The sequence below is a fragment of the Panthera tigris genome, chromosome D1, assembly GCF_018350195.1.
Source record: "Panthera tigris isolate Pti1 chromosome D1, P.tigris_Pti1_mat1.1, whole genome shotgun sequence".
NCBI lineage: Eukaryota > Metazoa > Chordata > Mammalia > Carnivora > Felidae > Panthera > Panthera tigris.
Genome location: NC_056669.1, coordinates 61379916 through 61450575, shown reverse-complemented (window position 1 = coordinate 61450575; position 70660 = coordinate 61379916). Strand labels below are relative to the sequence as shown.

At 43.5% G+C, this 70660-nt stretch overlaps 8 protein-coding genes across 8 annotated transcripts in view; 6 read left to right on the top strand and 2 right to left on the bottom strand.

Moving 5' to 3' along the window:
- The first annotated feature begins 2341 nt into the window (after positions 1-2341).
- LOC102949351 (olfactory receptor 52H1) lies at positions 2342-3289 on the top strand. The gene has a single exon (XM_007092210.2). It carries the CDS (start codon positions 2342-2344, stop codon positions 3287-3289), a length of 948 nt encoding a protein of 315 aa, XP_007092272.1.
- A 10847-nt stretch (positions 3290-14136) lies between these two features.
- Positions 14137-15156, top strand: LOC107180554 (olfactory receptor 52D1-like). The gene has a single exon (XM_042959610.1). The coding sequence runs from the start codon at positions 14137-14139 to the stop codon at positions 15154-15156; it is 1020 nt and encodes a 339-aa protein (XP_042815544.1).
- Positions 15157-17238: 2082 nt separating this feature from the next.
- Positions 17239-31489, top strand: LOC102958862 (olfactomedin-4). The gene is made up of 5 exons (XM_015542091.2): positions 17239-17375; positions 18536-18679; positions 28247-28409; positions 28812-28971; positions 30766-31489. The coding sequence occupies exons 1-5, from the start codon at positions 17307-17309 to the stop codon at positions 31487-31489; spliced, it is 1260 nt and encodes a 419-aa protein (XP_015397577.1). The 5' UTR covers positions 17239-17306.
- A 2174-nt stretch (positions 31490-33663) lies between these two features.
- Positions 33664-35914, top strand: UBQLNL (ubiquilin like). The gene has a single exon (XM_007092211.2). The coding sequence runs from the start codon at positions 33916-33918 to the stop codon at positions 35758-35760; it is 1845 nt and encodes a 614-aa protein (XP_007092273.1). The 5' UTR covers positions 33664-33915; the 3' UTR covers positions 35761-35914.
- Positions 35915-39155: 3241 nt separating this feature from the next.
- On the top strand, positions 39156-41822 carry LOC102949940 (ubiquilin-3). Its single transcript, XM_007092212.3, has 2 exons — positions 39156-39266; positions 39528-41822. Exon 2 carries the CDS (start codon positions 39565-39567, stop codon positions 41530-41532), a length of 1968 nt encoding a protein of 655 aa, XP_007092274.2. The 5' UTR covers positions 39156-39266; positions 39528-39564; the 3' UTR covers positions 41533-41822.
- An 11202-nt stretch (positions 41823-53024) lies between these two features.
- Positions 53025-54953, top strand: LOC102959147 (ubiquilin-3-like). The gene has a single exon (XM_007092239.2). It carries the CDS (start codon positions 53237-53239, stop codon positions 54854-54856), a length of 1620 nt encoding a protein of 539 aa, XP_007092301.1. The 5' UTR covers positions 53025-53236; the 3' UTR covers positions 54857-54953.
- Positions 54954-58289: 3336 nt separating this feature from the next.
- Positions 58290-59703, bottom strand: LOC102959429 (olfactory receptor 52D1). The gene has a single exon (XM_007092240.2). The coding sequence runs from the start codon at positions 59658-59660 to the stop codon at positions 58704-58706; it is 957 nt and encodes a 318-aa protein (XP_007092302.1). The 5' UTR covers positions 59661-59703; the 3' UTR covers positions 58290-58703.
- A 10138-nt stretch (positions 59704-69841) lies between these two features.
- LOC102950220 (olfactory receptor 52D1-like) overlaps positions 69842-70660 on the bottom strand; it is a 1020-nt gene continuing 201 nt past the window's right edge. Inside the window, exon 1 of the mRNA XM_007092213.2 lies at positions 69842-70660. This exon is cut by the window's right edge and continues 201 nt beyond it. Coding sequence (XP_007092275.2) covers positions 69842-70660 — 819 coding nt within the window.

Sequence of the window (70660 nt, the reverse complement as noted above, 5' to 3'; positions counted from 1 at the left end):
ATACTGTGGCATCTGTGTGTGTGTGTGTGTGTGTGTGTGTGTGTGTGTGTATGCACTTATCTACCATAATGCTATACACACAAAATTTAATAAAATGAGTACTTACATTTTATATCATCCATTACCTGAGTCTTATTTAAATTCCCACAATTATACATCATATTCCATTACTGATTTGTTTCAATAGAATCCAATCAAGAATTTCTTTTTTCACTTTCTTAAATTCATTTAATCTAGAAAAGTAATTTTAACATCTATGTTCCCTGTACTCTATTGGTGGCACTGACTTGGTGAACTGACCGAACTGTTTCATAGATTGCCCCACATTCCAGATTCATCTGACCTTAGAATGACAAGCCTCAGAGTTCACTCGCCCCATGTGTGTCCGTATGTGTGTTTGTAGATGCTTGGATGACTGTATGAAGATGCGTTGTGTCTGAGTGCATGACACACAAAAACTAGAGAAGATCCCTCCTCGCATAGGTGTGAATAAAGGACGACCTCACAGGAGCTGGGAGAGAAGCAATTCCAAGCGCTGGTTTCAAGGACCTGATGTGGGTTTTGTTCTAGGACGTGACCAGCACATGGATGGAACTTTTCACAAGAAGCCTGAACAACCTAATCAGCTCTCTCCTGTTGGTGACAGGTGGTGACTAGGTGCCCTCCGTGCTTAAGAACCAGATGAAGGTCACTCAGCTGGAGAGCAGGAATACTCAGCAAAAGGGAGCTGGACTGTGGCCACCTTTGAACAGTGGATGTGTTCCCAGAGCCCAGAATCTAATATAAAGGAGATGCTATGGAAGAGGGTTCTGTTGCTCCAAGAAAAGTGTTTTTACACCTTTTTACTGATAGAAATGGGAGGTTCAGAAAGAAAAGAAGAGAGTATTTTGTTTCCCTTTACCAAAAGCAGAAGAGTGATGAAAGTAAGTCTGACGAGCTGGGCCTTAGAATGAGCTAAAACGTGGGGGTTGGCACAAGGCTGAACATGAGCTTGGCCTTGTAAGTCCAGGAATCGTAGGTGTAGGAACATCACCATCTTCCTCTCCCAGTGCTGCTCCTGGGAGTGCTTGGCCTTGCTCTATGGTTGGTTATGTGTAGATTATAAGTAACTTCCTATGTACTGACATCACTGGAGGAGGAAGAAGGTGAGGAAACTAGTCTTTGAAAGAGCAGCTTTGCAAGTAAAAACGTACATGGCAACTAGCAGTTCCATAATTCATTTGTGAAATATGTTGTTTATATTTTTCTCGCCATGTGTTTGTATGATGTGCGCCTTGTGTATGATGTGTATGGTGTATGCATATGTGTGAGGTCTGTGTGAGTATGTGTGACACAGAGAGCAAGGTGCTAGGGGGAGTGTATCTTGTAGGAGTATAGGTAGGTGAATCTATTATGGTGAAATGTATGAGAGAATGTAAGTATAGATCAGGGAATATTTGAGATCATAAATATAAATTGTGTGTATGTGAGACAATGTATCTCGAGGGGCCTATGTTTATATCCAATAGGATATGAGTTTATGAGGACACACTTGTCTTCTGGACAGAAATCTCAACTTGGAGTGTTATTAGTTCAAATGTTAGGATGTTATACAGCTGTATAGCTAAGGGGTACTTGAAAATGAGTTTTTTGTGTGTGTGTGGGGAGGAGAGGAGTAAGGACCCAAGAACTTCACTAGATGGAACTTCGCTAATTTTTATTTGTTATACGTATTATCCAGTGTAGAGTAGGAACTCAATTTGTGTTTGCTGAATTGACTATATTTTTGGATGGCCATGAAGGGGTGTTGACCTCATAAATCTGAGAGTCATGGTCATCACAGATCCTTGAAAGAGCAAGCAAGTATCCTGGGACAAATTTTGAAATTCCACATGACAGAGCAAGCAGATCTTGTCAAGGTCTTGTCAAGACCAAGCAAACAATAATGTCTGTGAATTCACAGAAACTATTTCCACCTGGAAAAAGTATGTGCTGTAATTTTAAACTTGTATCAGTAGCGTACCATAAAATGAGAAGAGTGATTGCAGCCCATCTGGAAAGCTGCTTGGAGGAGTTGTGTACAGGGCAAAGGTGGCCAGATGAATGAACATATTCTCGTTAGGTAGCATGACTATCTATCTCAATATATCTGAGACAACCCAGGATTATGCAAGTTACCTGCAGCCGTTTTAATATCAACCTATTTTCACTTCAAAGGTGTCCCATGTTGAATGATAAATCATCTTATCTTTAGGAGGCAATAGTCATGAGTGGTTGGAAGTGAGAGTGACTCACATGACCCTAACTACTCTCTACTACCCTCTGTCCTCAGGACCTGGGGCCTGTGTCACCGTGTTCGACGATGGTCACTTTCAACCTGAGCAATTACAACCCAGGACCCTTCATTCTGGTGGGGATCCCAGGCCTGGAGCAATGCCATGTGTGGATTGGGATTCCCTTCTGTATCATCTACATTGTGGCCGTGGTGGGAAACTGCATCCTTCTCTACCTCATCGCGGTGGAGCATAGCCTTCACGAACCCATGTTTTCCTTTCTCGCCATGCTGGCCGTGAGTGACCTCGTCCTGTCCACAGCTGGTGTTCCCAGGACACTCAGTATCTTTTGGCTCAGGGCTCGAGAAATCACATTCCCAGGGTGTCTTACACAAATGTTCTTCCTCCACTATAGTTTTGTCCTGGATTCAGCCATCCTGATGGCCATGGCATTCGACCGCTACGTGGCCATCTGCTCTCCCCTGAGATACACCACTATTCTGACTCCCAGGACCATCATCAAGATTGCAGTGGGCATCTCCTTTCGAAGCTTCTGCATTATCCTGCCAGTTGTATTCTTGCTCACACGCCTGCCTTTCTGCAGGACACGCATCATACCGCACACATACTGTGAGCACATAGGTGTTGCCCGGCTCGCCTGTGCTGACATCTCCGTCAACATCTGGTATGGCTTTGGTGTCCCCATCATGACGGTCATCTCAGATGTGATTCTCATTGCCGTTTCTTACAGCCTCATCCTCCGTGCCGTCTTCCGCCTCCCCTCCCGGGATGCCCGCCACAAAGCCCTTGGCACGTGTGGTTCCCATGTCTGTGTCATCCTCATGTTTTATACACCTGCCTTTTTCTCCATCCTTGCGCATCGCTTTGGGCACAATGTCTCCCTCACTTTCCACATCCTGTTTGCCAACCTCTACATTGTTATTCCCCCTGCACTCAACCCCATTGTCTATGGAGTGAAGACCAAGCAGATCCGAGATAAGGTCATACTTTTGTTTTCCACCAAGGCTACGGAATGATGTTTCAATGTGCTATGGAAAAGCTGACGTCATTCTATTGGGGATATTAATGTAGTAAGATAGAAAACAAACGTTCTTTTTAAAATGAGAACTGCCTGCAGGTGCTTTTGCATATGAGGAAAATGGTGTGGCCTCTATGAAGGAGACGGTTCTACGTGTAAAAATTCCTTGATGACCTGTTTGCTTGTGGAGCATGAAGTTGCACAGAATTTGATCAGGAAGAAGAGGTGAAAACAGAGAGCTGGCTCACTGCGAATGGACCAAGCAATACAAATTTGGAAATTGAGATTTGCAACTGGGCGGGAGGGAGAAAAAATGTGTTAAGTGAGGCAGAGAAACAGAAGAGAGACTAAAAGTGAAAATATCCATGAGGAATTCTTATTGAGGGCATTTGTAGATGAATTAGGAGCATTGGTGGTTATATTCAATAATATTATTGTCCATGATATGCTTCTGCAGGTCTCTACCAATGCACCCCGTCCCACCATGACACATAAAATCATTTAGTACAAGGGCTAGGAGCAGCGCCATCTACCAGCAGTGCTGTGACGGGGAGGAGAGAGCATGTATTTCTCAACACCTGCATTCTAGCTCCAGGGCTGGCAGAAGAGAGGAGCTTCTAGGCTCCAAGACACTGAGAAAGTGAGCCGCAGAGATGTGCCAGGAGACCTCAAGCCAGTTCAGTGACATAGCATAGTAGATGTTTAAGTCCCTGTGGGACTTTTATCGACAGAGTGTGTTTCCTGGACTGGAAGAGAGAATCAATTACAAGACACATCAGTGCAGTGAAGGGGGATGAGGAGAGAAAATCTACAAGAAAGTGATGCATCCATGGCAAGATGCATCTAGTTCCACAGGATTAGATTAGAGACAACACTGCCGTGTTCAAAAAAAGATCTAGAGTTCTTACAATAAATCTTTTTTCTTCTTTTGACCATTATCCGCCGATTTGGAATTATTTGTTGGGTACCCACTGGGTTGCAACACGGTTCTAAGCATTCGGGAAGTGAAGGTTAACGATACAAAGACTCCACCCTGCGTTTGTGGAGCTTATATTCTCAGGAGAGTGACACACGAGAAACGAGAGAACAAGTTCTACACCTTCAAAGAGGGATGTAACCGATGGAAAAATGCAGCGAATACAGTGATGCACTACAAGTGGACGAGGAGGACAGGGCAGCGAGGACAGCAAAGGCAAAGGCCCTGGGGCAGGACACAGTGTGACATGACTGTGCACAGAGCAGAGGCCAGCGTGTCTGGAGCAGAGCGAGGCGGGGATGCAGGAGCAGGGAGGAGGGGGGAGCGTGGCCGGGTCCTGTGGGGCTGGAATCATCGGAACCTCATTGTAGGAGGAGGAAACTGATGCCAGCAGAGTGAACGTGACTTTTCCAAGGCACACAGTGGGGCGGTCATCAATGTGGAGCTACACTAGACTCTGCCAACCCCCAGTTCAGAGTTTTCCCCACTTGACACAACCTCACTCTCGTAAAAAAGAAAACATGAGTAGGAGTATCAGAGCCCATTTTTCTTGTTTCTGTGAAGCCTCTTGTCATAAATTAAGCCACATCCTTCTAAGGGAGGAGCCTGCTTTCTGTGCCAGCTGCTAGAAATGCCCTGAAGAGATGATCTCTTAGTCTCTTCTGATTATTTCCATTCTGCTGAGAACATGGATTAGCCAAGAGCTGATATTTCTAAAAGCTTACTGAAGGAAAAGTAAAGAAAGAAATTCTGAGCTAATTTCGAAGTACGTAATCATTTCATCCTGGTAGGATTTCACACCAGTGGTTATTCACCAGCACACACAAATCACTCCCATGAAAGCTTTATGACCTAGAAAAACCAGAAAATGAAGAGATTGCGTCCTGCTCTGCCTCTTGTACTTTCTCCCCACCCTCTATCTTTGGCCCAGTTATCTGTTATTATGTTTCTCCCATTCTTCCCCAGAAGAGTTAATTTATTTTTATGAATTATGGTCTCTTTTCTGGTAACTCTGTGTCCTAGTGTTCATATATGATCTTCCTGAGGAATCTCAGTGTCTGCTTTCCCACTTCATAGGCTCGGTATTACGATTCAACAAATAATGTACATCTCATGCTTTGCAGATTGTAAAATACTAATCTAATGTTAGCTACTGGCGTAGTATTTCACTAATTACCACTGCCATTCTCATCTGGAAGGGGAATCTCAGCAGCATGTTCAACTCTGAGTTCATCACTGACATTTATTTTTTAAATTTATTTTATATATTTATTTTATTTGTTAAATTTAATTTATTTTTAAAATTTACATCCAAGTTAGTTAGCATATAGTGTAACAATGATTTCAGGAGTAGATTCCTTAACGCCCCTTACCCATTTAGCCAATCCCTTCTCCCGCAACCCCTCCAGCAACCCTCTGTTTGTTCTCCATATTTAAGAGTCATTTTATTTTGTTCCCCTCCCTGTTTCTATATTATTTTTCCTTCCCTTCCCTTATGTTCATCTGTTTTGTATCTTAAAGTCCTCATTTGAGTGGAGTCATATGATACTTGTCTTTCTCTGACTGACTAATTTTGCTTAGCATAATACCCTCTAGTTCCATTTAAAATCCTCCCTCCACTGTACTGCTTATGGGAGGAGAAAACAGGTTAAATCTGGTGTTTGTCTGCCTCAAGGTCAAATCTGCTGTCCCAGCTGCCCATAACTCACTGGTGGCACTGTCTGAAAACATTCTGTTCCCGTGTCAGACCATGAATGAAAATATGTGTTCTGGTTGATTTAAAAGAGAATAATTAGGGGCATGTGGGTTGCTTAGTCAGTTGAGCACCCACCTCTCAATTTTGGCTCAGGTCATGATCCCTACAGTCATGGGAAGGAGCCCTGTGTTGGGCTCCATGCTGAGTGTGGAACCTGCTTAGCGTTCTCTCTCTTGCTCCCTTTGTCCCTCTTCTGTTCTCCCTCTCTCAAATTAAAAAACAATTAAAGAGAATAATTATACAAATATCAGCAGGTAATTTTCTCACCCATAAATTGTCTTATCCTGTATGTCTTTCTTTTTGTAAATTCCTCATCCCCGGTGTTAGATATGGGATTAAAACCATAACAGTAAGGAATTGAACTGTTTTGCTTTCCCATCTTCGGAATTTAGAGCTAGCTGTATTCTACAAATTTATGGGTTCATGGATGTGTCTCTAAACCCTCGCTTCCAGACATCCCACATGTCAGCATTCTTTAGGTGTTTGTGATTTTATCCCATTGGGCTTTACCTTAGCCGGCTACTTGCACAGTGTACCTAGACCTGACTGTGTAGATATGTTTTATATATTAAGCCAATGACAACTAAATGTAGTTACTGTGTTCAGAAGTATAATGTAGGCTTTATAAAAATGAGGAATGGAACAGATTTACAATGTCTATTTTGGAAGCAAGGGGGCAGTTGGGGCACCTGGGTAGCTCAGTCGGTTAGGTGCCCGACTTCAGCCCAGGTCATGATCCTACGCTTCCTTAGTGGGTTTGAGCCCCCTGTCGGGCTCTGTGCTGCTGGCTTGGAGCCTGCTTCAAATTCTGTGTCTCCCTCTTGCTCTGCCCCTCCCGCTCTTGTGCTTTGTCTCTCTGTCTCCCCAAAATACATGAACATTAAAAAAGAAGTAAGGGGGCAGTTGGAGGGGTTTAAGTCTTGTGCCTGCCATTTTGAACCTATTCAAGTAAATGTACAATGAATTTTTCTGTCATAATTTCAGTTCGGTAACATTCATGAATTAACCGTGTAGGAAATAAAATGCATACAAACTGCCAGCACTGACATGTAGCAAGTATTACCCACTGCTGTTTACAATCAGAAAGCTTCTAGGCTGGCAAAAGGAGTAGGTAACCTACATAGATGCTTTGCTCAGCTGATCTTATGTGTTGTGATGAATGGCCTAGGGTGTTAAAGAAGCACAGAGGAAGCATGTTCAATCATTCCTATGATGCAAGGAAAGCTTCCTGGCAAAGTTCATTTCTGTGATGGTCTAGAGGAACACAAAGATACTGAACCTCAAGAATAAGGGGAACAGCACCTGACAGCTAGAGGGGATCGCATGAGCCTAAGTGGGAATTCATGCGTTTCAAAAATCTGCAAATCTAGTTTAATGGAGGAATCATCCATAGTGATGATGGCATTGCTCAGAGAGGTTGCAGGTGTTGGGCAGTGAGAATAGGGGGACTAATAAACTCATCTTCTGTAGATGTAAGAAGCTGGTTGGAATGTCAGTAGATGAGGTTTATGAACAATCTCATAGCTTGATGCTATTGTTGGCATTGAAAGTGAATAATTTGCCACACATTCTTTATTTCTTCTTGCAAACTAATTGAGAGATAGTCATAGGAGTTAGACAAATTGACATACTAATGTGAGCATTATTTCTGGTTGTGTCAAATTCAAAAATGTGATATGAGTGTGTATTCAGGTTGACTTTCTACTATGTTATTTTCAAGTGTAAACTTGGGAGGGCATACCTTAGGATGAGTCAAGATCTACCAAACAATTACCATGGCTCATTTTTCTGCTGAAGAAAACCATTGAATCACTAAGGTGGACATACTTTTATGTGGACATATAGAGAGAGGCCTCTAGAAAAGCTCCTCTCAAACTATCAATAAGGAAGGACCACATTTTCCAATTCCCAAATCTGTAGAATAAGGTTGTTGTAAAATAAAGTAAATTTGTCGAAAAGTAAAATTTTAAATAATCATAGAACACGGAAGTCTCATCTCTGTTATTGTGTTGAAAGCCATAAAATATATTATAACAAGGATTACTATACCAAATTCAGGAAACAAATGGAAGACTGCAGAAATGTGCACACTGTATCTTGAAAGTGTGCATATTGGTGTTTACTATAGAGAACTTATATTACATCATGAAATTTTGTCATTCTGTGATTATAGTTAAACAAAAAGTTACGAATGGAATAGTGAAAACCTTGTATTAAAAGCCTATCTATACCTTTTGAAGCAATGCCATGCTGTGCATATCATATTTAAAATGTTACCGTATCAAATGAGTTTGCATCTTTCTGGTTAATTTTTCTAACATAGTTTGGCTTGATGTCAATGCTACGTGTAGGCAATAATTTATGATTAAACCATTTTTTTGTGTGTATTGTTTGCTTAGGTATTGCTTTTTTACTGTTAGTAGTCAGGAAACCTGTCTCCAAATGGTCTATTAACAATGATAAGAGGCATGAAATTAAGGGCCACTATTTAAGGAAATCATTTCATTATTTTAAGGACATTTATTTCTGTCTTTTGTTTAAACTTAAGCAAACAATGTTGTATTTCCATTATTTACCTTCTATGCTTCTTTAGTAACCACTTCCAACAATTTATGCTAGACACTTACATTAAATTCAAATGATCCTTCAATGAAAGAAATGGAGTCAGGATTCTTCAATTTCCTTGATGTTGATTTTGTTCAATGGAAAATGAAATTCAACACATTCTATTAAATTTGTATGCTGTTCAGTGATTAATTTTTTCCTGATGTCTAATATAGCCCTTCACTCATTTTAATGAAGATTATTTTATGAAATATGTCATAACATTCTGTAGAAACTTTGTTCTTCCAAACTTCTATATTTACCTCTAAAACTCATTCCCTAGTGAAAAATACATGGTTTGTAAGCATTCAGCATATTAACAATTCCTAAGTTAGTCAAATAAGAAAATCTGGCTGGCCCATTCATAGCCTTAGGAACTGAGACAAACAATGTTTCCTATTTTGAACAAACTCTAAAAGTTCATTCCGTAGCTCAAGCATCTCAGTAGAACTTTTCTCCATAATAATTATTACTCTACATCAGGCAGTACTTTTTATTTTTGATCAGTTTCTGGGGTATTACACAACAAAGAGAATCATCTTGAATTTAACACATTAACTTTCACACAATTCCAGATTCTTGTTATAGTACTAATCACATTATTCAGCTTAGCTAACTTATTTTTTATACCAAGTCTTTTGATTTATGCTCTGATGTAAACTCCATAATCTTGTTAGCTACGGCAGTATTTATTTGTTCCTATTACTCTTCAATCAGAACATACTTCTACACCACACATAAACCCTAAACTACATTTGTTGACATTGTATCCTTCATAGTTTTATAACACTTCAGAATTAGTTGAGTTTGTCAGCAAGTGTTGAAACAGCCCAGGCTCTTCCCATCACACTTCTTTGTCTGTTTATAGAGCTTGGAGACAGAAATGATGCCAAGTGACGATGACTCTCCATATCTGGGTGGCACTCGGGTGTGTTATTTGTGTGTGGTGAGGCATGTCTCCATCTGAGTTCTCTGTGCCCCTTCCAGTGGTCCTGCCTGGTCTCTTCCTCTTCTGGGTCCTGAGCCCATCAGGTATAGAGACCTGGGACCAGGAAAGTCGGCAGACAGGACTGCAGACCGCTGCTAATTCCTCATTAACAGTGCACAGCTGTGACCAGCAGCTTCTCAATCCCCCACCAGGGATGCAGGGTCCAAGCCCTCCCGAGGGCCCTGAGAAGCGACCCATAAGTCCTTCCCACCCATCCCTGCTCTCCCCCAGGCTTGCCCCGGGAGCACCTGTGGAGTCTCCCAGGTCACCAGTGCACTGACACCTGAATGGACCAGCTGGAGCAGTAGGGACTGAAGCAGCACTGGGTACGTGGAGGCTGGATGCCCTTCCTCGTCTCTAATCGCACCTCCGCAGCAGAGAGGTGAGAGCTCCCGACCCCTCAGCAGCAGGAATTCATCAGTCGAGATCAGGCACCCCCTAGACAGGGTGTGGGGGCTCCTGAAAAGGTCTCCTCCCTGTGCCCTACCTGGATTTATCCCACAGTGAGCCAAGCACTGAAGGTGCTGCTAAATTGCCCATCCCCATGGGATGGTCTGAGAAGCCTCTCTGTCCTGACGGAAATAGGTGGTTCAGACTCTTTTTCAGAGAACAACTTCGGGGTGCAAAGGAGAGCATGAGGCAGAGGCCACCGTGGCCGTTAAGTTTCAGAACTGAGGGTGAGGTATCAGCACCCCCTTCTCACCCTTTCTGGGTCAGAAAAATGTGGAAGGTGTGGGCTGGGGACCAGGAGTAGGGATTAGAGGACAGCATCACCACATTCTATTTTATGTGGAAGCAGTCTTGTGTTCAACTTTCTTTTCTTGGCTCCATTGGCAAAGGAAGTTCTTTCTCTTTCTGATCAATTCTTTTTTAACTGTTTTTTTATTTTTGAGAGAGAGAGAGCAGAGGAGGGGCAGAGAGAGAGGGAGATTGGGTCCCAAACAGGGGTCCATGCTCACAGCAGAACCCAATATGGGGCTCGAACTCACGAACCATGAGATCATGACCTGAAGTGAAGTTGGATGGTTGACTGAGCCAACCAGGTGCCCCTCATCAGTTCTAATCTGATACTCTCAGCCTACCTTCAAGCCATAGTTTTTTCCAAGTTCAGCACCCCTGTGTTTTCAACACTCTTTAGTTCAGTTCCCATCTCATCTTTTTGTTTTTGTAACATATATTAATGCATGATTGATCAGGTTTTGAAATTGAGAACTAGAAAGGCAGAGGAAAGGAACGCAACAGGAATGGGCTCAAGGAAAATTATAAGTGCTAAAAGTAATAATGATTATTCTATCTAACATGCTTTGGGGATGCACTGTGTTTCAGGCAGAATTGTTTTATTCATGTTTTTAAAACTTTTTATTGCTTTTTAAGTGAAAACATCATTTCACAATTCAATTCATATACTTTAGATCAAAAACTGTTTTTGATGTGGCCTCTTCTCTATGATTATCTGTGGAGAGCCCGTTCTGCTGGTCTTTGGGTCATGTTGTGGGTTTGTAACCCTGATGTGAGTGTTATTTGGCATATTCATGGGATGAGGTGAGTTCAGGATCCTCCTAGTCTGCTATCTTTCCAGAAGTCTCAGAATTGCTTTACATGTTATTTTATTTATCCTTAAAAAATACCTGTAAAAGAGACACATTTATTCTTTATCCCTACTATAGGTAAAAGAGATAAAGGCTTGGAGAAGTTGAGAATCTCAACAGCTCGTATGTGGAAGAAGTAGGATGTGAACCTAGATAATGTGGCCTTGGAGCATGCTCTAGATCTGAACCACTGGGCTGACTTGGGAATACTCGGAACAAGGAAAATGGACCTTTGTGATAGGTTTCCCTCTCACTCCTTCCTTCTCCACATTCAGGATGGGGATCTCAAATTCTGATGAAATGAAGTTCAAAGTACTCAATCAATTCAGCCCAAATCCTATTAGAAAGCTGGGACTTAGCACATATTGTTAGAGTTCAGTTCTGGAACTCTTCCCTTCTGCCTTCTTTTTGTCTTACTGCTGCCAGCCACATTTAATATGTTCTTGTTCTGCTCTTCCCTGGAGGGAAAACTTGTCCCTCAAGCCCCTTGGGCAGGACACAGTACGTGAGCCACTCTGAGGACAGGGAGGCTGTCTGAGAAGGACCCATAGTGAAGGACAAGGGAGGACACGGGCTCTGGCCTGGAACCCACGGGGTGGAGGCATCGATGGAAGTAGACGGGTCTCAGTCTGCAGCAGGTGCAGGCAGGTCTGTGCGCCCCCAGTGACCCTGCCAGTACAAAGGTGCGCACGTGTGAATGGAGTCAGAGTGAGGACACTGTCAGCGTGGAAGTGAGACCCAGGACCAGATGATCTGCAGAGTCTGTGTGAGTGGCAGAGGTGGCCTCTCCTGCCCAAAAGGAAATTGCTGTCAAGTGAGGAACATGGCAAGGCTTCTGGGAGAGAAAACAGTCCTGGACTGGGATGCAGGGGTCCTTGTTCCATGTCCCAGATATGTGTGACCTTAGCTTTTCTGTGCATTGGTGTCCTGATCACGGAAAGGGTGATACTGTGCATGCAGCAGCACACAGGAGAGGCCCCAGGACTTCAGCCCTTAGCTCAGAGACATTGCTCTGCCTGGAGCTCAGGAGGAGGGGCATCCTACTTCCACCCCCTCAACATGTCCCTTGGCAACTCCTGACTCAGAGAAGATGCTGAACTGTGTGAGGCCTGGAGACCATGTGAGACTGGGCAGAGGGCAGAGCAGGCAGTGAAAGATGAGAAGCTGCAACTGTGTCTATAGAAAGCCAGGCACAAAGCAGAGGCTGAGGCTGGAGGTTGGGAGCAGGGTCTTTGCCTCTCCCTCTCCCCTTTCTCTTAGCCTTTGAGAGGAGATGGAAGGAGAAGAAGTGTGGACTGTGGGAATGTGGGATATGGGGCAGTTGTCCCTGGAATTTTGCCATAAGGAAGTGTGTTGATAGGGCCCACACCCTGAGTTCAGGACTTTTTTATGGGGCCCCTGCCTGGTACAGGTCATGTTTGTCCTGTGGTTTGGGGAGAGACGTTCCCAGGCCCTGAGGGTGTTGACATCTTTCTTTCCTTGGAAAGGCTGGCCCTGTCTTGTTGGTCCTAGAATGACATCCCCCACCCATGGGTCGTCAGGAGGAGAGGAACCCATGGGTCCCCCACCATGAGAGAGTGTAGACCAGACCCCGTGACTTGGCAAAGCCTTATTCTTCAGAAGGAAGTTCTGGTTTCTAAACCAATAAGACTTTTATTTGGAAAGTCTATCCTGGTTTATTACCTAACACTTCTCTGCAAGAGCCAAAATGTAGGGCTGTGAAAAAAGGCCCAGGAGGCACTGCTGCAGAGAAGCCTAGAGCACACATGGACCATGAAATGCTTGATAGCCATCCCTCCCGCCCCCATGCCCAGACCACTGTATTCTCTGCTCACCTGCCCCTTCATTCCCTGGAACAGCTTAAAATACCAAATGCAATATCTCATGAAGTTCATGGACATAACTGTGGTCTTTAGGAAGAGCGTGGAAAGCACATTTAGCTTGCATCCTTTTTCTAGGCTGTTCCTTATCCACCTAAACCCAGGTAAGTAAAGTTTGTCCACATCCACCATTGGATGCACCATACTGCACTGTCATTGTGGTATCTGACCCAGTCCCTTCCACTGCAGCCAAACCGTGATGCTCTTCTGTGTCCTCTGGGTGATCAAAACTTTTCCAGACTGAGCTCTTCAGAACCCAAAGGGTCTGTCCATGGACAAAGAACAGAAGAAAAAAGAGCCACAAAACTGAGTCAAGGGATGAGTTTCTACACTGGTCAAAGCAGGGATTAATTTTCACAACCCAGGCATTTTGAACTATTATGAATAGAGCTGGAGGTAAGAATTTCAAAGCCATTGAAAGCTGGGACAAAATACTAGACAAACTAGAAGGAATATACTGTTTGGGAGGGTAAGTGAGCTAATAAAGTGGCTTCTGGAAAAAGACTTTGGAAGAGGAGCTTTGTCTGAGCACCTGTGGGTGAATGAATGGAAAAAGAGCCATTCCATATATGCTTCCTTCTGACTTATAGCTTCCCTGGGGTAGAGGGGGGCACAGAGAATGTTGGCAAGATTGGGCTTGTTTGACACGAATAACTTCCTCTGGGACAGGTCATCAGGAAAAGCATATTCCAATGCTTTCATGTGCCTGGGATGTTGAGGAGACATTCCTCCCAGAGATGACTGTCAGAAGAGTGTGGTCTGTAATCAGATGAGTTTTGATTCAAATACTAGTTTTATTAACCAGATGGGTATCCTGGAGTAGGTCTGTTGACCTGTCAGAAGCCAGATTCCTTCATTTATCATATGGAAACATTAGCAAACCCACAGATGGCTAGGAAATCCATAGGCCAGCATAGGGCTGTCAGCAAATGCTTTAGTACCCAAAGGCTGGACCCTCACCCCCACCTATCTGAAATCTCTGGGGAACTGATGATTGCTTCTCACAGGCCTCATTCATACCCTGCAGGGACAGAGCCAGGTGGAACCAGGAGATGGAAATGGATCCTGTACTGGCTGCTCTCAACCAGACTGTGCTCATCTCTGGGCCCGGTCCCTTTGTCCTGCTGGGGGTGCCAGGACTGGAGACCTTGCACGCCTGGCTTGCGGTGCCTGTATGTCTGCTGTACATGGCTGCTTTGGCAGGGAATGTCCTTCTACTGGGGCTGGTGGCAGCTGATAAGACACTTCAGGCACCCATGTACCAGCTGCTGGGGCTTCTGGCAGCTGCTGACTTGGTTCTGGCCACATCCACGGTACCCAAAGCTCTGGCTGTGCTGTGGGGCCTGTCAGCAGAGATCTCTTTCGTGGCCTGCCTAGCTCAGCTCTTTGTTACCCATGTGGCCTTCATTGCTGAATCTTCAGTGCTCCTGGCCATGGCCGTGGACCGCTATGTGGCCATCTGTCAGCCTCTGCGCTATGGGGCATTGCTGACACAGCGTGTGGTGGGTGGAGTGGCGGTGGCTGCCGTGACCCGTGGTGCCTGTGTCATGGCACCCCCTGTGGCCCTGCTCCAAAGACTGCCTTACTGTGGGCAGCGGGAGCTCCCCCACACCTACTGTGAACACATGGGTGTGGCTCGGCTGGCATGTGGTGACACGCGCCCCAACGTTTGGTACGGACTAGCCACCACACTTCTATCCCCAGCACTGGACTTCGGGCTCATCGCCACTTCCTATGCCTTCATTCTCCGTGCTGTCTGTCGCCTGCCGTCCCACGGTGCCCGCTGCAAAGCCTTGGGTACCTGTGGGGCCCATGCCAGTGTCATCACTCTCTTCTACACACCCGCTCTCTTCTCTTTCCTGGCCCACCGTTTCGGCCGCCATACGGTGCCCGGCCACATCCACATCCTACTGGCTAACCTGTATGTGGTGGTGCCCCCTGCCCTGAACCCTGTGGTCTATGGAGTACGTACCCAACAGATCGCTCAGAGGCTCAGGCACTTGCTTCGATTGTGCTGGGTCGGAGCCGTAAGGGGTGTGAGCCCTGAGAGGGCCTCCCATAGCAGTGAATGAGCACATGTTTTCTGCAGCTTGTGCGTCAGATGGCCAAGTAGTGCTACAGCAATCCTTGGAGCAGAGCTCTGACCAGGGCATCTTCATCATCTGCCGATAGGTGGCGCTATGGTCACCCCAGCCCTGTTCCCATCTCGTGGACAGAATGCTCACTGAACACATCTCGCCACAGGGGTCTACCGTGTCTATAGACTTTTCCTGCTCTTTCTAACTCTGTATTGATCTCCACAGTTGCATCTCACACACATAGAACAGACTGGGCCTGGACTGTGGCAAACAGGGAGGCCCAGGATGCAGCCTGGTCATCAAGATCTCATCTTTCCCCATCACTCTGACCAGCCAGGGCCAGATTACTGAAAGGTTGCTCTGAGTGGGGCCTTTTGTATAGCGCATGACGCTAAGCAGGAACTCCATGTTTGCTGAAGGAATGAAGACAGGAGGGCCCGAGGAAATGGCGCAATATGAATAAAAGAGCACACAGCTCTGGAAATTGATGTGCTTTCTGACCTGGAGACTAACACCTAAATCTTGAGAGAGCTGCTGGTTCTGGGAGGGAAGGCAGTGGACTACCCCATGCTGCCCACCTAAGCTCTTTCTCCTGTCTGCTCATGTGCCGAGCCTTCCTCTGCTCTCCCAGCTAGATCCCCTCACTAGTTTTCATTGGCAGAATATAGGAAGATGACCCCAGCACTAGTTGTCGTGCTTCAGGCTCTGTGTTCTTTCATACTTCCTCCTTTCCATCCCTTTTTCCATAACGTTCTAGTAACACCCACCTGCGCAGTGATTCGGGATAGGTTTTCTGCTCCAGGTAGCTTAGGGTTCCCAACTCATTCCTCTCATACCTCCCTAACCTCTGTGGCTCCTCTGGGACAGAGGCTAGGCCACAGGAGCTGATGGAGAATGGATCCCAGGCCGTGAGCAGGGAGTCAGAAGGTGAAAATCTGTAAAGCAAGATGAAGGTATGGTCTCTCATCAAGGATTGCCCAAGAGAGTCCAAGGCATTTCTTCCTGGAGTCATCCACTCACTTAAGCTCTCTCATCCTTTCCCTAGGAGGAAAAGTAGAGACTTCATATGCCTTTCTCTTGTAGGTATTATGTGCTGGGCAAAGGGCTATAAAGGACGGGATGCATTAGCAAATGGCCTTTATGCTGAATGTCTATGATATCTGAATTGGGGTTGCAATGACAAGTAGGAAAATAATAAGGGATACAAATTTCTCAATGGGAAAATGCAGTCTTCATAGGAAATCTGACATCCTCTTAGGTATTTGGGGGTTTGAGACTCACCACTGCCTGGGAAGTTCTCAGTAGACATAGTGGAAGAGAAAGGGGTAATTTCCGGTGGCCAACCCTAGGAACACTGAGCTATGACTCAGGACCAACTCTTCCTTTTCTTTAGGGTACCCCAGGTACCAGGCCCAGAGGACCAGATGCTTGACAAGAAGATATTGGGAAGGGGCTTTCTTGAAGGACAGGGAGTGGAGGCTGCTGACATCCGGAGCTTGAATTAGCAGATACATTTGAATACTAGTTGGGTGGGATGGAAACATATAGAGTGCTCAGAACAGTGAGGAGGACAGACTTCTAGGTGTGAGGGAAGGCACAGAGCAGAGCAGCCAGCACTGTGCTGCTGAAGCAATCCCCCCAGATTCACAGCTTGGCCTGCATCCAAGGTCACTTAATTAAATAAATGGCTTCTGTCCTGGAGATGGAGCAGGTAGGGTTACATTTTCCTCTAGAGTATTCCTCCCTTAAAGTTGAGGGAAAGACCATAGTCCCTCCTGAAAGAGACCCATCCCAAGGCCCCTTCAGTGTGTCTCAGGTTAGTCTTAATCTATGTGGACAGGAGGGCCCAGCAGATGGAGGACAGATCTCAGCTTGAGAACACGACGATAAAGATAAAGATCTTGTTTGTGTAAAAAAGTCACTTCCAGCCCTTCTCTGGAAGCACAAACACACTTTCAGCCCTTCTCTGGAAGAACAGCCCTCTCCTCCCATGCCCCGCCCTGTCCCTTTCCAACCCCCCTCACACCCTCAGACCTTTCAGATGATGAAATCCTTATCTCTCCTACTGAGACCATTCACATGGACAAGAGATAAAAGCCTAGGGGAACTCATAGGTCTTGCTCCCCTCCTGCAGCAGATGCAACATGCAGTCTTCCTTGGCTCTCCTGATAACCATCCTACTGCTGCCTCTGGCACTCCCAGGACGGGCTCAGGTACAGGCAGAGGATGGAGGGATCTCAAGTGGGTGAAGAGATGGTTCTGGGTTTTGGACTGGCTTCCCTCACCGCTCTGATCTATTTCAAGAAGCCCCAGGTTCTGAGAGAGAGTGAAGGTGGAGTGACCCAGGGATGTCTGAAAGGAGGATGGGATGCCCAATATGCTCTGATTGTTGCTGGGCTTGGGTAGGCATAGGGTGACAGAGGGAAAACAAGGATGAACTCTGGGCTGTACATCCTGTTCTTTTATGAGGCATCATTTCCTGCAGAAATATGCCACCCTTTTCTTGTATGAAGGACGCTGGAACTAAGGAAGGACAACCTGGGCTATTGTAAGCATGCACCCTTTGTGTCATGATCCCCAAAAGCTAAACCACTGGGCTGGAGTTGCAGACTGAAGACACAGCCAAATTAACTCCCAGAGCCACAGAAGATACGTGTGGGACTATTCAGAGAAGGACAGTGGCCACACATCTTGATTCTTGAAAAATCTATAAGGAAACCCTAGATGGTTCTTTTTTTTTTTTTTTTTTTTTTTTTTTTTTTTTTTTTTTTTTTTTTTTTTACATTCTGAGAACCTCTGGTTTTTCAACTACAAAATAAAGAATTCAAGTCATACCCTCCTGTGTTCTTGGGAATGCTAAATATCAGTCCAGACTTTGGTGCCTCATGGTGCTGTTAATATTCATTCCCTTCTTTGACAATTTGGAACTCTCTGTTCCTGCTGTCTTCAAGACAAAGTGAACTTGTGGGAATCTACTTATGTCCAGAGTAGAGGTACTGCGGCCACCAAGCTAGTCCCTGAACATTTCTTTTCAGATCATCTTTCCTCTTTTCCACAGAGCCTCAGAGAAGAGTCTACTCCCAGTTCTGTGAACTGCAGCCAGACCCAGTCAGTGCATGAGGTAGGGTGAGGATGGTTCCACCAGTAGGAGCTGGAAGAGAACTATATTTCAGCTCTGGGAAATCAAGGGAAGGGTCAGTCAAACTCACGGCAGAAGGAGACTTAGACAGTCATGAACACCCTCCTGTGCAAAGAGAGCTCTTCTCAGACTCTCCAGAGTAGGGTCAGCTCTTCTGTTTCATGTTCCCAAACCGTGCACTGTGATCCAATGTATTTCATTATGCTTAACGTGCCTGTGATCTTGCTTTTGCAGCTGGTGCCAGGCTCTATGGGCAAGGATGGCCTGTGCCATTGTGTGGTTCACCTGGCCAATGACCTCATTCCCCTGAAGAAGCTGGAGCAGCTACAGAGTACAGCCCAGGAGCTCATGGACAAGTATGATCAGGAGCTCTTGAGGGTGAGTGCTGGAGCTACGGGTTGAGGCTGGGAGTTACATGAGCACATTCTCTCCTGCATCCAGCATGAGGATGAGCTGGGCCAGTAGAGAAATTCCTGGAGAAAGCATAGCCCTTATCTTTGAGATGAATTCTGAGTGTGAAGGAAAACATTAGGTATTGTCCTTGGGATTCTCAGAGGCCATCACCATACAGAGAGGTTTGTGGAGGATGTGCTTTCCTACATTAACAGGCCAATTTGTGGGTATAAGTGCAGTGGGAGATGGGAAGAGGTTAGAGAAGAAGAAGGAAGTGGAATGGCCAGTGGAAAGGAGACAGAAAAGAGCTTGAACTGAGCTAAAATAGGGGCAATATCTGGAGAGACTTGTGGACCAGGCTAGTGAGCTTGGAATTGATGCTGTCAGTAGAGTGAGGAGTGAATGGAAATGTGGCATCCAGCATGTGATGTGGGCAGTTGCTTTTTGTAATGGGCACTCGGGGAAGGTTGATGAGAGAGGGCCTGAAAGCTAGCTGTCTGTGTCCATTCATTCACCCACCAAGACACTCCTGAGAATGTGGCTGTAACCAGGAAAGGAGAGAGAGAACCTGGGTATACAGAGGAGAGAGTCATTTTTTTCTGTAGCAAAGAGGGACACAATGTCCTCAGCTATGAAATGGAAATAACACTAATGCTCACCTCAAGAGCTGTTTTTGTTTTTGTTGTTGTTTTTGTTTGTTTTTTACTTACATCCAAATTATTTTATTTATTTATTTATTTATTTATTTATTTATTTTATTTTTCAATATATTAAATTTATTGTCAAATTGGTTTCCATACAACACCCAGTGCTCATCCCAAAAGGTGCCCTCCTCAATACCCATCACCCACCCTCCCCTCCCTCCCACTCCCCATCAACCCTCAGTTTGTTCTCAGTTACTTACATCCAAATTAGTTAACATATAATATAATAATGATGATTTCAGGAATAGAATTTAGTGATTCATCACTTACATATAACACCCAGTGTTCATCCCAACAAGTGCCCTCCTAATTCCTGTCACCCATTTAGCCTTTCCCCCCACACAAAACCCCTCCAGCAACCCTCAGTTTGTTTTCTGTATTTAAGAGTCTTTTTGGTTTGTTTCCCTCTCTGTTTTTATCTTTTTTCTTCCCTTCTCTTTGTTCATCTCTTGTTTTTTAAATTTCACATATGAGTGAAATAATATATTTGTCTTTCTCTGCTGATTTATTTCACTTAGCATAATACATTCTAGTTCCATACACACTGTTGCAAATGGCGAGATTTCATCCTTTTTGATCACCAAGTAAAATTCCATTGTATATATATACCATATCTTCTTCATCCATTCATCAGTTGATGGACATTTGGGCTCATTCCATACTTTGGCTATTGTCGATAGCTATAAACATTGGGGTGCATATACTCCTTCAAATTAGCACTCCTGTATCCTTTGGATAGATACCTAGTAGCGCAATTGCTGGGTTGTAAGGGAGTTCTATTTTTAATTTTTTGAGGAACCTCCACACTGTTCTCTAGAGTGGCCTCACCAGTTTGCATTCCCACCAGCAGTGCAAAAGGGTTCCTCTTTTTCTGCATCCTTGCCAACATCCATTGTTGGCTGAGCTATTAATTTTAGCCATTCTGATGGGTGTGAGGTAGTATCTCATTGTGGTTTTGATTTATATTTCCCTGTTGATGAGTGATGTTGAGCATCTTTTCACGTGTCTGTTAGCCATCTGGTTGTCTTCTTTGGAAAAGTGTCTTTTCATGTCTTTTGCCCATTTCTTCACTGTGTTATTTATTTCTGGGGTGTTGAATTTAGTAAGTTCTTTGTAGATGTTGGGTGCTAACCCTTTATCTGATATGTCATTTGTAAATATCTTCTCCCATTCTGTCAGTTACTTCTAGTTTTGTTGATTGTTTCCTTCACCATGCAAAAGCTTTTTATCTTGATGAGGACTCAATAGTTCATTTTTGCTTTTGTTTCCCTGGCCTCTGGAGACATGCTGAGTAAGAAGTTGCTGTGGCTGAGGTCAAAGAAGTTATTGCCTGATTTCTTCTCTAGGATTTTGATGGGTCCTTGTCTTAAGTTTAGGTCTTTCATCCATTTTGAGTTTGTTTTCGTGTATGGTGTAAGAAAGTGGTCCAGGTTCATTCTTCTGCATGTTGCTGTCCAGTTTTCCCAACCATTTGCTGAAGAGACTGTGTTTTCTCCATTGGATATTCTTTCCTGCTTTGTCAAAGATTAGTTGGCCATATGTGTGTGGATCCATTTCTGGGTTCTCTATTCTGTTCCATTGATCTATGTGTCTGTTTTTGTGCCAGTACCATAACGTCTTGATGATTGTAGCTTCATAATACCGCTTGAAGTCCAGAATTGTAATGTCTCCAGCTTTAGTTTTCTTCTTCGGGATTGCTTTGGCTATTTGGGGTCTTTTCTGGTTCCATACAAATTTTAGAATTGTTTGTTCTAGCTCTGTGAAGACTGCTGGTGTTATTTTGAAAAGGATTGCATTGAATATGTAGATTCCTCTGAGTAGTATCGATATTTTAACAATATTTGTTCTTTCAATCCATGAGCGTGGAGTGTTTTTCCAGTTTTTTGTGACTTCTTCAATTTCTTTCATAAGCTTTCTATAGTTTTCAGTGTAGATTTTCACTTCCTTAGTTAAGTTTATTCCTAGGTATTTTATAGTTTTTGGTGCAATTATAAATGGGATTGATACATTTATTTCTCTTTCTGCTGCGTCATTATTGGTGAATAGAAATGCAACTGATTTCCATGCATTGATTTTATATCCTGCGACTTTGCAGAATTAATGGATCAGTTCTAGTAGTTTTTTGGTGGAGTCTTTTGGGTTTTTCATATGGAGTATTATGTCATTTGTGAACAGTGTAAGTTTGACTTCCTCCTTGCTGATTTGGATGCCTTTTATTTCTTTGTGTTTTCTGATTACTGAGGCTAGGACTTCTAACACTATGTTGAATAACAGTGGTGAGAGTGGACATCCTTATTGTGCTCCTGACATTAGTGGGAAAACTATGTTTTTCCCCATTGGGGATGATATTAACTGTGGGTTTTTCATATATGGCCTTTATGATCTTGAGGTATGATCTTTTTACCCCAACTTTCTTCAGGGTTTTTATAAAGAAAGGGTGTTGTATTTTATCAAATGCTTTCTCTGCATCTATTGAAAGGATAATGTGGCTCTTATCCTTTCTTCTATGTGAAAGTATAATGTGATGTATAATATTGATTGATTTGTGGATACTGAGCCAGCCCTACATCAAGGAATAAATCTCACTTGATCGTGTTGAATAGTTCTTTTAACATATTGTTGGATTCGGTTTGCTACTATCTTGTTGAGAATTTATGCATCCATGTTCATCAGGGAAATTGGTCTATAGTTCTCCTTTTTAGTGGGTCTTTGTCTGGTTTTGGAATCAAGGTAATGTTAGCCTCATAAATGAATTTGGAAGTTTTTCTTCCATTGTATTTTTTGGAACAGCTTCACAAGAATAGGTATTAACTCTTGCTTCAATGTTTGGTAGAATTCCCCTGGAAAACTATCTGGCCCTGGACTCTTGTTTGTTGGGAGATTTTTGATTACTGGTTTAATTTTTTTACTGGTTATGGGTCTGTTCAAATTTTCTATTTCTTCCTGTTTCAGTTTTGGTAGTGTATATGTTTCTAGGAATTTGTCCATTGCTTCCAGATTGCCCAATTCATTGGCATACAATTGCTCATAATATTCTCTTATTATAGTTTGTATTTCTGTGGTGTTGGTTGTGATCTCTCATCTTTCATTTGTTATTTTATTTATATGGGTCCTGTGCTTTTTCTTTTTGATCAATCTGAGTAGGAGGTTATTAATTTTTTAAATTCTTTTGTTAATTCTTTCAGCTCCCGGTTTCGTTGATCTGTTCTACTTTTTTTTTTTAAATTTTAGTATCATTGATTTCTGCTCTAATCTTTAGTATTTCCTTTATTCTGCTGTTTTTGCTATTCTTTTTCTAGCTTTTTTAGGTGTAAGGTTAGGTTATGTATTTGAGACCATTCTTCCTTTAGGAAGGCCTAGATTGCTACATACTTCCCTCTTATGACCAGCTTTGCTGCATCTTAGAGATTATGGACTGTTGTGTTTACATTTGCATTGGCTTCCATGAACTTTTTAATTTCCTCTTTAAATTCCTGCTTGACCCATTCATTTTTTAGTAGGATGTTCTTTAATCTCCAAATATTCATGGTCTTTCCAAGTTTTTTCTTGTGGTTCATTTTGAGCTTCATATCATTGTGGCCTGAAAATATGCAAGGTATGATCTTGATCTTTTTTACTTCTTGAGGGCTGATTTGTGACCCAGTATGTGATCTATTCTGGAGAATGTTCCATGGGCACTTGAGAAGAATGTGTATTCTGCTGCTTTAGGATGAAATGTTCTGAATATATCTGTTACGTCCATTTAGTCCAGTATGTCATTCAAAGCCATTGTTTCCTTGTTGATTTTCTGCCTATGTGATCTGTCCATTGTTGTAAGTGAGGTGTTGAGGTTCCCTACAATTATAGTATTATTATCAATGAGTTTCTTTATGTTTGTAATTAATTGATTTATATATTTGGGTGTTCTACATTGGGGCCATAAATATTTACAATTGTTAGATCTTCTTGGTGGTTAGACCCCTTAATTATGATATAATGCCCTTCTTCATCTCTTGTTACAGTCTTTATTTTAAAATCTAGTTTGTTGCATATAAGTATGGCTACTCCAGCTTTCTTCTGATGACCATGAGCATGACAGATGGTTCTCCATCCCCTCACTTTCAATCTGCAGGTGTCTTTAGGTCTAAATTGAGTCTCTCATAAGCAGCATATAGATGGGTCTAGTTTTCTTATCCATTCTGATAGCCTATGTCTTTTTTTACATTTTACTTTTAATTTTTAAAAATTTACATCCAAATTAGTCAGCATACAGTGCAATAATGATTTCAGGAGTATATTCCTTAGTGCCTCTTACCCATTCAGCCCATCCCCCCTCCCACAGCCCCTCCAGTAACCCTCAGTTTGTTCTCCATATTTTTGAGTCTCTTCTGTTTTGTCCCCCTTCTTGTTTTTATATTATTTTTGTTTCCCTTGCCTTGTGTTCATCTGTTTTGTCTCTTAAAGTCCTCATGTGACTGAAGTCATATGATTTTTGTCTTTCTCTGACTAATTTCACTTAGCATAATACCCTCCAGTTCCATCCATGTAGTTGCAAATGGCAAGATTTCATTCTTTTTGATTGCCGAGGAATACCCCATTGTGTGTGTGTGTGTGTGTGTGTGTGTGTGTGTGTGTGTGTGTATACCACAATTTTTAATCCATTCATCCATCGATGGACATTTGGGCTCTTTCCATACTTTGGCTATTGTTGATAGTGCTGCCATAAACATGGGGATGCATTGTCCCTTCGAAACAGCACACCTGTATCCTATAAATAAATACCTAGTAGTGCAGTTGCTGGGTCATAGGGTAGTTCTATTTTTAGTTTTCTGAGGAACTTCCATACTATTTTCCAGCGTGGCTGCACCAGCTTGCATTCCCACAACAATGTAAAAGAGATCCTCTTTCTCTGCATCCTCACCAATGTCTGTTGTTGCCTGAGTTGTTAATGTTAGCCATTCTGACCCGCGTAAGGTGGTATCTCATTGTGGTTTTGATTTGTATTTCCCTGATGATGAGTGATGTTGAGCATTTTTTCATATGTTGGTTGGCCATCTGGATGTCTTCTTTGGAGAAGTGTCTATTCATGTCTTTTTCCCATTTCTTCACTGGATTATTTGTTTTTTGGGTGTTGAGTTTGATAAGTTCTTTATAGATTTTGGATACTAATCCTTTACCTGATATGTCATTTGCAAATATCTTCTCCGATTCTGTCGGTTGCCTTTTAGTTTTTCTGATTGTTTCCTTCAATGTGCAGAAGCTTTTTATTTTGATGAGGTCCCAGTAGTTCATTTTTGCTTTTGTTTCCCTTGCCTCTGTAGATGTGTTGAGTAAGAAGTTGCTGTGGCCAAGATCAAAGAGGTTTTTGTCTGCTTTCTTCTTGAGGATTTGGATGGCTTCCTGTCTTATATTGAGGTCTTTCATCCATTTTGAGTTTATTTTTGTGTATGGTGTAAGAAAGTGGTCCAGGTTCATTCTTCCAGTACCACTTGCTGAAGAGACTGTCTTTATTCCATTGTATATTCTTTCCTGCGTTGTCAAAGATTAGGTGGCCATATGTTTGTGGGTCCATTTCTGGGTTCCCTATTTTGTTCCATTGATCTGAGTATCTGTTCTTGTGCCAGTACCATACTGTCTTGACGATTACAGCTTTGTAGCATAGCTTGAAGTCCGGGATTGTGATGCCTCCTGCTTTGGTTTTCTTTTTCAAGATTGCTTTGGCTCCAATAGCGTATGCCTTTTTATTGGAGCACTTAGTCCAGTGACAATTAGAGTGAGTACTGAAAGATATGAATTTAGTGTTATGTGTAGAGTTGGTGATGTTCAATGGTCCTTTCTAGTCTTTGTTGCTTTGGGTCTTTTTTGTTTTGTTTTGTTTTGTCTTTTCTCCACTCAGAGAGTCCATCTTAAAATTTCTTGCAGGGCTGTTTAGTGGTCACGAATTTCTTTAGTGTTTGTTTGTCTCAGAAACTATATTTCCTTCTATTTTGAATGACAGCCTTGCAGAATAAAGAATTCTTGGCTTCAAATTTTTTTGATTTAGCATGTAGAATATATCCTGCCACTCCTTTCTGGCCTAACAAGTTTCTGTGGATAGGTCTACTGTGAAACTTATCTGTCTTTCCTTGCAGTTTAAGGATTTTTTTCCTTTGCTGCTTTTATAATTCTTTCCTTGTCTGTGTTTTGTGAATTTCACTATGATATGCCTTGTTGATGGTCAGTTTTTATTTAATCTGATGGGAGTTCTCTAGGTTTCTTGGATTTTGATGTCTGTGTCCTTTCACAGATTAGGAAAGTTTTCCAGTATAATTTGCTCACATTAACCTTCTTCCTCCTTTTCTCTCTATTCATCTTCTGGGACTCCTGTGATTCAGATTTTATTCCTTAACAGGTGACTGAGTTCTCTAAGTCTTGTGTCATGCTCTTTTGCCTTTGTTTCTCTTCTTTTCTGCTTCATTATTCTCCAGAATTTTATCTTCTATATCGCTGATTCATTGTTTTGTTTCATCCATCCTTGCCATTGTGACATCTATTCGAGATTGCATCTCAGTTATAGCATGTTTAATTCAGCCTGAGTAGATTTTACTTCTTTTATCTCTGCAGAAAGGGATTCTCTGGTGTCTTCTATGCTCTTTCAACCCCAGATGGTATTTTTATTATCATGGTTCTAAATTCTAGTTCAGACATCTTACTTATATTTGTGTTGATTAAGTCCCTTGGTGTTATTTTTCGTGTTCTTTCTTTTGGCATGAATTCCTTCATTTTTGTCATTTTGGAGGAAGAAAAAATTAATAAAATAAAAAATAAAAATTGAAAAATTAAATACACAATAAAAAATCAAATAAAAGAACTAGATCCTAGGGGTGTTTCAGTCTGATTGTTGAAAGAATGGAGAAAAAAGGGAAAGGAGAGAAGAAAAGTGTAAGAAAAAAATTTAAAAATTAAAAAATATTTATAGAATAAAATAAAATAAAGAAAATGAAATACAATAAAAATTTAAATAAAAATAAAATAAAGTAAAATACTATAAATAAAATTTTCACTTTCTGTACCCAACAAAGAAAAGAAAGAAAAAAGAAAACAACTTAAGCAAAAACAGAAGCAAAGAAAGTGAACAAATAAATGAACCAGCAAACACAATGAAACCCCAATGAAGTTACATCTAGTTTCCCTTAGAACTTAAACTAAGCACTCTAGTGGCTCCATGGTGTAATGGCTCCATTATCCACTAGGTGACGCTGCTTATCTTACTGGGGTGGATCATTGTGCATGTGTAGGATAGGTGGAAATGGCTTCACCCAACTCCCTAGTCTGTGGCACAGGAAATTCCCTCTCTCGCTGACCCATGATAAAGCATCCCTCCTTTGTCTCAGGACTTCATTCACTCCTGTCTCTACCCTGTCTGTGTCCAAGCCATCTGCCTGCCAGATGGCACCTTCCTCCAGAGTTTTACTTCAGATGGGGTTGTTTCAAAATACAACACTTCAGAGACCCCTTCACTTGGTCCCACTGATTCTCTGTAGGAGGGTCTTGCTGAGCAATGGCTGGGTGCCAGCTAGCCCCAGAAAATGTTTGTGTGATCCTGCAGCAGCAGAGGTTCAGAGATGGTGACAAATCACAGCACACAGCCGGCTCCAGGTTTCACCATACTCTGGGGTCTTTGTCCCAATACCCTCAAATGTGGCTCCTCTCCAGGGTCCCCTGGGACCTTTGCTGTGGGGAGGCCATTTGGCCTCTACCAAATGCTCTCCAAGCAGGGGAACTGCTTCTCCCCCTGTGGCACATGGACCCCTCAGACCCCACTGCTTGCTCCTGGGAATTTGCCCAGCTTCCTCATCAGAGCGCCACCAGGTACTGAGCTCCAGAACTTCAGACTCAGCAATCCACTGTTTGTAGAATCCTGGTGGTATTGAAACCCTCTCTTTTCTCCCCATCAATGGTTTTGGGGAACAGGTTTCTTGTTAAGTCCCTGCAAATGTTTTCACTCTTTCTTTCTCTTTCTCTCCAGCTACTTTTGCAGGGAATGCTTTCTTGCACCATGCCAATGTTTTGCACTCTCTCCCTTTCTCTTTTTCTCTCTGTCTTCTCTCTGCAAAAATGGTTCCCTACCCCCCAAGGCTTTTCTTCCCCAAGTTCACCTCTCCACACCGTGTACCTGGCAAGTTCTGTGACTTAAGTTATGCAGGTGGTTGCATTAATCCTCAGATCAACTTCCTAGGTGTTCAAAATGGTTTGGTGCTGATCTAGCTGCGTTTCAGGGATGAGATAAGCTCAGGGTCTTCATGCTGCTCCACCATTTTAACTTCTCTCAAGGGCTGTTAATGGAACAAAATAAAATGACAGATCCAAGACAGTATTTTTTAGGCTACGTGGCACTGAGGGCATGCAAATAAAAGAAAAGAGTCATGGATGTTGAGGTTTGGGGGAACTGCCTGTCCATGCCTCCAGACCCAGGTCAGTGAGTACACATGCACCACTGAAGGTCAGGATAACCAGGTCTTGGAAATGAAAGGTGCCCTGAAGTCCAGGATTCCCACTACCCTTGCTTCCTCCTAGGAGGCCCCAATCTACAACCTGCTGTGCCTGCAGCTGGAGAGACCACAGGAGTTGGTGACCTGGCTTATGGCCAAGGGAGGACTTAGTGAGGCTGAGAGCCTCCTCTCTTAATTCCAGAGCCATATACATGGATAGATTAGAGAATACCTCTGCCTCCATAGTCTCCTGTCTTACTTAATTTCATAAATTTGATGATTTACCAAATCACTTATTTCTGGGGGAAAAAAAGACACAGAGTTGAGCAATATGGAAGGCTGACATCAGTTCTTAAAAACAGTCTGTGACCCATATCCTTGGCATCTCATTTCCACAGGTGGCTAATGCCAGCCTCATACTCAAGCTTCTGGCTGACTCAGACCAGCACGATCTCTGTGCTCTTCGTCAGGAGGTGGATAGTCTCAAGGACCAGCTAAGGGAGTGTGAGAGGGAGAAGGAAGAAGTGGCTTCTGGACACTCTGGTCCACCACTGCCCCCCGGTGAGGCCTCAGACTGAATTTCTGAAAATTTCTTCTCCCCAAAGATGGTTTGGGAATGCAGCGTTGGTTATGGCGTACTGAGGGGTGGGCAGTGAATGTCTTGATGTAGAATAAATCTTTCATTTCCTTGTTTGGTGCATCATTAAGTAATGCAGACAGAGATAGGTATAGTCTCACATATAGGCATCCTAGTAAACATAGATATATATAAATACACCTAAAATCAGACATATACACTAACCTCTATTTGTGCAAAGTCAAGCCTGCTTATACACCTATGCATGTCTTCAGATGTACGGACACATGCTGAAACACACACATAGCTATTACACTTTCATAGCCCTCTCCCTGTGGGTTTTGTGCTTCACTCCTAGTTTCTACCTTGCCTGCTCTCTTCTCCAGGCTCTTGTGACCATGGAGGCCTCCAGAAAGTCAGCAGACCCTTTGTGGTGCAACTCAATTGGAGAGGCTTTGCACACAAGGCAGGTACCTGGGGTCGAGACTCAGCACCCAGTCCAGACTCTTCCCTCTACTGGGTGGCCCCTATGACTACAGACAGCAGGTAAGTTCAGGATGGTTTCTCTTTTGTACCCAGGTTCATTCAAAATGTTTGCTACCCTACCCTAACGGGTTTCTTTATGGCCCCAGCACAACTTCCTCTCTCTGTTTTAGGTATGCCCCTGGACAAACTTAACCTAGGTCTGACAGGTCACCTTCTAGAGCTCCTCTCATGATTAAGAATGCCACAGATGGCTGTGAGCTCCTTCTTGAACCTGCTGTCTGAAATTTCTAAACCCATTGTAATCCAAACTGGTTCTATTGGTAGTCTGATCTTATCTCAAGAACAAACTGTTCTCTACCTGGGCTTCAGAATCCTAGGTTCTTCTCAGAAGAAATTTAGAGGATGAACTGGACTTTACTTGGGACTTGGACTCAGACAGGGTTGAGTTTGAATCTGAGTACTGCCACATAAGATAAGTGAACTTGGAGAAGTACATGAATGTCTCAGACCCATTCTAGCCATCTGGAAAGTGAGGATAGTTAAATTAGAGAATATAACATGAGATTTTATAAAAAAAAAGTGTGGACAGCATTGTCGGTGTTGATAAATGTTTGTTTGTTTGTTTTAGATGAAAGGATAGCTAATTGAATCAAGGAGTAAATGAATGAGCCCTTAAATAAACTGGCAGCCTGGTTAGGAAGCTAGATGCAACTCACAGGCAGGGTGTTTAAAGATAGTCTATATAGGAATATGGCAAAGATCCAACTGAGTGGGACACCACAGGAGGGAAGGATGAACGTGGCTTAAACCTGTCATTGAAGAGCTCAGTGGAAGCTCATCTCAGAAAGATTAGTGTTACTGATAATATTGCTCCCAATTCCTATAGGCATTTGTAGCATATGAAGCACATTTATGTGTCTTTGCTTTTTAAATCTTCTCCAAATCGCTGTGGTAAAGGAAGACTTACTGACCAAGGCCAAGCAGTGACAACACTCATCATTCAGGAATTATTTATTTATTTATTTATTTGTAAAAGTTTATTTATTTATTTTGAGAGATGGAGAGAGACTGTGTGCAAGCAGGGAAGGGGCAGAGAGAGAAGGAGACAGAGAATCCCAAGCAGGCTCTGAGCTGTCAACGCAGAGCCTGATGTAGGGATCAAACTCACAAACCATGAGAAAATGACCTGAGCTTAGATCAAGAGTCAGACACTTAACTGACTGACCCACTCAGGCACCTCATTCATGGATAATTTAAAGGAGTTTCCAAAGTGACCTCAATGAGCATAAATCTCTCCAAATCCAGCTCCAGAACTACAACCTACCAGAGGACATTGTCTCAGGGATGGGTGGAGGGGGTATCCATAAGGAAGAGCATCCATAAAGAAGAAAAGAATAATAACCATCACTTGTTGATTCCTTACTTTGAGATAAATATTCTACTAATTGTTTTATTTGCATTATTTCGGTCAGTCCCGACAATCAATGAGATAGAATCTTTTGTTTTTCTTTTAATGGATTTTAATTATGAGCTGAGGGACTTTGAGCAAATTAGTCTTTCTGAGACCCAGTCTTCAAATCTGTGGGGATAAAACCTACTTTATGGTACTTTCACTATAATTAAATGAGGTAATGCACGCACAGTGTCCATGAGACATTGGTGTATTTGATGTTAATGTTATTGCTGTTACTGATTTTTTACAGTTATTTTTTGTCACAGTATGTTATAAGCAGAAAAGAGATTACCAATCAGTTCTGTATGATTCCAAAGTTCCAACTATTAATTTGAACACTAGCCTGCTCATTTTTATTAGCATTGTGAACCCTGATAATTCTGGTGTGGGGCTTGGCCTAGGTACTTTGACTACTACCAGATGTACAAGTCCTATGATGACCTGGTATTGATGAAGAACTATGAGAAGAGGTCATTTGGCTATGGTGATGGCAGTGGTAACACCGTGTACAAAAACTTCATGTACTTCAACTACTATGGCACACGTGACATTGCCAAGCTGAATCTTTCCTCCAACACTCTGGTGCTACGACGCCCATTGCCCAGCGCCACCTACAACAACCGCTTCTCCTATGTTGGTGTGCCCTGGAAAGATTTAGATTTTGCTGGTGATGAGAAGGGACTGTGGGTGCTCTATGCCACCGAGGAGAGCAAGGGAAACCTGCTTGTAAGCCGCCTCAATACCAGCACCTTAGAAGTGGAGAAAACCTGGCAAACCAACCAGTACAAGCCAGCCATGTCAGGAGCCTTCATGGCCTGTGGAGTGCTGTATGCCCTACGCCCACGGAGCACCCACCAGGAAGAGATCTTCTATGCTTTTGATACCAACACTGGGCGGGAGCGCCATCTCAGCATCCTGCTGGATAAGATGCTGGAAACACTGCATGGCATCAATTACTCCCCCTTGGATCACAAGCTCTATGTCTACAATGATGGCTATCTGATCAATTATGATCTCGGCTTCCAGATGCTGAAGCATAAGCCATCAAAACTGCCAGCTGAAAAGTTCTCTTGGTTTCCTATTGCACCAAAGTCTGTCAAACCCAACAAAACATCTAGTCCCTGAGACCCCTGGGGCAGAGTATTGGGAGAAGCATATATCCTCCTCCTCACCCTCCAGATGGATCACTCCCCACACCCCCCCCAAAAATGGCCATCAGTCCTACTGATTGAGAAGTGTTGATTATATTTTTATGATTGATCATTCTTTATAGTTGACAATTCTGTATGACTAGTGACTCAATCACATTAAAGTTCTTTTTAGTAATGGTCTAGGTGGATTTGATTGGGGTTTGATTGGGAAACAAGCACCAACCCTAACAAGACACCTCTTTACTAGAAATCTACAATTCTAAGAGCTGCACTCTAATTTGTAAAACAAATCTCCTATTCTGTGCTTTGAAAACTGTGAATCCAACTGCTACAATTATAAACTTCTGTGAATTAGGCTTAGAATGGTAAGTCTTAGGTTGAGAGCATCTGGTACCAGTGCAGAAGACCCCAAACAGCTTGTCATTAGAATAGTATGTAGACGCCCCCTTTCTTTTTTTTTTAAGATTTTTTTAATATGAAATTTGTTGTCAAATTGGTTTCCATACAACACCCAGTGCTCATCCCAACAGGTGCTCTCCTCAATGCCCATCAGCCACTTTCCCCTCCCTCCCACCCCCATCAACCCTCAGTTTATTCTCAGTTTTTAAGAATCTCTTATAGTTTACCTCTTTCCCTCTCTGTAACTTTTTCCCCCTTCCCCTCTCCCATGGTCTTCTGTTAAGTTTCTCAGGATCCACATAAGAGTGAAAACATATGGTATCTGTCTTTCTCTATATGACTTATTCCACTAAGAATAACACTCTCCAGTTCCATCCATGTTGCTACAAAAGAGGCCCCCTTTCTTATCCTCAACCTCTTGCAGGGTAGCTGGGGAGAAAAGTGCAGCATGTTGGTGTGAAAATCAATATTTCACTGTCCTGAATCAAACTCACTCTGAGTGCAACTAGGAGAGGGGTTTAGGCTTGAGTTCCATTCTAGGAAGTGAGCAACTAATGGCTGAGCATCAGACACTCCACCTATTACTTATCTATCTGCATGGTTCACTTCCTTTCCATGCAATGGGTTGGAATGTTCAAGATTTCAGACCCCAAAGTCTTCACAGTCACATGAAGGATACCAGAATACTTTATACACCCAGTCTCATGCTTATACTTCCCCATATGTATATACATTCGCAAATATACATCCAATCAGACATGTATACAATATTCCATCTACATAGACATAAATGTATATTTTAACATATCTATTAGAAAATTCATGTGCTACCCAAATAAAGATCAAGCACCATCCCCTACAGCTGCATGGAACTGAGAATCTGTTCTAGTTGCCCTGTTAGGAATTTCACTATGAATCACCACCCCCATCACCTCTTGATTTACAGGCATCTCTCCCCCTAATGCTTTGACACAAAGGTGGGCACCAAAGATTGGGCTAAGACATTGAAACAAATCTTTTTAAAAGTTCTGCTATAATGACATAGAAAAGACCATAGAAAAGACCAAGTGAGAGATGAATAAAAAATACTTTGCAAGGAAGGGCTAACTCACCTTTAATTTTAAATGGCCCTCAGAAAACCTCCCCAATGAGCCCCGCTCCTGCTTCTAGAATAGAAGAAATCTTTCCCCACGTGGGAGCACTCTCAATTAAGTGCAGAATCCCTAAGCCTAGAGGCAGAGAAAAACATGACCTCCTCTACCCCTGTGAACTTTGTTCTTGCTCCATTTTTCTTTGTAAGGCCTCACTTTTTCAAGATCACTAACAAAAGTGATAAGATCTTTCCTACAGGAAAGATTCCATTCTTACAGGTATGTAGTTTTATCTATGGCTTCAATAAACTCAACTTTCCATTATAACAAGCCTATCATCCCAACAGGAACCCCCACACAGGACCACAGAGAAACATATCCCACATAAGCAATCTGGTCTCCCCCCCTCCTTTTTTTAATAGTTCCACCCTAAGAACTCTGTCCCCTGTTGTCTGGAAAATGACCTTTTTAATTTTATTATGGAGACCCGGTGTCTCCCACCCCACAAATATGTCTTATTGCCCCAGCTAGTCCTTGGAAAGGCTGTGAGACTAGAGTTGACATCACAATATCCCTTTTTTTTGAGAGGTTGTGGTATCTGTGGGTGGGGCAAAAGGGAGGGGCATCCCTGGGTGGGGTCATCTTTACTTAGCCCACCTTGTACTAAGTATGAATCAGTAGCCACCACAGGCCTCAGCTGGGCCACATCTGGAAACCTGGGGTGGGGGGTATAACATCGTAAAATACCTGGCCCCAGCCTCATCACTCATCCCTTTTTGGGCATCAAGGAAACCAGCCTTTGGCCTGAGAACACGACACCTGAGACAAAGGCCAGTGGAAACATTTGTCTGCCCTCACCCTTTCTGCCCCAGCTTCCACCTCCTCACCATTTGTCCTCCCACTAAGGTCCATGCCGCATGTCATCTCTCAGACACCCAAGATGGCCCAGAGTGGGCGTCCTTCAGGTTTGCCTACACACGAGAACATCTCTCCTAGTGTCACCCGAGTGATAGTGAAGACAGCAGGCAAGGGGGAGGACTTTATGATAGCGGACGACACCTCTGTGAGGCAGTTCAAGGAGAAGCTATCTGCTCACTTTGAGTGCCAAATGGACCAACTAGTGCTGGTTTTCATGGGCCGCCTTCTTAAAGACCATGACACACTGAGACAGAGGGGCATCCGAGACGGCCACACCATTCATTTGGTCATCAAGTCCAAACATAGGTCCAGATCCCTAGCCCATTCCTCCCAGAACTTGCTGACCAAAGATCCCTGCCACCGGGACAGAAACACCAAAGGAAACAGCAGTGGGGTACACCAACTTGCCAGTGTGAGTCACACCCCGGTGGAATCGGCCCTCCCTGTGGAGCCTGATGCACCCAAAGTGCATACCCAGGATCTGGAAGTGGGTAATCCAGATTGCATAGCACAGATGCTACAGAATCCTAGCATCCAGCAGCTCCTGTCCAACACGGCTCCCATGAGACAGTTCATCTCAGAACACCCAGACGTGCAACAGCTGATGCAGCAGAACCCAGAAGTCTCCAACCTCCTTGACAATTCTGAGATCCTATGGCAGACTCTGGAGCTGGCCAGAAACCTTGCCATGATTCAGGAGATAATGCACATCCAGCAACCTGAACAGAATCTTGAGCATCCACTAAACCCACAGTCATACCCGGGCTTGGAGACAATGCCAGGTGGGGACAATCCCCTGGGCCGGAGTTATGCTGATTGCAATGACCACATGCTCAACAGCTTGCAAGATCCCTTTGGAGGCAACCCTTTCACAGCTCTCCTGGAAGGACATGTTTTAGAACCAGTTCAGTCCTCACCCCTGTCTCCACCACAACCCCAGGAACGGCGGGACCAGCTCCCACAGCTCCCTACAACCCGAGTCATCTATACTAGTTCCTGTGGTTTATCCTCCATCACCTCAGCCAATGTTGCCCCTGACAAGGTGAACCATACTTCCAGGGCCAGTACTACCACTATCTCCACCAAAGACCGGAGTCATAACTGGGCCTTTCAGCAGCCGGCTGGTGTACCAGCCTTACCTAGCATAGAGCTTACCCAGCAGCCCCAGGCAGAGGACAAAGATGCCACCACCTCTCGAGATAGCTCTGACCAGAAATTAAAGGATGATCCCCAGCTGTCGGATGAGCAGAGCAGCTCCCAGATCACAGGAAGCATGGTGCAGTTGCTTTTGAATAACCCCTACTTGGCAGCCCAGATGATGTTGTTCATAAGTATGCCCCAGCTGAGTGAACAGTGTAGGCAGCAGCTGCCCACATTCCTGCAGCAGACACAGGTTTCCGACATGCTTCTGGCCCTAGCCAACCCTAAAGCATCGCAAGCAATATTGCATATTGAGCAGGGTCTGCAGCTGTTGGCCACAGAGGCTCCTGTTCTTCTACCCTGGGTTGCACCCTATCTATGGGGCCTGGGTTGGCTTCCTTCACCCAGCTGCAGCTACCCTGACACAGTGCCCTGGGCCTGGGATGTGCCAGATATGGCTGAACCCAAAGGTCCTGAGTGCTGCCACAAATCTGGAGCAGCCCTGCAGAGGCTACAGTCCTTAGCTGGAGACTCTTCCCACCTTCCACAAGCCCCTGAGATTCGTTTCAGCCAGCAAATGGAATCTCTCCAGGCCATGGGATTTGGGAACCACCATGCCAATCTGCAGGCACTCATCGCTACTGAGGGGGACACCGGTGCTGCTATTCGCAAGCTCAAGAGATCCCAGGGATTCTAACCACCATGCCTACTTCTGTGCTTCTTGTTACCTGCCTGCTGACCCATTTGACTACATCATCTGCTCCTTCCACCTCTTCCAATGCTTCCATCCAGGAAGCATTGGCCATGGGTAAAAGATCTGTCAGTAAAATGGCTACTCCCACATGCCCACATCTGAGGTTTGGCTTTGTTTCTCTTGCAAGAAAAGCCACTGTCTGTGTGTGATATCCCTGTCTCATGATGCAGACATGAGCACGCGCACACACACACACACACACACACCATGCATATAAAGCACAGATATCATACCATACTCTCATACCCAAGAACGTGTATATGTAGCCCCAGACAGGTGTGCACACATACACAAGGTCACATGGCCAAAGATTTACATATAAAGGCACACACATTCAACACACTGCACAGACAGCCATGGGCATGTGCAGCAACACACAAATACCTAAAAACACTACACAGACCCACGTGTAGAGGAAGACAGTCATAACAAAAAGGGAAAAATTCTATAGATAGACACAGATATTTAGTCATAAAGACTTCCTCAAGTTTTCAAGTCAAATTGTTCAAGTCTGAAGGTGGGAGAAGAATGGCCTGGTAGGTCAGAGTAGGATAAGTCCACATTTCATCCAGGTCTTGGTAAGTATTCATCCTCCCAGGAATTTATTACTAATTGTCACAATCATAGGACTTCTCTGGACTGTTACCATTGTCTCTTTAACTTAGAGAGATACAGCTGCTTACCCTCACTGTATATTGCCATCACCAAAACACAGCCTCAAGGGGACATGGTAACTTCCAAGAATATCATGTCCTTCAGCATATCTAATGTTCATAACTTGAGTTCTCTGTAGTTAGCCAAGGTCCTATCTCCCCCTCTCCTGGCCTCACCAAGAGCATCCTAGCCAATTGGCATGTAAACACTTGTGGCAATTATTCAATCTTTTAATAAGTTAAATGTTGTTTCAGGTATTGAAGAAATAGCAGTGACCAAATAAATTTCCTTTATTTATGGGGTTTACTTCTGTGGGATAAGACAGTACTTTACCTAACTTATGAATAAGTGCTATGAGGAAAAATAAAGCAGGATAAGGTCTTCTACATAGAGGGCAATCCAGGAAGGCCTCTCTGGAAGGGCAAGAGTAGAGCAGAAACCAGAAGGGATTGGGAGAAATGAACACGCACTCCCTTGGGAGAAGTATGTTCCAGACAGAGAAGACGACTTAGGATAAAAATGTGAGGTGGGAATATTCTTGATGTGTTTGAAGAATAACAAGGAGATGATGTAGCTAGAGTGGAGTGAATAAAACAGTGGGAGGGAAAACAGGACATCAGAGAAATCAGGAAGAGCCTTGTAGGTCTGGTAAGGACTCTGGATTTTACTATGAACGCAGCGGAAAATCACTGCTGGATTTTGACCAAATGATGGAGGTGTTTCAGTGGATTCTCCGGCTGCCGAGTGCAGAAAGACCATGGTAGAGGTCCAAGTAGAAGTGGGAGAGCTGGTGCAGCTCCCTTGCAGTGGAGCAGGTGGGAGATGGTAGTGTCTGGAGCAGTGGAGATGGTGACATGTATTCATATTGTGGTCTGCAAAGGGTCACCACAGAATTCCGTGTGCTCCTCACAGACCACCTTCCTCCAGCCCTGTCTCTGCCATCAGCGAGAGTGAAGGAGAGCCCACAAAACTCCAAGTACTCCTGTGGATCTACTACCAGAATCCCACTCTTCCCCTTCAAACTAGGAAAAAGATCGGTCTCAAGAAAGACATGACCACCAAAATGGATTTTCTACTTTCCCATTAAGATGCCTCCATCCAATCAATTAGTCTGATTAAGCTTTATACCCTGTTTGCCTCAGGTTACACGAAAAACCCAAGCTGTTTGAGTCGTCTTTCTGATTCTTGTCCCACTATGCTCTGAAAATCCCTCAGCTGACCCAATTTTCCACCGGTCATCGATTCCCCACACTTTTCCACCCTAACATTTAGAACTCATAATTTAGCAACAGCAAACCCTACTGTATCTACAACCTTTTCTCTAAATGATCCCCACCTTTTCACCATGACTGAGATTTGGCTCTCCACTGACAGCCTGCATGTTGTCTGCTCCATCCTGTTGTAATGCATAAATTGTCTGTGGACCCAAATCAAGCTCTCCCCTTGGGCACTGATCCCAACCTCTCCAATCCATTTACTCAACAGCTGACTTTTTCAATCATCTTCTCTTCCTTCTGTGTCATTTTTCCCTCATTGTGTTATATCCACCAGAATAAAAGCATGCTGTAACATTCTCAGTTTAAGAAAAAGCAAAACAAAAATGTCTTTATCCCCACATGTCCACACAGCCATCATACCCATTCTCTTACCTGTAATACTCTTATTTAATCCATTTCCTTTCCAACCCACTTGCTTTGAAACCCCCTCCAGTCAGTGCCGCCTCCACTCTTCCAAACTGGGCTCATCATGGTCCCCCCCTTTTTCTGGTCAAATCCAGAGGTCAGTTCTCTTCCTTTATCTTCCTGACCTACTGGCATCATCTGACACTGTCACTCTCTCCGTTTTGAAACTCTTCTTCATTTGCTTTCTCTCCTTCTCTCCTTTTTCTGACTTGATGTTTTATTTCTTCTCAATTTCTTTTGTAGAACACATCTAATATTCCATATTTGAAAATACGTAGTGCCCATGCCTTGGTCTTTTTACTTCTATCTTGTTCCTATACTCACTAATCTTATGGTTCTAAATAGTCAGTGCTGGATAACTGTGGACTCACAATAACGAACTCTCTCCCCTCATGTCCATTTGGGTATAAGACATCTTGAATGTATGTGACAAAGAACTCTGGATTTTCTGTTTAACAACTTTATTCCCTGGTCTTTTTTTTTTTTTTTTTCACATCTTGGTAAATAGCCAATTCATTCTTTAAGTTATTCTGGGGAATAACAATAATCTTTTTAGAAGTAAAATAAAAACTTCATGTCATTTTTGGACCTTCTCTCATGCTCTAGATCCTGCCCATCAGAAAGTCAACATTCTGAAAATATATAAAAAATTAATGGCTTATGAATCAAAGAGAATACAGAAACATCGAATGCCAAGAAAACCAATTCAGGGTGCAGCTGAATTTGGTCTTAACAGTGACATGGGGGCTAAGCCTTTCCTAATTGTCTAATCCAAAGCTGAGGCTCCACACACTACCTACAGGTTGTGTGGAAGTAGGATTCTTGGCCTGAGATGTAAGGGTCAGCCTAGGCCCCTCCCTATGAAGAAGCCAATCAAGAGAAAGGAAATAGAAGAGGTAAAGGTGGAGGGGGTGGTTTGGAGTTCCTGGGGATACAGAGAACCTTGGAGAGGTCTCCAGAATCCATTGTGTGAGGCTGTGATGTCAGTGCTGAGGTCACAGAGGTCACCTGATGGAGTGAGTTCCGGCCCAGAAGGCTTCAGGGGTGGCTGTTAGCAAGATGAGGGCGGTTTGGAGCCCTGTATAAGAGGAAGGACGGGGCCACAGCTGGTTGGTATGTATGCCCCGACCCAAACCCTTTTTCCTGACTTTGCCTTTCACTCATCAATAGACCTCTTTGGTCTCCTCTCCCAACCCCATCACCTGTCAGACCCATAATCCTCCACAACCATCCCATCCTGAGGACCTCATTGACCCTTCCATGCAGACCTTCTTGTGCTTTTACCCTGAGACTCCAAGCCCTCTTCCTGCTCACCTTTCCTACTTTCACCACTGCTTGAAAGGATGATGTTGGTACCCCATCCCCACCCCCCAGCTGTGTCCCCACAGACCTGGGCCTCCTGCTGCCTACCATGGCCAAAAGCGGAGAGGCCCTGCCACAGGGCAACCCAGCGCCGATCCCGGACCACCACCTCATCAAGGTGACAGTGAAGACACCCAAGGACAAGGAGGATTTCTCAGTTACAGATACTTGCACCATCCAGCAGCTGAAGGAAGAGATATCTCAGCGCTTTAAGGCCCACCCTGATCAGCTGGTCCTAATCTTTGCTGGCAAAATCCTCAAGGACCCTGACTCACTGGCACAGTGTGGAGTGCGAGATGGCCTCACTGTCCACCTGGTCATCAAGATGCAACGCCGCACCATGGGCACTGAGTGCCCAGCTGCTTCAGTCCCTGCCCCAGCCCCCAGCCTTAGATCATTCCCTCAACCAAGCTCCATGTACCCAGCAGATGGGCCACCCGCCTTTAGCTTAGGTGTTCTCACAGGCCTCAATGGGCTAGGCCTGACCTCCGGTAGTTTCCCCGACCAGCCAAGCTCACTGATGTGGCAGCATGTCTCTGTGCCTGAGTTTGTGGCTCAGATCATTGATGACCCTTTCATCCAAGGTCTGCTGTCCAACACAGGCCTGATGCGCCAGCTGGTTCTCGATAACCCCCATATGCAGCAGCTGATCCAGCACAACCCTGAGATCGGGCATATTCTCAACAACCCCGAAATCATGCGGCAGACATTGGAGTTTCTCCGCAACCCAGCCATGATGCAAGAGATGATGCGTAGCCAGGACCGGGCACTCAGTAACCTGGAAAGCATCCCTGGTGGCTACAATGTGCTTCGTACTATGTACACGGATATTATGGACCCGATGCTTAATGCAGTACAGGAGCAGTTTGGTGGCAATCCCTTTGCCACTGCCACTACTGCGAATGCCACCAGCAGCAGCAGCCAACCTTCGAGGACAGAGAATTGTGACCCTCTCCCCAACCCATGGGCTTCCACATATGGGGGCTCTGTTGGCAGGCGAGGCAGGCATCCTGGGGACCAGGATGTATCCGAGACTAGAAATAGGGTTCCCACCATTCTGGGTAATATAAGGCTCTATGACTATCTTCAGCAATTACATGAGACCCCCCAGTCCTTGGGAACCTATCTGCAAGGGACTACATCCACTCTCGATCCGACCCAAGAACCACCACCACCAGGAAACCGAGTCCCCCCAACTTCATCCTCCTCCCAGGAACGTGAGTCAGGCCAGCCTCTCCCTAAGGAATCAGGAGCCATCAAGGGAAAGTCCTCTTGCCCATCGTTCCTGAGATATCCCCCAGAGAGCAGTACTGGACAAGATAGAGGTCAAGGTGGCACAGGGAATGGCTCCACTGGCCATGGCACCAACATGCCTGATCTTGTCTTAGGGCTGGGGCATTCTGCCAATAGGGCCCCATTCGTCCCTTCATCAGCTTCCCCTATGCCAGCTACCCCTGGGATCCCCGAGCATGCCCGGCTGCCACCGGTAGCTTATCCAAGATCTCTGAGGCCCACCAGCGTGAACCAGGTCCCACAGCTGCAGGACGAGATGCGCCGGCTGCTGCCCCTGCTGCTGCACCTTCAGGCAGCCATGGCCAACCCTCGTGCCATGCACGCGCTCCTACAGATTGAGCAGGGTCTGCAGATCCTGGCCACTGAAGCACCTCGCCTCCTACTGTGGTTCATGCCTTGCCTAACAGGGCTGGGAAGTATGGTAGGCGGTACAGAGCCTAGAGGGGGTGCCCTTATGCCTGAGGATCCCCCTCTAGCTCCAGCTCCTGAGGTACCCCCAGCACAGGGCTCTGTGGAGCTGGGCCCCCATTCCACCCCTTTCCTCCAGATGTGGCAGGCTCTAAGTGGTGCCAATCCCCAGCAGATGCAGCCCGAGATTCACTTCCGGGTGCAGCTAGAGCAGCTGCGAGCAATGGGTTTCCTGAATCCCGAAGCCAATCTCCAGGCCCTCATAGCCACCGGGGGTGATGTGGACGCTGCTGTGGAGAAGCTGAGGCAGGCATAGGAGACCTGGTTGTTCAGACCATGTCTTTTCCTCTGTGCCCTTTTCGCGTATGCCACTACCCTAACTCCCCCGATCTTGAATGCAGCTGCAGTATGAACCAAATCCACTATGATGCCCTTTACTGTGGAGACAATGTTGTTCCAGAGTCAATGAGGAAGAATTGGAGCCAGAAACAGGGTGGGGGTGCTATGAGTGACCCAACCACGCCCGCCACTGTACCATCTTGGGGCCCCAGTCTGCACTCTGCTTATGCCTATCTGGAGATGCAATTACATCCAATCTCCAGTGTCTGCAGTTGCCTGAGTCTGATTCTTTGTGGGTTATGGGTAAAGGGGGGGATATGGGATGAAAGGTGGTAATAAGAGCTGTCTCTGCATGGGGGGAACGGGGCTTGGAGGGGAAGATCAAAAGTTTGAAGTTCAAAGATTCAGAGGCATAGAGAACAAAGGAGCGTGAGATGAGGCCTTCAGCTTTCCTGGTGTCCTTCCAGAGGTCCCCCAGACTTTGTGTCCTGTAGAAGCTGCCACCATGTACTTTGTTCTTTAGAGCATTCCTGCCACCAGCCTGACCAGGAAGTGGGCACAGTTTCTTATTTCCATCACCCCTGAAGAGCATCCCACAGGTGGCTCTCACTTTCTGGATTTGATGCTGATTCCTGAGTAGATAGGGAGCCCCAGGATTTCAGGCTAAGTTCCAAGATTCCCTAATCCCACCAAGATCACAAAGTACTATCCCTGGTGGGCACCCCGGATGTTGTCTTTCTTGCACCTGGCAACTCAGAAATGGAGGATTCACCCGGCGCTCAGCATTCTGCTCGAAGTTTGAAATTCAACGTGAGAGTCACGATCCTCTTTCACGAGGTTATCGTCTGGTGGCATGGAGTGTTCAAACTGTAGTTGAAGAATACTTATTATATATAGTACAAACTATGATAGGTGCTGTAAGGACCAGAAGCTGTTAAACAGCAAACAGGTTTGATCTTGTATAGGGAGACAGGGAAGGCTCCATGAGTATGTGCTCTAAGCTGACATCTTAAAAGTGGTAAGAATGAAGTCGGCCAAAATGTGATGGGAAAAGGGAGAGCATTCCAGCAACAGAGCCATTGTGGACAAAGGTACTGAGGCGAGCTGTGCACAACACACAGGAGGTGCCCTCGGCATCTCACACTAAATTCTTGTTTGCACTCAGAAATGCTGCCCATTACCCGTGTCCTTCCAGGGGAAGAGTGATACAGTTCATGAATCAAACAAGCAAACCATACCTCCCCCACATGAGTGAACATTCTGGAGAAATGCACCAACATACAGTGCGTGTTCACACTTAAATCCATCACTACACGGCCACATCTGTGTACATGTGCTCACACGTACATGCAGAACAGTCTGCTAAAGTTTCATCACAGAATGAAGGTGTAAACACAAACATTAATGTGACCTTCTTGTCAAGGCAGGAAAAGGGTCTTTAACAGAGGGGACCACTATGGTAAAAGTGGCCGTGATATGTACTCTAACATCAGAGACCTGGCGTTGGGGGTTCTTTAGGAACTTGGAGAAACAGAACCTCTGCCTGGGACCCAGGATGCTTGTACTAACCAACCTGTCTTACCTTTTAGCGGCCAGCAGGTGTCAGCAGTGAAATGAACTTTGCAACTTCCTCCCCCTGGTTTTGGGTTCAATCTCTAGGTGAAGCAGGAGGCTTCAAGCCTCCTTTCTACCTCCTCTTCCCTCCCCCTCAGTTGGGCAGGAGTTGTCCTGATCAAAGGAACTACTACTTATAGTGGTACTAGGGGGTAGGCAGGAGACAGTCTTTGCCTGTCTGTTCCTGTAACTAACAAGGTGGGTGCTGTGGACTGCTTCTGACCTGGAAAGGTGTACAAGGCAGTCCCTAAGTGGAATCCCCAGAAGGCTAGATAGGTAAGACAAAAAGCCTCTGGGAAAGATATATGCCTTTCATTTGTCTTTCATTGGGCCAAAGGAGGCACGAGAGCTCATTTGGAGTAGGTCTCAGGGCAGATAGCGGATGACAGTCTGGGTCTAAAAGTTCTGGCTAAGGAGGAGAGTATTCATTTAATAGACTGTTTCCTGGCCATAACTTAGGAGAACCCTTGACAGTGGATTGGGTGTTTGGAGTCTTTGCTGTAGCCTCATCAGAGACTGAACTCATGGACACATGTCCAGATCCATGGTGGTGTCCAGGAGGAAAGGGGTTCCTGGGGCAGGAAAGGTCCTTGTCAGCCACCTAGGACTCCACCTAATGTAGGGTCTGGCACATGGGAAGCAATCAAAAACATTGAATAAATTAATGAGAGTGATGAGTGAGGAAATGAGCAAGAAAATGAGAAAGAGTTTAGGGAAATGAGGCATACAGGGATCAAAAGAGGGTACCACGGGATGGGGCTTGGGAAAATGGCAGCCATTGGAGTTTGGGAAGAGGGAATCCCAACAGGCTGATGTTACTGAAAGGGCAGCCCTCCTGAGATGTCCCACTTTCTCCCTGCTCTGATTCCTCTGTTAGTAGAAGTCCAAGACCAAGTGATTTGCTAGAAATAAAAAAGAACAAACAAACACCCCAAACCCCCCCCAAAGCAACAACAAAAAAACAGCATTGAAGCCTGTAACGCTGCATCACAAATAGCCAGCCAGGTAGGTGGACAGCAATTTAAAAGGAAGGTGTTCTTCAAACAACAGAAAGTGTTTTTATGCACCTGTTCTTTTTTTTCCCTTTAGATACTCCCCTTATACCTCTGTCATAAATATACGCACACATTTTTTTCTAGATATTTTAGGGTTTCACTACTTAATTTTAAAAGTTAATGTTTATTGAGGCTTTCCAAATGCCAGCCCTGTTCTGAGCTCTTCCTATCTGAATCCACACAACAGTCCTCTAATGCAGGTGGTGTTACTATTCCCATCTTTCAGAGGAGAAAAACTGAGACTTAGGGAGAGGGGAAACTACACTGCTTAAAGTTGGGTAGCTCCTGCGTAGCCGAGGCAGGATTTGAAATTAGTCTATTCCAGAGTCCACTGTACTCAGTCAAGTTAATTCATGCTTTAATCCCTACCCAAAAAATTGCAAAGGGCAGGGATTTGTTGTATTTAATTGGAATTTTTGCCTCCCTGCAAATAACTACACTGGACTGAATATTTCCTTTGCCGTATCTTATATATGCTTATACATGTGTATTTATGGTGTTTTTAAAACAATCTACTAGTGCCACTGTTCTTAAATTGTTTTAACTTTGAAATATTTTTAAAAAAATTTTTAGTGGTTATTTTTGAGAGAGAGACAGAGTACGAACCGGGGAGGGGCAGAGAGAGAGGGAGACACAGAATCCAAAGCAGGGTCGAGGCTCTGAGCTGTCAGCACAGAGGCTGACACAGGGCTTGAACTCACGGCCCATGAGATCATGACTTGAGCCAAAGTCGGACACTTAACCAACTGAGCCACCCAGGTGCCCCTTAAGTTTGAAATATTTGATGACAAAATTTTCAATGCTTGACTCCTTATTCCTTTGCAAAATACCATTGTCTATTTTTGTCTCTTTTTCTTCATACACTTAGAGTAGATGTCAAATTTCAGAAAAGGCCAAATGAGATCTTGATTGGCTTTCCGCTACATTATGAATTAGAGGGAATTGAGAGTTTTACAATAGCGCTCTTTCCTTTTAGAATAGGGAATGTGTCCATTCAAGTTTCCTTTGTTTCTCTACAAAGAAGGGTAGTTTTTCTAAGTGCTGGTTAACTGAGGAGGAGCAGTTGGGAGCAGACAAAATGGATGAACAGGATTAAGGGGGATATAAACCTCCAGCCACAGAATAAATAAATCATGAGAATGTAATATACAGCATAGGGAACGTAGTCATATTGTAATAGCATTTCGTGACATAATGTATAAAAATACCAAAGCACTGTAATGTGCACCAGAAACTAAGAGGATATTGTGTGTCGATTATACTTCAACAACAGTAACAAAAGAACTATAGTTTCTTTATGTAAGTCCCACACATTTGGGTTTATTTAAATGTTATATGTTTCTGATTATTTTGAGTGAAATTTTTTCCATTATATTTCCAGGATGGATATTGTTCTGATGAAACTGCTGCCACTGGTTACATTATGAATCCTTATTTTACACAGATTTTTTGCTGATTCCCATGCAAACAAATATATGCATCCTTGAAAAACAGTTATAAAGCCTCTACGGTTCTGTTAAGCCTCTTTTCTAAAATGTAATTTAACTTGTTTTCTCAGTTTAAAAACAACATAGAAGTACAGTTGATCCTTGAACAACACGGGTACAAACCATGAGGGTCTACTTCTATGTGGAATTTAAAGTTTTGTTATGTGTTGAGAGCAAAAGCCACGAACCATTTATTTACAACTGCCTGCCCTGGTCTCTTTGAGACCCAGTACAAGGCAACTGGCACAGAGGTCGTAGCGGCTGCCCTCTGAGTACCTTGGGTGGCCCCCAAAGGCCAGGACCAGGCTGGGCTGCGGGTCATCCCATGTGCCCAAGGTGCCTCATGGGCATGAGGCTGGGCCGAAGTGGAGGAAGACGCCCAGAGGGCAGGGATGGCACTGTGCAGGGAGTCCTGCACCCCATGTCCCCTACCCCCCCCCCCCCACAGAAAGGCCAGCACACTCACTTGCAGCGGCAGGTGCGGATGGCCAGAGGTGGGCGGCACAGTTCCAGGCTGTTGTTGCTGTCCACAGTCACCCCAGGGGCCACTGCAGAACACTGCCGTCTCCGGGCCAGGCCCATGGCTCCCTCCCCTGCCCCAGCCCTACGTGACCAACCACTTACAGACAGATTTTCCAATAAATATACATACAATACTGTTTTCTCTTCTGATTTTCTTAATAACACTTTCTTTTCTCTAGATTACTTTATTGTAAGAGTACAGTATATAATTCATACACAAAATATGTATTAATCTACTGTTTATATTATCAGTAAGGCTTCTGGTCAACAAAAGGCTAGTAGTAGTTAAGTTTTTGGGGAATCAAGTTCAGTTTTTAGGGAATCAAAAGTTATATGCAGAAGATTTTTTATTGCATGGGATCAGTGCCCCTAACCTCGGCATTGTTCAAGGGTTAACTGTATATATCAGATAATACAGATAAGCAAAGTAAGAATATAAAAACCAGAGATGCTGTTACCATGATGTTTGTCCTTCCACATATTTTACAAAACTGTGATTCTATTATACATAATGTTTTATAACCTGTCTTTTTAACTTGATAATGTATCACGAAGATTTTTTCCGAGTTGCCAAGTAGCTTTTGCAACTCATACTTTAACCAATATTTCCTGAAGGCTTATTAAGGCCAGAAACTGTGCTTGGTGCTAGGAATTCAATGGCGAACAAGACTGATAAAGTTTTTGCCCTAAAAAGCTTACAATATAGTGGAGATAAGACACGTCAAACAAACAAGAAATAGAATAGCTAACAGAACACTCACTGAGAACTAGGCATTATTCCATAAGCGTTATGCATATTAACATTTAATTCTTACAACAACCCAAAATGTAGGTACTATCATTAGCCAATTTTACAGATAAAGAAAGACATAGAAATGTTAAGTGTCTAATCCAAGGTTGCACAGCTAGTAAGTAGCGGAGTAGGAGCTGGGATTTGAAACAGCGTTTGTAGAGGTCACACTTTTTTTTTAAATGTTTATTCATTTTTGGGAAGGGGGGCAGTGAGAGGGGGACAGAGTATCCAAAGCAGGCTCCACACTGTTAGAACAAAACCCAATGTGGGGCTCGAACCCCAGAACCAGTGAACCCCAGAACCGTGAGATCATGACCTGAGCTGAAAATGAAGTCAGATTCTCAACCCACTGAGCCACCCAGATGCCCCCAGAGGCCACACTCTTAGTCTCTATTCTATTGCATGTAATACATGCATATATTGCATTTAGAGAGAGGAGAAATATATTTTTAGAAGAGTGGTGTGAGTGTGTCTCTCTGGAGGGAGTATTTATGTAGAGACTTGAAGGGTAAGAGGAAGTCAGACATTCAAAGAGCTGGGGGAAGAGCGTTCCAGGTAGAGGGGAAAGTGTAAAGGAGCTCCCTGAGTTAAATTAGAGTTCAGGGCACCTGGGTGGCTCAGTCAGTTAAGCGTCTGACTCTTGATTTCCACTTAAGTAAGGATCTCAGGGTTTGTGAGCCCCCTGTGGGGTCCTGAGCTGACAGTGCAGAACCTGCTTCGGACTCTCTCTCTCTCTCCCTCTCTCTCTGCCCCTACCCCATTCATTCTCTCTCTCTCTCTCTCTCTCTCTCTCTCTCTCTCTCTCTCCCCCACCCCCAAGTTAAACACATTAAAAAAAATAGAATTCAACACGTTTGAAGAAAAAGGAATGAAAGCCAGTGTGTCTGGAGTACTGAGAAAAGGAGGGAGAGCACTTCAAAGTGAGGTGGGAGAGACAATGAGCAGGTTGGCACAGGGCTTTGTTACCCCACATGGAGTGTGGATTTCATTGTCCTCTCTGTGGAGCATGAATGAGAAGGTGGCAGGGGTGGAAACCAAGTCAAGAGAGAAGATCCTGCCATCATCCAGGTGAGGGATGGTGTTGCCCTTAGAGTAAGGTTCTCTACAAGGGCATATGGCAAGAAGTGGACAACTGAAGAATTTTGGAAACGGAATTGAAAAAACCCTTTTGATGTGCTGATAAGACTGGACGTGCAAGATTAAAGAAAAGGAGGAATTAGAGATTCATTTATTCAGCTAACACTAATTGAACACTCTATCTCTGTCAGGTTCTGTGCTGGGTGCTGGAGATGTTAGGTGTTCTAGATCACAAAGCCCTGCCTTCATGGAGCCAACAGAGAGGAGGCAGACATCGACTAACTGTGTAATGTAATTTCAAGCAAAAGAAGAGGCTAAGAAATACAGAACAAGGAGACCGAGATTGACAGGTGGACTTTTTGAGCTTGTAATCACCAAGAACATCACCAAAGACAGCATTTAAGCAGAGATATGATCAATAATGTGAGTGAGCAAGTGAAAGTTAGGAGCAAGAGTTCCCACACAAATGGGATGTCAGTTAAAAAGCAGGCATGAGCTGGGTATGTTCCAGGAATACAAGAAGGCCACTGTGACTGGGGTAGGGTGCTCAGGAGATGAGTCAGGCGGTCAGCCCGGGGCCAAATTGTCAGAGCATTTTAGTCTTGGTAAGGCATTTAGATTAATCCAAGTAGAATAGGAAAAGCTTTGGTAGTTTTGCATAAAGAGGTGAGGTTTGGGGCGCCTGGGTGCCTCAGTCGGTTAAGTGTCTGACTTTGGCTCAGGTCATGATTTCATGATTTGTGAGTTCAAGTCCCACATCAGGCTCTCTGCTGTCAGCATAGAGCCTACTTAGGATCCTATATCCCCCTCTCTCTCCTCCTCCCCCACTCATGCTCTCTCTTTCTCAAAAATAAATAAGGGTAACTGGGTGGCTCAATCAGTTAAGTGTCAGACTTTGGCTCAAGTCATGATCTCACAGATCATGAGTTCAAGCCCTGCATTGGGCTGTGTGCTGACAGCTCAGAGCCTGCAGCCTGCTCCGGATTCTGTGTCTCCCTCTCTCTCTGCCCTTCCCCCGCTTGCACTCTGTCTCTGTCTCTCACTCTCTCAAAAATAAAAATTTTAAAAACAGACAGAAGTGAGGTTAATTGACCTATATCTGCTACTGTGGGAAGTAGTGACTCAAATGGGCCAAGAGAGGAAGTAGGGAAACCAGCTAGGAGGCTGTGGCGGTGTTGGAAGTGTCGAGGTGATCAGAGTCAGGATTTATGTCAAAGAAAAAGGCCCTAATACTTGCTGATAAATTAAATGTGAAAAGAAAGGACTCAGGGGTGATTCCTGTGTTTCGGGCCTGAACAACTAAATGAATGATGATCTTTTGAAAAGGGAGAAGAGGCCAGGGGGAGCAGTAACTTGAGATTCTGTTCTGACATTAGCTGTCTTGTTTGTCAAACTAGCCGGGATAGGGAAGACTATGGGAGAAACAGGCTTGCGGAGAGAGAGTCAAGAATTCATTCACTGTTTTATATGATTCCATTTATCACGACAACAAAGGATTCTTGTATATGTTTGCTCCACATTCATTCTGTTGTTGGATTTTATTTAGGTGAGCAAAACGTCACAAACTTCCATGACGATAAATCATTGTCTGTGTCCTTAATTCTATTTCTCTTTCTGCCTCCTTCCCTTCCTCTTTCCCTCCCACCTTTCCTTTCTTCCTTCCTACCTGTATTTTATTAAGGGCCTGCTGGCAATGGGGCTACAGTAGCAAATAAGATAAGGTCCTTGTTCTCATGGAGCTTATATTCTAGTGAAGGGGAATGGAAACATAAAATGAATAGTAAAGAAGAAATATGACATAATAAATTCTGTGCAGATAATTAAAATAGACTGATAAGATACAGAATGGTTGGAAAGGGCTTTGTGAAGAGATGATCTGAAAGGTAAGAAGGATGAACCTGTAAAGATTAGGTGGACAAGCATTAAAGGTTTAGGGAACAGCAATCGCAATGGCTTTAAGTATGGGGAGGCACTTGGCCTGTTTCAGACGTAAGAGGGAGGCCAGTGTGGCCAGGTTTCATAAGGAAGGAGAAATCACCATCAGGAAGTCAAGGTGATAAGCAGGAGTCTAACCAGGGAAGGCTTTGTAGCTAGACAAAGGCTTTGGATTTTATTGCAAAGGTGATACAGAGGTAGTCTTTGCTACTCCCATCAGGGGAGTAATCCCTTCTGGGGTTTAGTTAAATTTATAAGATTATCATAAATCACACTTGGCTCAAACCGACTCAGTGGAGTATAGAAAGGAAAATAGCTCACTAGCATGTCAGAATTAGGCATTTTTCATTTAAGGGGAATCCTTACACCTTACAGCAGTCCATGTCCAGTTAGCATGGCCATCCGGGAGCCATCTTCTCCCAGGTGACAATTTTTGGTTAAAAAAAAAAGTTAAACTCTCATTTGATTTTTCTGGAGCAAATTGCTGACAAAAACACTGAAATTGCATTTAATAACAAGCTTTTCATAGAATTTGATAAAGCTATTATTGAGATGGAAAAACCTTAACCAATCTCTGTGAAGAATATGGGAATGTAATATGTTTTCTGGAAATTAGATCTTGATACAGTAAACTTTAAGGCAGGTGCATAAAGTCAGTGCTTTATTGAACTGGTTGGACTCCTAAGAGGAGACCACACTTCCCTCACCAGTCCATTTGGAGTTGCCTCCATCATCTGCAGCTGAATATACCTCTGGACACTTGGTCAACTCTAACAGACATACCTATTCTCCTTGTCTCCCAGTCTAGTTACAGACCTGACCGCAGGATGTGCCAAAGCTTGGCATTGACTGTCGTATTGAAGTCATACTCAATTTGACAAGTGTCTTCTCTGTGCCAGTTACTTTGGATGGCACTTTGTATGCATTATCTCCTTGAATCTCTGAAACAAATCTGTGAAAAACTACCCATTTATAGACGATAAAACTCTGGCTTCCAAAGAGGATAAATGACTTATTGACGGTTATAAAGTAGTAGGAGTGGGATTTAAACCAGGGCTACTTTACTCTAGAGAGCCCATGTTCCCCATTTTCCCCCTAGGTAGTAAGTTTTAATTGATTAAATAAAATAGAAAGTTGATTGTTTTATTTTCTAATGATAAAATGAATATAGGTACACTGTAAAATATTCAAATGGTGTCAGATTCTCAGGAAGGATGAAGTGAGATTGCTGTGCTAAATAACTCAGTGGACAATGTGGGAAAGGCATCCTCATTGAGACACAAGTGTATGAATGGTCCCTTTGTCTCCTCTCTTACAGGTTCTATTGTCAGGATCTGAGATGTCTCCTTCCCGAGCACCCACCTGACAAGAGAACCTGTGAGAGAGGAGACAAGGCAATGGTTCACCTCACAGGCTACACGGGAGGAAAAATCCCTGGAAACATGAGATATGCGAAGGCAATTCTGGAGAACTGTTACCTGGAATGTTCTTTAATTCCTGTTACAGATTAATTTATTAGTTAATGAAAAGCCAGGAAAGTTAATTTGACTATCCAATTCTGCTGGATGAAACTCAAACAAAATTCCCACAAGGAATTGTTTGCGAATAATATTCATATGATAGAAGTTGTTCTGAGGTCTGGGCATTCCTAGGAAAGGCCCACTAGACTGCTTGCTACCAGCCAGCCATGAGGCTCACTGTATGAAGTTCCCCAGGACTGAGGAGCTCTTTTAAACTCAGAAATTACAAGTTATCAGAGTCCTGCTATTAGTTTAATACAGGAGATGCTGATTCAAACTAGTCCACGTTTGGGGCCTCTGGGTGGCTTCAGTCGTTTAAGCATCCGACTTCGGCTCAGGTCATGATCTCGTGGTTTGTGGTTTCGAGCCCCACGTTGGGCTCCACACTGACAGTTTGGGATTCCCTCTCCCCATCTCTCTCTCTGCCCCTCTCCCACTCAGTCTCACTCACTCTCTCTCTCTCTCTCAAAAATAAATAAATAAACATTAAAAATTTTCAATTATCCCAAGTTTAAGAGCATATATCAGTGTCCCATAAACAATTTAGTTGTAGAGGGATCTAGATGCTCATGTTCCCCACGTCGAGCAGAACCTTCTGAAGGTGGTCTTGTAGACAGCTAAGTTCTAAATTTATAGTCCTTGGAAATTACAGAATCAGAAAAGGGGTCAAGTATATAATGGCAAAAGACTGACAGCCTGACATCTTCACAGTTAAAATACAATTACCTCCGAGATCTGACCAACTTTACCTGGGGTCTCACCTGCCTGGAGTGGTCAAAACAGTGCCTTAGAGAGTCACCATTTTCTGCTTTTTCAGCTGAAATATGTCCCCTCCCAAGTGACAATTTCCTTTTCAAATGTATCTTAAATCTAATCATTATTAAGTCATCAAGACCTAGAGTAGAATTACTTTCTCATAATTTATTTTGTCTCAGCTCTGATCCTCAAGAGTTGAGATCCGACTTGATCTCTCTAAGAACAACTGAGTTCACAAGTTCTTGGGGAACATGATGCTGTTTTTCTTAGAACCATGTCAATAAGTCACTCAGCGTGGTAGGCCTCAGAGATACAAGTTTCCTACAAGCCTCGGATGAGGCCAAATGGACTGGTTATACTTATCTTCACTCTGTTCATTTAGAAACAAGGGAACCTATGGCCTTGACTGGGCCATGGTCCCAGTACAGTAATTTAGTGAATGATAGGTGACTAGAATCAGCACTTCCTGAGCCAGATTCTTAAGCCAGTGCCTTTTCTGCTCAGTTACATTCGTTTACCAAAAACTCAGGCGGTATGATTTTCAACAGCGAAATAGGCTGGAGCAAAACATGTTTCTAGACAGAAACGTTTAATTTTTTTCTATTGCTATTTAAGTCAAATTGTAAACAGAGCCATCCTCACACAGGGAGAAGAGACCTCTGCCCTTCCCCCCATTCTGGTCTACTTCTCAACTGTGACCTCATCACTGACATCATATTCCCTGAGGCTGGCCCTGGCGAAGGGCTGCTGACACCCTATGGGACCCAGGTGGCTGCAGGGCTGCATTAGGAAGTGGTGTCCGGAGTTCGTGGGTGAGTGGACGTCCCTGAACACCTATGGTCCCTGCATCCAGGTGTGCTTAGTGCTGCATCTGGGCTTCTACATGTCTGCAGGTGGCCCTGCATTCCGCGCTTGAGGACATATGGCCCGGGCTAGGGAAGAAGCAGGGGACAGCCAGCTGGTATCTTGTAGGGAGCCGTCATCACGCATCATCAGAGTGTCTGTCAAGACCCCACAGGACTGCCAGGAATTTATGCTGGCAGAAAATAGCAGTGTCCACCACTTTAAGAAACAGATCTCTAAACGCCTTCACTATAACACTGACCAGTTGGTGCTCATTTTCACTGGAAAGATCCTCCGGGATCAAGACATACTGAGCCAGCGTGGCATCCTTGATGGCACTATGGTCCACTTGGTGGTGAGGACCCATCTGAAGGGAACTCCGCCTGGTCCTGGAACTCTGCTAGGCCCCACTGGCCACTGTGTGCATCGCTCTGGACCGTCCACCTCGGACAGTGCTGGGATGCTGGCCAGGCTGGGCCGGCTGGCCCGGAGGTCCCCTGATCTGGCTGACTTTCTTGGCCAGATGGCTCAACTCTTAATGGTCTTCTCGGAAGACCCTATGGTCCAAGGCCTGGCAAATGAGAAAGCAGCCAATGCCAGCCATGCTCCTGAATCCTCAAGGCCAGTACAGAAATCTGAGCCAGCTCTTAAGGCTCTGGAAACCTTGCAGAACCCAGGCCGGCAACAGCAGCTCCTGCAGGCAGACAAGCGGGGGCTAGAGGCCTTGAAGGCAGTGCCAGGTGGTGACAATGCTATGCATCCAGTCTGCTCTGATATCCAGCAGCTCATGCTCTTCACTCTGGCCCCATTACTTGCCTCCAAAGGCCACAACCCAAGTTCAGAGCTTTATAAAGAGGAAGCCAATGCTCACAGCAGTGCTGACACTACTACCAACATCCCCACAGCCTCAGCACCTGCCAGGCCATTTGCACAAAAGGTCAGTGCAGAAGAGGTTACCCAGGCCAGGAGCGTGGCCTCAAATCAGGCCAATTCAGGATACGGGACTGGTATGCCAGATGTAAGTTTGGGCCAGGATCTTCTCTTTCAGGGTGGTCAGCAGCCCACAGGGAAAACCACTTTAACCGGTCAGCTTAGACCCTCACCCTCTGCCTTGCATAGAACCTTGCATGTCCTGCAGCAGAATTCAGCTCTTCTCCACCAGTTGGCAACTGGAAGCCCCCTGAGACATCACATGCCACTGCTCTCCATCCTGACCAATCCACGAGCACTGCAGGCATTGATACAGATAGAAAAGGGCCTGCAGATACTGTCCAAGGAGGTGGCTGGGCTGGGACCTTACTTATGGGGCCAGGGTAGGCCACACGGGACTAGACAGTGCCCTGAAGCTAGGGCTGGAGGGCAGGGCCAGAGAGCAGACTCCATACAACCCACCTTGGCTGTTCTTCAGCTTCTCCACACACTGGACAATGCCTGCTTCCAGTCCACTCAATCCTCACTACCCTCATCCCCCCTCACTCAAGGCCTCTACCAGCGAGAACTGGAACATCTGAGGGCCATGGGTTTTACTAATCGGGATGCCAATCTACAGGCCCTTATGGCCACAGGCGGAGATAGTCATACTGCCATTGACAGGATGCTGGGGGTACCGGAAGCCCAGGTGCCTCCAGCTGATGCCCCCAGCGCACCACCTCATGGAGAGGGAGGGAAGGGAAGGGGGAAGGGAGGGGAGAGGAAGTAGCCTATTTTGAATTCTTCCTACTTAGATCGTGTGCACACTTGAACAACTCCCCTCCCTCACTGCCCAAGCCTGTTCTACATTAAAAACATTGCTTGGATCTCATGTGTGGTGTCAATTTGGGGGTATGTAGGCAAAGAAAATATTGTTTGAGGGAGAGATTGATCATGCTATCGGGTCTTGGGTCTGGGCTGCACCTACTCTCATACCCCTAATCTCAGAGCTTTTTCTAAATTTGAACGTGAGGTGGAGAAATCCTGAGTGTTTCCAGCAACCTAGTTCCCCATCAACATTACCATCATCGTCACAAGCCACCTTTCGTCCAACGCCAGAGTGACTCTGAATGAATCCCGGCTCTGCCCCCTCCCCCCCCCCCCACTCCACCACGGGAAGCCCCCTCTCTTTTCATCTTATTTTCATATGTATTACAGAAAACCTGTTCAACCTCCCTCTCAGCTCTGGCTCTTTCCTGCCTGTGTCAGAATCCTGCTTTAGGAGGTGAACCCCCCCCCCCACCACCGCAGGCAGGTTTCTTCCCTTTATGTCATAAAATACTTGACTCTGCTGCCTTACCAGACACTGAACTTCTCTCTCCTTTTGTCTCTGAATTTCTTGAAAGTCCTCCTCTTTCAATGCCCACGTTTCCCCATCCTCTGCAATCAGACACTTACCCCCAGTGAGTCATTTCTCCTCTTCCCATTATTTTTTTTTGTATGGAGTCTTATATGCTGACCCATATAGCTGCTTTATTTACTCTAGTTTCTTATCCTTTTTTTGTTTTTGAGTGGTGATTCCTGTGAGTATGCTACACTGATTGATTCTCCATTCACCATTCAGAGAATTTGACCATGTCCTTTGCTGTGGCTCTTACTTCCATGTTCGTGGTTCCTTAATATCTTAGTCCATTTGTACTTTCCTTAGCTTACCAGCCTACCCCTGGGTATCACAGAGGAACCTCTGGCTGGCATGGTCAGAAAGAGCTCAGCATCCTTCCCTGGGCCCCATTCCTACTCTCAATTCTGGGGTCCCTGTGTCTTAGTGAAAGTCACCAATACTTTCCTAATCCACTCATTCTCTTTGTAAACTGTCATCTGTCAGTGAGGAGATTCATAGTGTAGGCACATGAAGCATGACCAGAAGGCCAGGGGTCATATGTAGCCATGCAGCAGGATAACAGCTGATGAAAGAGAGGTAGGAAGCATATTAGAAGCATTACTTTGGGGAAACCAGGGACTATAGATTCAGAGCCAGCTCCAGGGGTCAACTGACCCTGGGCTAAAAAACAGCTGAATCTCGTGCTTCCTGGGGGCTAGAGAGGAGGGACATCTCTGAGCTACACACTGTGACTTCATTGTTTTGTGACACCCCATGAACCTAGAGATCTGAAGGTTGTGGCCATCAGGGACTGTGGATAAAATACTTTTGGGACCACATGACCCACCAACGGTCCTGATACACTTCACTCTATTCTTCACTTCACTTCACTTCACTTTCCTGTGGCACCAGGATGTCAGTCTGAATTTCTGAGATCAGGGATGCACATTTGGTCCCAGGGAAGAGTGAGAGTCTGGGGTGAAGTGTGAGTGATGGGCAAGGCAGTATCCCGAGCTTCTGGAAGCATGTTTCCTCTTTTATCATGTGGAGTCCCATGGTCAGACACCTGAGTGAGCTGGGAAATCTTGACAATAATGTTAATAGTCTTCCTGTGGACTGGACCCTGCTACCTCCAGTTTTATAGAAGCCTATGGACTTCTACAAATCCCCTTCCCCATCTAGGGAACTATTACATTTTAGCTTCAGGATGATAAAAGGGCCAAAAACAGAACTTTAGGGAGTGGAGCTTGCTGCCAGGGCTGTAGAATCCTCCATCTGTCTATCATCTATCGTGTGTGAAACTTGGACTTCAGTCAGTAATGGGAAACCCTGGGGAAGACACGCCCAGTGCTGTAGCCACAGGGTATCCATTCAGAGTATAGGCTGTAGCTAGACCGACCGCGGTACCAAGGTGTTAGCAGCTGGGTGATCCTGCATTCCCCCTCCTCTTCTATTTTCCACTCTACCCCTGTAAGATTTCTCCTCGAAGCTTCCTTGAGGCCTCAGACATGGAAGGGGAGAATTGTTGACGAATTTGTTGGGGGAGACGAGTAAACACTAGCCTGCAAACTATGTCGGACACATCATTTGTCCACTCCTGAACTTAAATTTACTTACCCATACCTCAGTCTCCTGTAGCTCTGTGGTACTGTAAGTCTAGCCCCCAGATGGATGCATTTTCAATATTACTATGGGAGTCCAAAGTCCTGAATCCTGGCCCTGGCTTTGATAGTAACTTCCTGGGTTACTGACTCTCTCTCTCTTCCAGGAAAAATGTGAGGTTCACGGCAGGTAATTAGCGTGATGGTGAGCGTTACCTTGTGAGGTAGACCTTTTGATCAGATGAAGCCAGCATCTTAGGGGAGCAGGCATATGGCCCACAAAGGAGCATTTCAGGAACAGAACAGCACTTCCCCTCCACATTCCCACCTTCCGCTCCTTTGTAAATATTGTTCTCTGTTCCTGAGATCATTACATCACTGGGTCTCTTTACCATTTACTGCCTCAAAAGATAACAGGTCTTCACTTCCACTACTATGTGTTTGTGCAGCTTGGCATCCTCACATGTAACTCATACTGAAGAAGGTATGAGATAGTGTCCATATAGATGCGTAATCTTGGCACTTTTAGCTTCTCTGAATCATAGGCTCTTAATGAAAGATGCTGATAGTAACCATGTTTTGAATTATGGGAAGGAGCAACCGGTGATTTATTTGTGTATTTTAGAACTGAGGTTACTAGGGCAAAGGAGGGCTATTAAAAAAGACACTTGGATTTTGAGAAGGCCTCTCTGAATTCTTAATGAGGGATAATTTTATGGCTAAAAGGAAAGGGATTTCAAAACAGAAGACCAGAGGAGGAATGGGAGAAAATACAGTTTTAACAGGCACTATTCATATCCCAAGACCTGTCTAAATATTTTAGAGTTGTTATTTGATATAGGTATCATAATAATCCTGTAAAATGATATAATATAAAACCATCCTAAATAAGTTATAAGTTTACTAATAAAGTTCAGAGTGTACATAACGTTCTCATATTTATTGGTTGACCATTTTACATGTCAGGCACTGTCTTAAGTTTTCTGCATTCATTAACTTACTTATTCCTCACCACAGCATTAACAGTTAGATATTAACATTTACTCATTTGACAGTTGGACAAACCAAGGCATAGAGAGATTTAGCATCAGGCTCAAGACCACAAAAACAGTAAGCAGAGGAACCAGGATTCACACCCAGAAACTCTGACCTTAGACTTTTTGCTCTTCATCACTATCCAAAACATTGAAATCAGACAAATTTACCTAAAATGATCATTTTTTTAAACTTGGACTCACAGAAGCATATTTCCACTATGAAACACAGACTCATTTAAGAAAAGGAATTGACTTGATCTTTAGTAAGTCATGGAAACATTTGCAGGAAAAGAAAAAAAAATCAGGAGCATTCTGCACTGGCACTATCGTAGCTACTGAGATATCTCCAAGGTGTGCTTATTCCTAATTGTAAAATTTCCCCAAGAGTAAAAATATTGTCATCTCTCTGAGTTATTCAGCGTTGCCCAAAGAGCCTCAAGAATGTGGTGTGTTCAATGTGATTTTTGGTATTTCCAATTCGTCTGACCTTCTCTTTGCTTCCACTACTTCCTCTCCTAAAGACACGCTTATGTCATATTAGAGGTCTCCATCCATGTAAATGTACCTAGAAAGCTCAGAACCCATTTACTTTCCTTATCCCTAGCCTGTACTCAAATTTCATGTTGAAATTTTCCCCAAGTGAAGCAGCCTCAGAAGTCGGCTCCGAATCTCCTTGGTCCTAGCCCCATAGATGATCGGGTTGAGCACAGGAGGCACCAGCACGTACAGGTTGGCCAGAAAAATGTGCACATTCTTGGGGACTCGGTGCTGGCCAAAGCGGTGGGTGAGGAAGGAGAAGAAGGCAGGAATGTAGAAGACCAGGATGACCCCCAGGTGGGAGCCACAGGTACTCAGAGCCTTGTGCCTGGCATCTTGAGATGGAAGGCGGAAGACAGCATGGAGGATAAAGCCGTAGGAAATGGCAATGAGGATGGCATCCAGACCCATGGCCAGCAGGGCCACAGTCAGCCCATAGACAATATTGACAGTGATGTTGGCACAGGCCAGGCGAGCGATGCCCATGTGCTCACAGTATGTGTGGGCCATGACATGGTGACCACAGTAAGGCAGTCGCCTCAACAAGAAGATGAATGGGGACACAATGGCCACACTACGGAATAGCCCAACAAGGCTAATCATGCCTATGACGGTATGGTTGAGAATGGTTGTGTATCTCAGTGGGTTGCAGATTGCCACATAGCGATCAAAGGCCATGGCGAGAAGAACTGAGGACTCCAGAGCATAGATAGAATGGACACAAAACATTTGGGTCAGGCATCCACCAAAGGAAATCTCTCCAGCATGCAGCCATAAAGTGGACAGCATCTTAGGCACCGTGGTGGAGCTGAGAGCCAGGTCGGTGAGCGAAAGAAGGCACAGGAAGAGGTACATGGGTGCATGAAGAGCGCTGTCTGTCACAATGACCAGGATGAGGGCAGCATTCCCAGCCAGCGCTACCAGATACATGGCACAGAAGGGGATGGCGATCCAGACGTGGGCCCACTCCAGCCCTGGGATGCCCGTCAGGATGAGTGTGCCTGGGAGACTATCCTCACTGAAGTTGGAAGCTGACATTCTGCTTGGAAATAAACGCCTCTATCCAAGGGGTCATGGTATTCTGGCCCTGTAATATCAGGTTGTTGGGTCATTCACATAAAATGATGAACTTTCTGTGAAACCATCTTTTTAGGTGGAGAAAAATATTTATTATTATTAACTTGTTAAAGAGTCTTGAAATATGCTATCACATATAGTCTTTTTTTTCTTTATGCTAATTCCTGTACCCATCCATGATGTTTATAGTTCTATATTCCAAGCACCAAACATTTAAACATCTTTCCAATATGATCCTTCACAACTTACCTGCTACACATCCTGTCCATCATTTATTAGTCTAGTCCACTCACATTGAGGAATATTCCTTCTCTCTTTCATTTATGCTTATAGAATCTTCTGTCTTCATTTTCCCCCTCCTTTCTAAGCTTTTTTCTCTTTTTTCTAAGCTTCAGTTAGTTTTTCTGCCTCCCAGAAGACTTTCCTTTCTTCTGGTCCTTAATGATCTTTTATTATTATTTTTTATCCTTCAACTACTTTACAAAATCCCAATGGCCGAGACTATGCCTTTGTGCAATTGTATACTCTACACTGACCATGACTGAGTCCTGATGTAGACATTTTGTAAATGGTCAACTTAAGACTCAATTCCATTAACTTTACTAACATATCATTAACTTTTTGACTTCATGATATAGTAATGCAATCACTGTATTTTCTGCATTTGTATGTATCTTCATAAATATACAGTGCATAACTTCATTTTATATCTTACCTGGAATGTCTAGAAAAAGGCTAGTCCACCTGATTGTGCTTCCATATCTCCTGATTATCTACATTGTGCTGAGTATTCCCGAGGATACAGTAGAAGAAAGACAGAGATACATGAGACATTCCAGCTGAGAGACAGACTCCCTACTGTGCCAAAGCCAACCTGAGGTCTTGTGTGACCCCCAGTGTAATGACTGGATACTGAGGCTAGATCAGAAGACCAAGTGCTGACAGAAGCACATCAGGGGAGAAAATGGAGTGTCCTGGTGTTGCTCACAGTGAAGATATTTTGGAAAGGGAATCTGTTTTTGTTGTAGAAGTCTAGCTGGTATTTTCAAACATTTTCCCTTAGTAACATTGTCTACTAAAAAGAAATCTGTACAGGATTCTGAGAAACTTGAATTTTAGTCCCAATTCTCTAACAGAATTGATTGTGACACTGAAGAAATATTCTTCTTCTTTGGGCTGTCTTAATTTGGAAAAATTAATGACTCAATAGTCATTCTCTGTTTTGTATCTGCTCATTATGTGGTATTGGAATAATCCCACAACATTTCCAGGCCTTTTTTTTTTTTTATCACTAAATTTGAAATGGCATCATGTGGTTTCTATCCTCACAAAACTTATGGTTGTGCAAAAAGTAATATTCATGAAATTAAAAATATAGGCACCACAAATAATCACCCCCATTTTTTTGCAACCTCTTTATCATCTAACAACCTTCTGGAGAAAATAGAGTGCAATTATCATTGGCACTCTTAATCAGTAGGAAGACAAGGTCCAGAGAAGTAAACTGATGTCATCTACATCACAGAGTATGTTAATTTCACAACTGAAATGAGGGGGTCCTGATTTATGTGTCCGGATTCAGATTTTTCAAGTTTTACTCCACCCAAATATGCATAAATATGACCAACATCTGAATTCTTCGATATCTCTTTCAAATAAAGCACTTTTTCTAATATCAATTCATAAGGCTGCAATTAATTTATTAGTTAATGAATATCAAAGAGATAAAGAGAACTGGGGAGCCTCTCATATTTGGACAGAGATTTTCACTAATGACACCAAAGTGTCTTGGTCTCAACCTTGACACGAGCCTTGACACTAGGGAAAAGAGGCTTGGATGGTAGAGGGCAGAGAGCAACAATTATTACCATCTTCCTTTCCCCTCTCTTCCCAGCCTATTCTTGCCCCTGAAGGAAGTTTTTAAGTGGTTATTATAAGATAGTGGTATTCTGTGATATTCTGGGTTGTGAAGAGCAGAAAAACTGTGGTTACAGAAGAGTTGGATTTATTCCCCCTGAGAAGTGAGGGGATAAGGATATTGAGGGGGTGCCACCCTGGTATACAATGGGGGCATCCACCCAAATGTCCCAGGGTCTTGTCCTTGAGTCCCCCTCTCTGACCTAAACCTCAGTTATTTAACTCTGTGTTCTTTCATTGAACACAGTTGTTGGAATCTGATTTCAAGACCGAACCTCTGTGGTAGACACACACTTGCAGGCGGGGCATGCTGAGGTTGGAGCTGTGTTGGAGATGTCCTGAGTGTGAGGCTGTGTGGACAGCTCGTCCAGGGACAGCTTGTGCCGGAGGTGTGTATCTGGTTTTACAGTAAAGGAGGTAAAAGCTGTGTTTCTGTGCAAGTTTGGGTGGGTGTGGGATGAGGGAGCAGAGGGGGCTGAATGTGTAATCTGGGTTGAAGTAGCTGATCTTTCTCTCACCTGAGTTTTCTGGGCTCAGTGAATGTCTTCGGCTCAGCTCTATGGCCCAGCCTCCTCTGGTCAACGGGCTTGATAAGTGAGCTTATTTATTGACTCTGTCTGTGATGCTCAGGAGTGTAAAGCAAAGTGGCGACCTCCAGGGACTTGGTCCATGAAACACACTTTGAGAAAGAGAACAAGGGGGGGAGGTGATAAAATGAGGAAGAAATAAGGAAGGAGAATCTTCCTTGATGACTTTGCCAGGAAAGTGGAAATGAAACATCCGGTATACTTTGTTTTATGTTTTATCCTGTCCTCTCATCTCTCTGTTTCTCTTTTCTTCCTTGTCTCTTCCTTTCTTTTCTTCTCTTTGTTTCTGTCCTCCTGGAACTCTTCTCACTGTGAACCCACCGGAATTCTATGCTCATGGGAAGGAAATAATGGTAGTGGACAAGTGCAGACATCATTGTACTGTAGGCTTCACCTACAAAGTGATCTTACAAAGTGATCTTACAAACTGAACACAAGTTCAAATATCAAATTACCAAGAATTTCAATATGATGACAGCAGAGCTTTAAGGAAAGCACAAGGACCTTCTGAGCATGGGCACCATGTAACTGTCCTGCTCGTTGGCCATGAAGCCAGACCTGGTTGGAAATGACATCAGTGCTCTAGGTAGATCCCCTCAGCTCCCTAACTCCAGCCATCTCTCTGGTCACTGCACCAGGGATTCCTGGCATCAAAACCCTTTGCAGAATAGGTGATTTTTCTTCCATGACTTCAGAGTACTCACCTCTCTTATTTTGTAATATACATATCTCCTTTCAAATTATTGTAATCTAGTGGTCTTCAAACATTTCATGTGGGTATATCCTAAAAGAATTTTCAAATCACTATATTCTCTTCAAAACTTTAAAAGGACTTTAAGAACTTAAAGAGTTCTTAAAGAGTTAAAAACATTAAAATTTTAAAGAGCAGAAAAAGACATAATTTCTAGTGTTTTGTGAATATTGACATTAGAAATAAAACTCCCATAGGACAGTTTTTAATTTATTTTATGGAAATTGTATGCCCTAGAAATTTCCAATTCAGCAATACCCATTTAAAAGTATTTGAGCAAGATTTTCTTAATTTTCAGAAATTCAAAAATATTCCTCTCTCTCTTTAAAGTTGGTCTGTATTCCCACATGTATATTTTTGCTTGAATATCTCATTATAACACTTATATGTTTCTAATAATACAAGGAGATTTTATTTCTTGTAATTATGGGATGCAAATGTTAAAATGTTGTAATATAACAATTATTATAATCATTAATTAATAAAAGCAATATGATAATGTTTAAATTTTATAAATTATATACATAGGGCTAATTTGTTTTCAGAATATTCTTTCTTAATGAGGTTGGTGGAGCTTTTACTTTTTTCCAATTAACCTCATGTATTCATTAGTCCATATTGATTCAATGAAGTGGGGTTTGTACTTAGATGCTCTTAATTTTACCTGTATAAAAATAAGCTCTAAGAACCCATAGTTAAGTAAGTAACTTAGTTGGGAGTGGAGGGAGTTTCTTCCGCACTGTGGAAATCCAGCCATAATTGAGAGTAACTGCTGTAATCAGCAATGGTCCTGAGAGAGGAGTTTCTGGCAAAGGAGAATGCCCTCATAGTGGGTACTCTGAGGAGGGATTCCAGCCAGGTGGTGCTGGTATATCTGAAGAACATGACGAGGTTGTTTCAAAGTAAGGACCAAAAAAAAAAAAGCCACTTAAAACCTACTGTTTCTATTAGAATCAACTGGTATCACCAATGAAAACAGGGCATCCTGGGTGACACGAACAGGAGCAGAGTGTGCATAGGATAATCAAATCCCCTAGCCCTGACCCAGCTCTCTAATCGGCCTCTACTGCCCTCTACTGGCAGCGCCTAACAGCCAGCCAGCAGGTGGAGGGAAAGTGTGGTCCCAGCCTAGGCATCCCCAAGCAGAGCACAGAAGGGTTTGAAGCTGAGAGACAATGGCTTAGCAAGTAACACAAAAACCCTGTACTCATATTTGTGCATGCGTGAGTTATAACCTGTATTACATTTTGGGATTTAATAAATATAAATCATATATAAAAATCAAAATAAATCCATTCATTTAGCTATACTTGATAATTTTTTATTATTATAAAATAAATGAGAAACATATATCACTAAGAAAACGGGAAAAATTGTCTGAGATTAACTAATTTTAGGATTGAATAAAACTCAAAAATATTTTATAAAATTTATAAAAATAGTGTTTAATGAATAATACATAACTTTTCTAACGTACATCTTCACTAAAACCAAAAACATGTATAAAACATGACATAATTTTTTTATCTTTAGAAGTCATCTAGTGAATTTTGAAAAATAGAGTTCATAAAATATGTCAGTTACATTTACAAGTACTAAATTTAATAATTCACCTTTCAGAATTATTTTTCTTTCCAGTTAACAGCATAGTCTAATGATAGATATTTAAATAAAATTGCAAAAATTACCTGAAGTTAACCAAGTAAAAAAAGAGGTCTTTACTCTTTGAATCTTTAATTATCTTTCATGTAACTCCTCATTAAGAACTATGACTTGGGCACCTGGGTGACTCAGTCAGTTAAGCGTCCGACTTCAGCTCAGGTCATGACCTCGCAGTTCGTGAGTTAAAACCCCATGTCAGGCTCTGTGCTGACGGCTCAGAGCCTGGAGCCTGCTTCAGATTCTGTGTGTCTCTCTCTCTGCTCCTCCCCAGCTTGTGCTCTCTCTCTCTTTGTCAAAAAATTAAAAAAAAAACATTAAAAATTAAAAAAAAGAACCATGACTTACTTAGTCATGACTGAACTTAGTCATGACAGAACTTTATGACCTCATTTACTTTAATTATGCCTCTAAATGCTAACTTCCAACACAGTTACATTAGGGCTTAGAACTTCAACTTCAACATATGAGGTGTTTTTTTGTTTGTTTCTTTGTTTTTTTTGTTTGTGATATACAATCAGCCCATAGAAATAGTATGGATAAAAATCATAAATATCCTCAAATTAACCCAATGTATATCCCTGGCCTCAAACGTTAGCTTTGTCTAGCAATCATTTTGTTTGCTCTGGTTAATTACCTTTATTTTCCCCATTAGGGGTTATCTCCAACATTCATTGCCCCTTTGGAGCTTGCTGTCAGACTTATACTCGGGATATAGAATATTTAAGGTTTGGTGACTACTGAAACAGATATGGGGAATGAATGAGAAAAATACGTGCAAATGACACCTAATCTAGATTAGTCAGTGTGGTTGTTAATTTTATGTGACAACTTGAATGGTTCCCATGGTTCCTGGATAGTTGGCTAACAGTTTTCTAGGTGTGTTTGTAAGAGTGTTTCTGCATGAAAGTAGCATTTGAATTGATGGGCTCAGTAAAGCAGTTTGTCATCCCCAACATCTGTGAACATAATCCCAGCCACTGAAGGCCTGAATAGAGAAAAGTTTGCAGGAAGAAAACCTAGGTGCTTCTTCTCTGTTTGCTTCAGGTGGAACATCATCTTTTCTGGTTCTTGGTACTCCTGATTCTCGGGCCCTCAGAAGTGGACTAGAATCTCTACCTTCAGCTGCTTTGGTTCACAGGCCTTCAGGTTTAGATAGCATTACATCACCAGCTTCCCAGGGTTTCCATCTTGCACATGACAAATCATGGGACTTTTCAGCCTCTGCAGTTACATGAACAAGGGTAAAGGAAACTGAAGGGAGGTAAATATGGGAGTAAACATGGAGATAGGTGGGGGATCAATGAAGTGCGGCAGTTAGTAATCCGAGAAAGGAGAAACAATCAAGAAATATGGAACAGTCAACTGTAACAACCTCATAATTGAGAATCCAACATATATAGGAATATTGAGGTCAGTGGTGACAGTGGACACAGTTTTATGGTATGATATTACTATAATATTGTCCATGAAGGAGTGAATGACTAACATGAAAGAAGACATAAGGGAATCCAATGCCAAATAAGCATATCCTTGAGCAACTCATGGTACAGCGACTTGTACCAGGTTATAATATGTACACTTCTTTTTCTGCCTAAGAAATGGAAGATTAAGTATTCTAGCCAAAAATCAATGGGTCATAGAAGTAGACTGATGAGTTAAGACCAAGACCTGAAGGATGGTACACACCTCGGTCATTACCTAATTTTGGAAGAAAGGATAATGTGTATGCTTTGAAGAACTTAAGGAGGAATATTTAGATTTTATAATGATCACTCTGTAAGCAAAGGGAAGAAATTGATGCATTCTGGCAGAGCTGGTGCAGGGAAAAATTAGGAGATTGCTTTGGCAATTCAGATGGTAAAAGTCTAAATTCAGGCAGATAAGGTATAAATAAAATGGAAGAAATGTTTGTAGAAAGGCCATGAAACTTGAAAACTAAATGGACATGGGGATGAGAGTAATAGTCAAAGAGACTATTTATTTAAACCAGAGCTGAGAATGGCAGTGCCCTTAGAAGAAAAGTGACAGAAAGTCCTTCCTCTGTGAAGTCAGAAATTCCCTTCTCAGCCCAGCATTCCTGCCTGAGAACATCCACAACTGATGGGAGACAAGTTCTCTGGTTTCTACCGTGTCTGTCCTATGATTGTCCCAAAAGGGGGATAGATGCTGGTCTGGAAAATAACATCTGTTGTACCCCTGCCATCCTGCAACCTAAGTAAATAATCCATATGATACTCACAACAACATATGGAGGGGGTTTGTAAGATATTATATTTTTCTAAGGATAGGGAAACTAAGGTTTCAGTAATGGTTTAGATAGCATCGTCTAACTGACAAGTGAGTGACCTGGTGTTCATAACAGGTATGATCCAAAAAACATGTTCTCAAATATAACACACTTCTTCCCTTTTTCCCTAATGGATATCTTGCCTCCCACTCTGCCAGCAAGGAAATAATATGGAGAATGGTGGTAACATCTGTGAAAATGGCAGAGTAAAGACCTAGGAAATTTTCTTCTTCCATTGAGAAAATGAGAAAATGGGCAATAAATGGTCTGAATCAACTTGTTCAAAATTCTAGACATTGAACAAAGGCTTGCATCTGTCTAAGTAGAGTGTATTTAAGAAAAATCGTTGACCTTTTGCAAGATCGGTGGCTATGTGTCATTTTGATTTGTCCTAATCCCATTCACCCACTCTCTAGCTCTACTGTAGCCTTAAAAAATAATAACCAGAATGCACAGTGAAAACCAATAGTCCAGGGGCATCCAGAGGGAGCAGTTTGGAGCTGGACTTCTTTCAAAATCTCCTTTCCAGAAAATTGTCATTATCTGGCCTGATACTTCCTGTGAAGATCACTCTTGCTAGACTGTTTCTATTTCATCTGATCTGTAGCCCTCTTAATGCAAACATCATTTTCCCAGTGGGTAAGTCAAAAACAATTACCAGTAATCAATTAACTTTGCAGCTGACTGTGACAGTGGATAACAGTTGGGAAAAATATTAAATTAACCAAAGTGCTAAAAAGGAAAAGCTGAAGAATGAGATATTTATAAGAGCTTTGAATATTTTTGACGTATACCTGAGGTATAGAAGGCCATGTGCATGTCAGAGCTCTGCATATGCCCAGGGCTGTAGAAATGACCAGAAAAGTTCTGAGAAGGCCCTCATGTCTCATCCCTGGCTCATCTTGAGACTGTGCCTGAGTAGAAAGATAAAGACTAACGTAGAGTCCCATAATGAATGTCTGGGTGTTGAAGTTGTGTTCCAACATGCCTACAGATCTCTGAGCAAAGACAAATACTGCTTCTAGGTATGTAAAGAAATCTCTTTCCAATTATTAGCTGGCACTGGGCTAACTCAGCAGAGACTTCAGTGGCTGCACACAAAACAACTGATGTTACAGAATTAATTCAGAAATTCACTAAGTAAATGCCAGCAGCAATAACAACAACAAATAGCAATAAAAACGAATTCAGGGGATAGAGAAAAATGTGATTCCCAGAATTGCCACAAAGTGTCCAGTTTTCAATAGATTATGGGGCATCAAAAGAAACAAAAATTATGGTCCATGCAGAGGGGAAAAATACCAACAGAAACTGTCCTGAGGAAGTCAGAACATTAGACTTATTAATCATGACTTTAAATCAATCATTTTAAATAAGCTCAATGGACTAAAGGAAATTGTGATTGTGATAATACCAGTAAAGAGATAAAAATTATTTTCAAAAATCATATATAAATTATGGAGTTAAAAACATTCAATAATTGAGGGGCACCTGGGTGGCTCAGTCTGTTAAGCATCTGACTTTGAATTTTGACTCGGGTCATAATCTTGTAGTTCATGAATTCAGCCTGTGTTGGGCTAGGCACTAGCGGTGAGGAGCCTACTTGGGATTCTCTCTCTCTCTCTCTCTCTCTCTCTCTCTCTGAATGAATAAATAAGCATTAAATAAAGTTCAATAATTGATACAAAAATTTACTCTAAGGGCTCCACAGTACATTTGACAATACAGTAGAAAGAAACAGCAAACATGAGGATTGGTCAATAGTGATCATGCAGTCTGAGTAACTGAAGGAAAAAATAATGAAGGAAAATGAGCAGAGGCTCAAACACTTATGAGATATCGTCAAGAATGCCAATATATATGTATGAAAGTCTGAGAAGGAGCAGAGAGGAGAGAGAAGGAACATTGGAAGAAGTAACACTGAAACTCTCCTAATTTGATGAACAATATTAAATAACAGAAGCTCAATAAATGACAAATATGATAAATTTAAAAGATACACTTAATAATTGAAATGAACAAGGGTTGTGCAGAAAGGCACTGGGACTCTGAACAGGTTTCTATAAACCCTAATAAGAGATAAATTTGTGGCTAAAAAGGAAATGACCCTTGCAAACAGAGAAGTGGGTAGTAATGGGAGAAAATATGGTTTTAGTGAGAGCTAATCACGTGCCAAACAAGTCTCACTGTATAGAGCAGTTATAAACATAGTAACAAAAATTATGTGAGATGAGGAAATACAAAATTGTTCTTAGATGATTTATAAAACTAAAATAATTTTTGAGAGGTCACATGACTTTTACATCTTACATTTCTTTATTGAACATTTTAAGCTTCAGATACTTTTCTAAGTTTTTTACATACACTCAATACTTTCTTTTATCCTCACCACAACCTCAAGAGTTAGATCTTATTATCCCCACTTACAGTTGACCTAAATAGGCATAGAAGAATTTAGCAACAGGCTCAAAGCACAAAAGTAGTGAATGGAGAAACAAGTTTTCAAACCCAAGCACTCTGATTACACCATTTGTGCTCTTACGCTCTTAATCACTGCTCAGAGTTTTGAAGCTCAGATTCAGATTCATTCCAAATATGCTGTTTTTGTTGTTATTCTACTTCATTGCCCAGTAGAATATTTCTACAATGAGAAGCAGTGTGAACTACAGATAGAGATGCATTGCTTCCTGGTAAATTATACTCCCTGTTTAGATGACAGAAAAAAATATAATCTCATTCTGGGCAATTCAGAATTGTTAAAGGGGGATATTCAGTGTAATCCTTAACATGTCCAAATTATCTGGCCATTCCCTTTTTTCCACTGCTTCCTTACGAGTGATTATCCTTCTCACATCAAAGGCTTCCACCCATACACATGCATCCAGACCATTATCAGGTCTATTTAGCAGTCTTGTCATCTCCAACCACTGGTCAGAACTCACAATGAGACCTTCCTCATATGTAGCAGCCTCAGAAGTCGGCTCCGAATCTCCTTGGTCCTAGCCCCATAGATGATTGGGTTGAGCACAGGAGGCACCAGCACGTACAGGTTGGCCAGAAAAATGTGCACATTCTTGGGGACTCGGTGCTGGCCAAAGCGGTGGGTGAGGAAGGAGAAGAAGGCAGGAATGTAGAAGACCAGGATGACCCCCAGGTGGGAGCCACAGGTACTCAGAGCCTTGTGCCTGGCATCTTGAGATGGAAGGCGGAAGACAGCATGGAGGATAAAGCCGTAGGAAATGGCAATGAGGATGGCATCCAGACCCATGGCCAGCAGGGCCACAGTCAGCCCATAGACAATATTGACAGTGATGTTGGCACAGGCCAGGCGAGCGATGCCCATGTGCTCACAGTATGTGTGGGCCATGACATGGTGACCACAGTAAGGCAGTCGCTTCAACAAGAAGATGAATGGGGACACAATGGCCACACTACGGCATAGCCCAGCAAGGGCAATTTTGCCTATGACGGTATGGTTGAGAATGGTTGTGTATCTCAGTGGGTTGCAGATTGCCACATAGCGATCAAAGGCCATGGCAAGAAGAACTAAAGACTCCAGGGTATAGATAGAATGGACACAAAACATCTGGGCCAGACATCCACCAAAGGAAATCTCTCCAGCATGAAGCCACAAAATGGCCAGCATCTTGGGCACAGTGACAGAGCTGAGAGCCAGATCGGTGAGTGAGAGAAGGCATAGGAAGAGGTACATGGGTGCATGAAGAGCACTGTCTGTCACAATGACCAGGATGAGGGC

Bases quoted from the DNA above. Each gene is read 5' to 3' on its own strand.
- LOC102949351 (XM_007092210.2), top strand. From the start codon at position 2,342: ATGGTCACTTTCAACCTGAGCAATTACAACCCAGGACCCTTCATTCTG.
- LOC107180554 (XM_042959610.1), top strand. From the start codon at position 14,137: ATGGAAATGGATCCTGTACTGGCTGCTCTCAACCAGACTGTGCTCATC.
- LOC102958862 (XM_015542091.2), top strand. From the start codon at position 17,307: ATGCAGTCTTCCTTGGCTCTCCTGATAACCATCCTACTGCTGCCTCTG. The intron at 17,376-18,535 runs GTACAGGCAGAG...TTGCTTTTGCAG, and splicing joins CACTCCCAGGACGGGCTCAG to CTGGTGCCAGGCTCTATGGG. The intron at 28,410-28,811 runs GTGAGGCCTCAG...TCTCTTCTCCAG, and splicing joins TGGTCCACCACTGCCCCCCG to GCTCTTGTGACCATGGAGGC.
- UBQLNL (XM_007092211.2), top strand. From the start codon at position 33,916: ATGCCGCATGTCATCTCTCAGACACCCAAGATGGCCCAGAGTGGGCGT.
- LOC102949940 (XM_007092212.3), top strand. From the start codon at position 39,565: ATGGCCAAAAGCGGAGAGGCCCTGCCACAGGGCAACCCAGCGCCGATC.
- LOC102959147 (XM_007092239.2), top strand. From the start codon at position 53,237: ATGGCCCGGGCTAGGGAAGAAGCAGGGGACAGCCAGCTGGTATCTTGT.
- LOC102959429 (XM_007092240.2), bottom strand. From the start codon at position 59,660: ATGTCAGCTTCCAACTTCAGTGAGGATAGTCTCCCAGGCACACTCATC.